This window comes from Tursiops truncatus, chromosome 10, assembly GCF_011762595.2.
Source record: "Tursiops truncatus isolate mTurTru1 chromosome 10, mTurTru1.mat.Y, whole genome shotgun sequence".
Classification (NCBI taxonomy): domain Eukaryota; kingdom Metazoa; phylum Chordata; class Mammalia; order Artiodactyla; family Delphinidae; genus Tursiops; species Tursiops truncatus.
The window spans coordinates 40,352,722-40,424,810 of NC_047043.1; the positions used below are offsets into that span (position 1 = coordinate 40,352,722).

The following is a 72,089-nucleotide window of genomic DNA, read 5'->3' on the forward strand; positions in this document are numbered from 1 at the left end:
GATAAATTATAAGTTTAAAAATGGTTAAGAGAAACTGTAGCTTGTGGAATTATAAAATGATTGAATGGAGATAAATAAAAATAGCATAAATTTACTGGATTAAAAAGAACCTCAGATTTTGAAAATATGCTACCTAGTTAAACAACATCAAATAAACAAACAATTATCCAAATAAAAACACTTAGCCGTTTCCTAAGCCCTTTTTCTTTTAGAATAAAGATTGCCTGATGCTTAAAATATTACCTAGATTCTAGTTAGATATGGGAATGGTTTAGTTATTCTACCCTACTTACCAAGAACAATCTTTTATATTTCACTTGAAAAAAAAAAAAAAAAAAAAAGACCAGCAAGTTTCAACATGGTGCATGTGACAATGTTAATTTTCTGGAATATCTCAATTTCTAGAAATCTCACTGGTCATAAGGCCCTCACAAACTATCGTGTTTATGGTCCCTTTAACCCTTCAAGCCAAAAATCCTCAGTGAAAGCCTCCTTTTGGGGGTAAGGGATATGAATATTCCTCCTAAGGAACATACCCCCTTGGTTTTGACTTCTGCCAGGCCTTTACTCCCTCACATCTGGGGTTTCATAATCCCCATTACTTTTTTTCTGCACAGCGGTTCTCAAATTCGGCCTTCTTTCATCATCTCTAAAGTCATCTTCTTAACCCGTGCCTGTTTATCTTCTGCCTGGATACTTCCTGAACCTTCCATATCTCCAGCGGTATGAGGTTCTATGCTCATACTTTGGCCTCACTTCAAAGTGGTGCTAAATTATTTACTCATTCTTCACTGATTTCTACTCAGTTGTCTTCTCGTTAACCTAAATCCACCTTTTGCCTGTATGTCTCCAGACCAAACACAGTGTTTTGCTCATTTTAGGTTTTCAGTACATGTTTGTTAAATCCAATTGAATAATTTTCTTTATCACGTTTGCAGCATAAACTGGACCCTCAATGAGCAAACATAGATGTTCATGCCCCTGTTGATATCAAACATGAGTTTAGAGTTTTCAGTGTGAATCTTGGAAAACAAACCGCCTTGGTGAGACGGAAGAGCAGTGACATGGGTGGCGAGAGTGTGACCATGTCCTTCACCCAAGAACTCAGGAGAAACTTTCGGTCTCTTGTTTTGGTAGTTGGAAGGATTGTCCAGGATCCCAGCAGAGAAGATGGAGTTTTGCGTGTTTAGAGGTGACAACTGGTGCTTTAGAAGTGGAGGAATTTGGTCAGAGAAGGATATAGTTTGAGAGAGAAAGGAGTCATTTTTGAAAGGGAAAGTAGTGGTTAGCAAGCTTGGAGGAAGGAGAGTGGGAAGTGAACTGTCAGAGAATTCACATAGATTTTATAAGAATGGAAGGTTCATGAGGACACGGGTGTCTTTGTATTGTGCACTGTTGTATCTATTCTAGCACCCAGAACAGCACGAATAGGGAGAATCCAAGTCGGCCCTGTCCATGCGCCAGAAATATCCAGCGGTTTCTACTGGATCCTGTGTGGATGGGTGGTTCTGCATTAAAGGCCTATGAGCACTGTTGCTCTGAAAACATTTTATATCTGGGATGCAAACGGGAAAAGGCCCGGCAGAGCCGTCTGGCGGAGGCAGGCATCGTGACACATTATCTGGCCTCCCTCCTCTGTTGCATGCCTTATGAACGCCCAAAGTCTTCACTGACATCCAGCTTCCACCCAGAGGCCACATCCTCACTGCCTTCTGTAGGACATCCCTCCCTGTCCCATTAGGAGGCTGTGATTGCTGTTTCTTCTTCTGCTGTCTTCACTCCAGTCCATGAAGAGATGAGGAGAGGAGGGGAGGGGCTGAGGTCAGCAGTTAGGTACAGCCTGGGAGTTGTGGGTGTGAGCTGGAAGGCTGTGCTTCTCCGGAGACTGTACTGGATGCTCCCTTACTGGGCTGGGAAAAGCTGAGCAGGATTAGAGGCAAAGAAATGATGTGACCCCAGTGGTTATGGGAAGGAGGTAAAGGAAGCCATAAGGTTAAGACGGGGCTCACTTTTTCTTAGCATCAAAAGGAAATCTGGGGTTGCAGGAACCTGGAAGGGAGTGTGATATAGAGAGGATGGAGAGACGTGTCTGAACACAGTAAAATAAACGGCCAGTGTGGTCTGAATCCTTTGTAAGTTCACGGAGAATTCTCCTTCTCTTCCCTCTCAAGTTTCCTCCACAGCATAGAGTCAAAACAAGAGACCAGGAAGAAGAGGCAGAACACAGCCCGTCTCTAAAAGCCACTCCCTGTGGGCTTGAGTTTCCTTGGTTCACTGATTTTTCCTAAGGCCCATTATGATTGTGACCAGAGAAGAATGATTTTATGGCTCATTGACAAGTGCATGAACCTACCTCATCCCACACGTTTTGGGGCAGTACATTTTCTTTCTCTTTGGAAGGGGTCCACTTTCAAAGTTTTTTCTTAGGAATTGTTTCTTGTGATAAAATGCAACAGTCAAAGGTCCCCAGAAACAAATCAGTATTTCAACAAAGGTTTATTTTACTCTCTTCCGTGTCTCCTCCTTCCTGGGAGATTGTATTAAACCACTGATACATGAGGAATAAGGATCATTTACAAGCATATTGTTACTCAGTGCCTCACAGGTGATACAAAGGAAGAATCGCCATCATGAAAGAAGATTCTGGCTGGGACCAGAACCTGACGAACCCTACCTGGAATGCCTTCTGTGAAGGTCAGGTTTCTGCCTTCCCCAAGTTCTATTTCCTTGAGCTCTTTCAGTGAAGGGCTGTCAAGTATCAGCGTACAATGAATGTGCCTTGCAAGTAAATATCTTTCTAACACGTAGAGCCTTGAAAGAAAATGCACCAGCTGTTTTTTTTCTTTAGTTCTTTTTTCTGTTATATTTATAAACAACACAGAAAAAAGAGTCCAGATCTAGAAACGAATAAAATTAAACTGAAAAGAATGCCTCAGTATATTATTGTATACTCTAATTTTATGGGATTTTCCCCTTTTTATTCTTAGAAAGTCATTAAATTCAAGATCCGTGAGAGTCAGTGGTCCTTATTATGCTTTTTTTTCTTGCTGTTTTAATGTTAGTACATTTATGAAACAAGCCATTCATTCATTCAAGCGAAGGTACCATATTGTTGGGGATACAGAAAAGAGGCAGATAATGGGCCTGGTCCTTTAGGAGCTCAAAGCCCCAGAATACCCTTCCTTCCCTGTGCTTTAGCACCACCTCTAAAGGAAAGAAGCAGCAAAATGCTTCTCTTTTGAATATATGGCATGTATATGACTCATTATATTTATGATTCCTTTAAAGGAATTAAGAGGAAGTTCCCAGAGTATTTATACTCTTACAGTGTAACATTTCTTAAGACTGCCCATCAACTCTATTGACATTTTTACCTGAGGATTTAGATAACTGGTAGAGAACTTTAAAAAAAAAAGCACTTTATTGAGGTATGATCGACATACAAAAAGCTGGAGATATTTAGTGTGTACAACTTGACGTGTTTGGGAATTGGTAGAGATTGTTGTTGTTCTTGTTTTTTTTTTATCTCTAGTACTGATCTGAAAATGAAATTGTTTAGGGGTAAGATTTACAGTTAATAGAGGAATAAAAGAACAGCTGATTGTCCCAGCTTTTACTCTGGCTCTGCCTAATACACTGCAAGTCAATGTTTACTTAATGAGTGGTATTTATTGCCTTTCAATTCAACAACAAGCTATGTTTTTAATATGAAAATTACCATGATGAGTTATACCCACTGTCTATTCATCACTCAGCTACTCATTCCCTCTATGCGATGGCTCTAAGGCAGCGGTCCCCAACCTTTTTGGCACCAGGGACCATTTTCGTGGAAGACAATTTTTCTATGGACTGGTTGCGGGGAACGGTGGCGGGGTGGGGGGATGGTTCAGGCGGTAATGTGAGCGTTGGGGAGCGGCAGATGAAGCTTTGCTCGGTCGTTGATCACCTCCTGCTGTGGGGCCTGGTTGGTAATAGGGTCCATGGCCCGTGGGTTGGGGACCCCTGCTCTAAGGGATGCGTTCCCGGATGTGGTAGTTACTGTCCCTGGATATAAGCCGAGTGGATATAAGCAGCAGTTGTGTCTGTGCTGTCTTTGTCACCTGTTACTCCTCAACCCACTGGCGTCTGGTTTCTGCTCTACCATGCCAACGAAGTGCTTCTTATCAAGGTCACAACTCTGTATTGCTAAGTCCAGTGGACACTTTTCAAGTTCCGTTTTCACCTCTTAGCAGAATGTGACACTGATGACCAATTTCTTCTTGAAGTATATTCTTGTAGCTTCTGTCACACCGCCATCTTCTGGTTTTCTTCCTACTGCTCTGAATACCCCGAAGTCTCCTTTGAGGGCTCTTTTGTATCTCTCCATCTTTTAAATATTGGTGTTCCTTCAGGGTATGTCTTGGGTCACCTTCTATTCTTATTCTATACACTTTTCCTGGGCAATTTCATCCCTTACGTAGGTTCTTATCTTCTATATTAATCTCTTCCAAATTAACGTCTCCAGTTGAAATCTCTTTCCTGAGCATCAGAAATCAAGCCATCGACTGAGCAGCTTCTCTCTGATGGCTCAAACTCAACCTGTCCCAGACTGAAGGCTGAATCCTTCTCTCCTTCCCCGGGCCTCATACTGCTTTTTTGCCCACCCCCCCGCCCCCGCCCCACAATCCATCAGCTCCTTCCATGGTCCAAACTGCAGTGAATGACACTACCATCCATCTGGTTACCCAGGAGAGGAACCCAGGAACTACCCATGACTTCTCCCTGGCCTCTACTGCAGTCCTAAATTAATTAACAAATCCTACCCATTCCTCCCTCTCAATAGTTCTTGAGTAAATTCAGTTCTCTTTAGCTTTCTCTCTCTCCAGTTCAGAGAATGCATGTTCCCAAGTCATCTGTCTCTATGCCAGCCAAGGCCTGAAATGCCAAACACTTGACTCCATTGTCCTTTTCATTTTGCCAGATAGTGCCTGCCCTGAAGCTGCAAAGAAAAATGCCCTGGATGACTTAATCTGAAAAGACCAGAGGGCATGGAAATGTGAGTGTGTGTGAAACCTTATTTATTTAAAAATATGATCCAGCTGCATCTGTAGTAATTTCTAAGGCTTAATGATTTCTCCATTTATTTTCTAGAGTTCCATATCTACTTCATAGCCAATAGTAATCATCATCTATTTAATCTACTACTATGTAGTAGTAAACTATAGGATAGCTATAGTTAATAGCATAGATTGCTTTTTTCTCTTCATATTTTTACTTTTGAATTGCCTGTGTTGAAACTCAAATGTTTGTTTCCTAATTTTTCACACATTCTTGAAAGCTATTTTTTCCAGTCTGATGGATTTTTCATCCCCATATTTGCTTGGCATTTTTTACCCCCAAGCTGTCTAGTGTACACTGCAGAATTATGATTCAGTAAAATAGAGATCAACCTTTCAATTGTTTGCTGACTCCTCATGGCTACAGTTTTTTTTTTTTTAACTCTGAAAAGTGCTTATTTATTTTTACTATTTCTTTTTTTTTTGCTCAAAAAGATAATTAAAATCAAGAGGACCACTTTTGAAAATATCCATGTTTAGATATCACTAATATTTTGGACTGAGAAAAATGATAGGTTATGGAAATATTAATATCTTGAAGATTCTTCTTCTTTTCATACATTTTTAAACATGAATTGGGTATCATGTGTTGATAGGCCCATAGAAGAGGGTGGTGCAATTTGATAGCTGGATGAAGGCTAGAATTAAGAAGTATGGGCTGTCTGGATATGTGTTTGTAGTTGGTGGGTATATGGGACACCTCTTGTGCCCCATCTGGCATTGGCAACCAGAGGTGTAGGTGTGACCTGGCAGTGCCTGGACTCAGCTGTCTTGTGTATCTTTGGCTCACCTGTTACCTCTCTGTTCTTGCTGTGTGGGAGGTCTCCAGGAGCTCACCAAGACATGGTGACAGATGCACAACTGAAATACAAGAAAATGATGCTCCCTGAGGCTGTCTTTGACCACGGAGGGATGGGAGCCAGAGTATGATGTGAATAAATGTACTTTACTTGACTTCTTTCATTCTGTCAAGTATAGGGAAAAGTATTTACATAATAATAAATATCCTTCAATGTAGTGAGGATTAAATAAGATAAAGTGTGTACAGGTCTGTCAAATAGGATGCTGAATAAATGTTAATTTTCCTCTCTGTTCCTACCTGTATAAAATAGTGATAATGAGTGTTATTATTTTGATTAGGTTTTTTTTCCCCTATTAGTCTTTAAAAATAATTTAAAGAAAATAATCTTTATTTATTTTATTTTTTAAAAAGATTTATTATTTATTTATTTATTTAATTTATTTTTGGCTGCGTTGGGTCTTTGTTGCAGCACACGGGATGTTCGCTGAGGCATGTGGGATCTTTCGTTGCGGCGTGCAGGCTCTTTGTTGTGGTGCTTGGGCTTCTCTCTAGTTGTGGTGTGCGGGTTTTCTCTTCTCTAGTTGTGGCATGTGGGTCCCAGAGCGCGTGGGCTCTGTAGTTTGCGGCACACAGGCTCTAGCTGAGGCATGTGGGCTTAGTTGCCCTGCAGCATGTGGGATCTTAGTTCCCTGACCAGGGATCGAACCCATGTCCCCTGCATTGTAAGGTGGATTCTTTACCACTGGACCACCAGAAAAGTCCCAAGAAAATAACCTTTTTTTAAAAAAATTAGTACTTATTTATTTGACTGCCCCGGGTCTTAGTTGTGGCATACAGGATCTTCGTTGATGCGTGCAGGATCTTTAGTTGAGGCATGCGGGCTCTTAGTTACGGCCTGCGGGATCTAGTTCCCTTGACCAGGGATCGAACCTGGGCCCCCTGCATTGGGAGCATGGAGTCTTAACCACTGGATCACCAGGGAAGTCCCAGAAAATAATCTTTTAAACTTAAAACTCTTGGAATATTGGAATTCATACTAACCAAAGACCAATAACTATAGCCAAGAAGTATAGCTGAGATAATATCCTATGTGTAGTCAGAAAAACCTAGATTCTAGTTCTGGTCCCAGCTATGACCATCTGCATCATTTTGGACAATCTGTGACGACTCACACAACATTGGATGAGGAAATAAGCTTGTCCCAACTCCTAGCAACTGTTGGCAGGAGGGCAGGAAGCAAGAGGGACAGAAATGTTTTAATAGTAACACAGTCAACAGGGAAGTTATTTCTGGCTTTCACTCCAAGTAGGAAGTGATTCCAATAACCAAAATAGGTTTGAAACCCCACACCCACTTAGTCCTGGCTGCAAAATGATGCTCTGCAGGGAGTACGACGTGCCTCCAGATGCCACAGATGCAGGGCCAGAGCTCAGTGATTCACAGCCAGGGATGGACAAAGCCTTCCCTCATGACCAGCTGACACAAACTCAGACTTCAAAGATTTTCTGTGAACAAGCGAAGAAGCAAAGCTATCTCGCCGAAATCACTCCTAAAGATCCCAAAGCAAGAAACAGATTTCTCAATGACTGAGTGGCATAAGCATTTCGTGTGTCATATGGAGAAACCAGACTGAACCCTAACTAGTTTCTTCACTAAGAATTTTCAGAAAGAGGAGCTAAAGAGGATATCGAAACATGCTCTGTGTCTTTTAGAATTTGTTGTGCATGTTTATGGAGAGTGAACTGTGTATAAGTCTCATGACTGGGCGTCATTTCCGTCATCCTCACCAATTGTTTTATTTCTTTAAAAATTCTGAGTTATATTAGTTTAGGTATTGTTTTCGTTTTTTTGGTCTTTTTAAAATTGTGATCAAAAACATATAACATTCAATGTTCCATCTTAACCATTTTTGAGTGTACAGCTCGAAAGTGTTAAGTATATTCACATTGTTGTGCAACAGCTCTCTAGAATTTTTTCATCTTGCAACACTGAAATTCGATACCCACGAACAACTAATTCCTCCCTCCCAGCCCTTGGCAACCGCCTTTCTGCTTTCTGTTTCTGTGATTTTTGACTACTTTAGATACCTCATGTGAGTGGAAACATACAGTATTTGTCCTTTCATGATTGGCTTATTTCGCATAGCATAATGTTCTCAAGGTTCATCCATGTTTTAGCATGTGACAGGATTTCATTCTTTTTCAAGGCTGCATCATCTTCCATTGTATGTTTATACCATATTTTCATTATCCAATCAGCTGTTGATGGACATTTGGGTTGCTTCCGCCTCTTGGCCATTGTGTGTAGTGCTGCCATGAACATGGGTGTGCAGATATCTCTTCAAGATTCTACTTTGCATTCTTTTGGATATATATTCAGAAGTAGAATTCCTGGATCATATGGTAGTTCTATTTTTAATTTTTGAAGGATCCTCATACTGTTTTTCATAATGGCTACACCATTTTACATTCCCATCAACAGTGCACAAGGGTTCCAATTTCTCCTCATCAGCACATTATTTTCTGTTCTTTTTACAGTGGCCATCCTAGTGGGTATGAGGTGATAATCTTGTGGTTTTGATCTTGGGTTGTCTTATGATTAATGATGTTGAGCATCTTTTCATGTTGACCATTCTTGTATTTTCTTTGGAAAATTGTCTGTTCAAGTCCTTTCTCCATTTTTTACTTAGGATATTTGTTTTTTTTGTTGTTGTTGTTTCTTACATTTTCCAGTTATCAACTTATATATCTCAGATATATGATTTGCAAGTATTTTCTCCCATTCAGATAGGTTGCCTCTTCATTCTGTTGATTGTTTCCTTTGATGCACAGAGTTTTTAAGTTTGATATCATAACATTTGTCTGCTTTTGCTTTTTCTGCCTATGCTTTTGGTGTCATATCCAAGAAATCATTGCCAATTCCAAGGTCCTGAAGCTTTCTGCCTATATTATCTTCTATGAGTTTTATACTTTTAGGTCTTACATTTAGATCTTTAATCCATTTTTTCCCCACATCTTTATTGGAGTATAAATGCTTTACAATGTTGTGTTAGTTTCTGCTGTACAACAAAGTGAATCAGCTATATGTATACATATATCCCCATATCCCCTCCCTCTTGAGCCTCCCTCCCACCCTCCCTAACCCATCCCTCTAGGTCGTCACAAAGCACCGAGCTGACCTCCCTGTGCTCTGCAGTAGTTTCCCACTAGCCATCCATTTTACATTTGGTAGTGTATATACGTCAGTGCTACTCTCTCACTTCATCTCAGCTTCCCTTTCCCCCGCCATGACCTCAAGTCCGTTCTCTACATCTATGTCTTTATTCCTGCCCTGCCACTAGGTTCATCAGTACCGATTTTTAAAATTCCACATGTATGCGTTAGCATACTGTATTTGTTTTTCTCTTTCTGACTTACTTCACTGTAAGACAGATTCTGGGTCCATCCACCTCACTACAAATAACTCAATTTCGTTCCTTTTTATGGCTGAGTAATATTTTATTATATATATGTGCCACATCTTCTTTATCCAAAGAGCTGTTGATGGACATTTAGGTTACTTCCATGTCCTGGCTATTGTAAATAGTGCTGCAATGAATACTGTGGTACATGTCTCTTTTCGAATTATGGTTTTCTCAGGGTATATGCCCAGTAGTGGGATTGCTGGGTCATATGGTAGTTCTATTTTTAGTTTTTTAAGGAATCTCCACACTGTTCTCCATAGTGGCTGTATCAATTTACATTCCCACCAACAGTGCAGGAGGATTCCCTTTTCTCCACACGCTCTCCAGCATTTATTGTTTGTAGATTTTTTGATGATGGCCATTCTGATGATGAGGTGATACGTCATCGTGGTTTTGATTTGCATTTCTCTAATGATAAGTGATGTTGAGCATCTTTTCATGCATTTGTTAGCCATCTGTATGTCTTCTTTGGAGAAATGTCTGTTTAGGTCTTCTGCCCATTTTTGGATTGGGTTGTTTTTTGATATTGAGCTGCATGAGCTGCTTGTAAATTTTGCAGATTAATCCTTTGTCAGTTGCTTCATTTGCAAATATTTTCTCCCATTCTGAGTGTTGTCATTTCGTCTTGTTTATGGTTTCCTTTGCTGTGCAAAAGGTTTTTAAGTTTCATTAGGTCCCATTTGTTTATTTTTGTTTTTATTTCCATTTCTCTAGGAGGTGGGTCAAAAAGGATCTTGCTGTGATTTATGTCATAGAGTGTTCTGCCTATGTTTTCCTCTAAGAGTTTTATAGTGTCTGGCCTTACATTTAGATCTTTAATCCATTTTGAGTTTATTTTTGTGTATGGTGTTACGGAGTGTTCTAATTTCATTCTTTTACATGTAGCTGTCCAGTATTCCCAGCACCACTTATTGAACAGGCTGTCTTTTCTCTGTTGTGTATTCTTGCCTCCTTTATCAAAAATAAGGTGACCATATGTGTGTGGGTTTATCTCTGGGCTTTCTATCCTGTTCCATAGATCTATATTTCTGTTTTTGTGCCAGTACTATACTGTCTTGATTACTGTAGCTTTGTAGTATAGTCTGAAGTCAGGGAGCCTGATTCCTCCAGCTGTGTTTTTCTTTCTCAAGATTGCTTTGGCTATTTGGGGTCTTTTGTGTTTCCATACAAATTGTAAAATTTCTTGTTCTAGTTCTGTGAAAAATGCCATTGGTAATTTGAAAGGCATTGCAGTGAACCTGCATATTGCTTTGGGTAGTATAGTCATTTTCACAATATTGCTTCTTCCAATTGAGGAGCATGGTATATCTCTCCATCTGTTTATGTTATCTTTGATTTCTTTCATCAGTGTTTTATAGTTTTCTGAGTACAGGTCTTTTGCCTCCTTAGGCAGGTTTATTCCTAGGTATTTTATCCTTTTATTTTGCAATGATAAATTGGAGTGTTTCCTTAATTTCCCTTTCAGGTTTTTCATCATTGGTGTATAGGAATGCAAGAGATTTGTGTGCATTAATTTTGTATCCTGTAAGTTTACGAAATTCATTGATTAGTTCTAGTAGTTTTCTGGTGGCATCTTTAGGATTTTCTATGTATAGTATCCTGTCATGAGCAAACAGTGACAGTTTTACTTCTTCTTTTCCAATTTGTATTCTTTTTTTTCTTCTTTGATTGCCATGGCTAGGACTTCCAAATCTATGTTAAATAAGAATGGTGAGCATGGACTTCCTTGTCTTGCTCCTGATCTTAGAGGAAATGATTTCAGTTTTTCACCATTGAAAATGATGTCTGCTGTGTGTTTGTTGTATATGGCTTTTATTATGTTGAGGTAGGTTCCCTCTATGCCCACTTTCTTGAGAGTTTTTACCAAAAATGGGTGTTGAATTTTGTCAAAAGCTTTTTCTGCATCTATTGAGATGGTCATATGGTTTTCATTCTTTAATTTGTTAATATGGTGTATCACATTGATTGTTTTGTGTATATTGAAGAATCCTTGCCTTACTGGGATAAACCCCACTTGATCATGGTGTATGATCCTTTTAATGTGTTGTTGGATTCTGTTTGCTAGTATTTTGTTGAGGATTTTTGCATCTATATTCATCAGTGATACTGGTCTGTAATTTTCTTTTTTTGTCGTATCTTTGTCTGGTTTTGGTATCGGGGTGATGTTGGCCTCGTTGAACGAATTTAGGAGTGTTCTTCCCTCTGCAATTTTTTGGAAGAGTTTGAGAAGGATAGGTGTTAACTATTCTCTAAATGTTTGATAGAATTAGCCTGTGAAGCCATCTGGTCCTGGACTTTTGTTTGTTGGAAGACTTTTAATTACTGTTTCAATTTAATTACCTGTGATTGGTCTGTTTATATTTTCTAATTCTTCCTGGTTCAATCTGGGAAGGTTGTACTTTTCCAGGAATTTGTCCATTTCTTCCAGGTTGTCCATTTTATTGGCATATAGTTACCTGTAGTAGTCTTTTATGATCTTTTGTATTTCTGCAGTGTCAGTTGTAATCTCTCCTTTTTCAATTCTAATTTTATTGATTTGAGTCCTCTCCCTTTTTGTCTTGATGAGTCTGGCTAAAGGTTTATCAATTTTGTTTATCTTCTCAAAAACCTGGCTTTTAGTTTTATTGATCTTTGCTATTGTTTTCTTTGTTTCTATTTCATTTATTTCTGCTCTGATCTTTATGATTTCTTTCCTTCTACTAATTTTGGGTTTTCTTTGTTCTTCTTTTCTAGATGCTTTAGGTGTAAGGTTAGATTGTTTGAGATTTTTCTTGTTTCTTGAGGTGAGCTTGAATTGGTATGAACTTCCCTCTTAGAACAGTTTTTGCTGAGTCCCATAGCTTTTGGAGCATCGTGTTTTCATTGTCATATGTTTCTAGGTATTTTTTGATTTCCTCTTTGATTTCTTCAGTGATCTCTTAATTATATAGCAGCACACTGTTTAGCCTCCATGTATTTGTGTTTTTTACTGTTTTATTTTCCTGTAATTGATTTCTAATCTCGTAGTATTGTGGTTGGGAAAAATGCTTGATATGATTTCAGTTTTCTTAAACTTCCCAAGGTTTGATTTGTGACCCAAAATGTGATCTATTCTGGAGAACGTTTCATGTGCACTTGAGAAGAATGCGTATTCTTTTGCTTTTGGGTGGAATGCCCTAAAAATATCAATTAAGTCTATCTGGTCTATTGTGTCATTTAAAGCTTGTGTTTCCTTATTTATTTTCTGTCTGGATGATCTGTCTATTGGTGTAAGTGGGGTGTTAAAGTCCCCCACTATTATTGTGGTACTGTCGATTTCGCCTTTTATGGCTGTTAGCATTTGCCTTATGTATTGAGGTGCTCCTATGTTGGGTGCATAAATATTTATAATTGTTATGTTTGATTGATCCCTTGATCATTATTTAGTGTCCTTCCTTATCTCTTGTAACAGTCTTTATCTTAAAGTCTATTTTATCTGATATGAGTATTGCTACTCCAGCTTTCTGGTGATTTCCATCTGCATGGAATATCTTTTTCCATCCCCTCACTTTCAGTCCGTATGTGTCCCTAGGTCTGAAGTGGGTTTCTTGTAGACAGCATATATAAGGTCTTGTTTTTGTATCCATTCAGCCAGTCTGTGTCTTTTGGTTGGAGCATTTAATCCATTTACATTCAGGGTGATTATCGATATGTATGTTCCTATTACCGTTTTCTTAATTGATTTGCGTTTGTTTTTGTGGGTCTTTTTCTTCTCCTGTGTTTCCCGCTTAGAGAAGTTCCTTTAGCATTTGTTGTAAAGCTGTTTTGGTGGTGCTGCATTCTCTTAGCTTTTGCTTGTCTGAAAAGCTTTTGACTTCTCCATGGAATCTGAATGAGATCCCTGCTGGGTAGAGTAATCTTTTTTTTTTTTTCCGGTATACAGGCCTCTCACTGTTGTGGCCTCTCCCATTGCAGAGCACAGGCTCCAGACGCGCAGGCTCAGCAACCATGGCTCACGGGCCCAGCCACTCCACGGCATGTGGGATCTTCCTGGACTGGGGCACGAACCCGTGTCCCCTGCATCGGCAGGCGGACTCTCAATGACTGCGCCACCACGGAAGCCCCTGGGTAGAGTAATCTTGGTTGCAGGTTTTTCCCTTTCATCACTTTAAATATGTCCTGCCACTCCCTTCTGACCTGCAGAGTTTCCACTGAAAAATCAGCTGATAACCTTATGGGGATTCCCTTGTATGCTATTTTTTGTTTTTCCCTTGCTGCTTTTAATATTTTTTCTTTGAATTTAATTTTTGTTAGTTTGATTAATATGTGTGTTGGTGTGTTTTTCCTAGGGTTCATCCTGTATGGGACTCTGTGCTTCCTGGACTTGGGTGACTATTTCCTTTCTCATGTTAGGGAAATTTTCAACTATAATCTCTTAAAATATTTTCTCAGACCCTTTCTTTTTCTCTTCATCTTCTGAGACCCCTATAATTCGAATGTTGGTGCGTTTAATGTTGCCCCAGAGGTCTCTGAGACTGTCCTCCATTCTTTTCAGTCTTTTTCTTTATTCTGCTCCCTGGCAGTTATTTCCACCATTTTATCTTCCAGCTCACTTATCCGTTCTTCTGCCTCAGTTATTCTGCTATTGATTCCTTCTAGAGTATTTTTAATTTCAGCTATTGCGTTGTTCATCACTGTTTGTTTGCTCTTTAGTTCTTCTAGATCTTTGTTAAATGTTTCTTGTATTTTCTCCATCCGTGCCTCTGTTCTGTTTCTGAGATTTTGGATCATATTTACTATCATTACTCTGAATTCTTTTTCAGGTAGGTTGCCTATTTCATCTTCATTTATTTGGTCTTTTAGGTTTTTACCTTGCTCCATCACCTGTAACAAATTTTTTTGTTTTCTTTTTTGTTTTTTTTTTTTTGATGGGTGGGGCTGTATTCCTGTCTTACTGGTTGTTTGGCCTGAGGCTTCCAGCACTGGAGTTTGCAGGCAGTTGGATAGAGCTGGATCTTGGTGTTGAGATGAGGACCTCTGGGAGGCCTCCCTCCGATTAATGTTCCCTGAGGTCTGAGGTTCTTTGTTAGTCCAGTGGTTTGGACTTGGAGCTCCCACCACAGGAGCTTGGGCCCAACCTCCGGCCTGGGAACCAAGATCCCTCAAGCTGTGTGGAACAGCAGAAAAAAAAAAAGAAAGAAAGAAAGAAAAAAAGGAGCAATACAATAACAAAGAATAAAAAACAAAATAAAATTAGAAAGATTAAAAAATATTTTAGGAAAATTAAAAATATAATTGAAACAACTGCAACAAGGTAAAATAAAACCACAACAGAAGAAAGAAAAAAAAAGTTGGGGGGAACAAGCCAAAAGGAGAGAACAATAACAAAGTATAGAGAATAAAATAAAATTAGAAAAATAAAAGATTTATTAGAAAAAATAAAAATATAAGTGAATGAACAACAATGAATCAACAAGGTAAAATGGAACCCCAATCTAAAAGAGGAACAAAGAAGAAGAAAAAAAGCCTTGGCTATGGGGGCAGAGTTTAGGCGGGGGAGGAACTCAGGCAGAACCGGGCTTTAGGGTGGGGCAGGACATAGGCGGGTGGGGGGTGACGTTTCAGCCTGGGGCAGGGCCTAGGCTCAGGACCCACTACAGCTGGAAAAGGCCTTGGGGGCGGGGCCTAGGCTGGGCGACATTCAAGCATGGGGTGGGGGCTCTGCTTAGGACCTGCACGGAAGGGGAGAGGCAGCACGTCCAAAGGAAGGCGTCTGGAATGTGGAGTTCCAGAGTTTGGAGGTAAGGCCCTGGGTGAGGGTGTGTGGGTGGGGTTTAGGCCCAGCACGTTGGAGGGGGTCTAAGAGGGGGTCTCTGAGTGTAGAGGTGAGGGGGCATAGGGGCGGGACTTGGGCTCTTCACGGCGGGAGGGATGCTCCCAGGGCAGAGGATTAGGCCCAGGAGCCCAGGAGGCACCCTGGTGCCTAAGTGGACAGGGCAAGTGCTGGCTGCATTCCCTTCCGTTCCTCTGCACACCCCCCCCCAGGGTCTCCGCCATCCCTGCTGGACCCCTACCAGTGGGTGGGTTCTTCTGGGTGTAGGAACTCCTCCTCTCCCCAACCCCCCCACCGGAAGTCCGACCTTTACTTTTGCTCCCCCTTCCCTCCCTCCCACTCCCTCAGGACCTGCGTGGCTGGAGGGGTCCTCAGTGGGCAGAGGATCAGGCCTGAGATCTCAGCAGGTTCCGGGGGGGCCCAAGTGGGCAGGGGAAACCTGGCCACGCTCCCTTTTGATCTCTGCCCTCCCAATGGTCCCCCAGTTAACCCCTCCTGGCGTGGGATCCTTTCCCCTCCCCCAGCCGCCCCTCAGTGGCGCAAGTCCCGTCCTGCCTCCACTTCTCTTCCCCCTTCACTGCTCCCACACCCCACACCCGGTCACTGGGGGTTCCTCCCATCCCCTTAGGTGCCCATGGTTCCCCACCGGTACCTGGTAGGTGCCCTAGTTGTGCGGAGGCGTGAATTCCGCATTCTCCTAGTCCACCATCTTGATTCCACAACCCTTTTAGTCCATTCTGAATTAATTTTTGCATTTGGTGTAGGGAAGGGTTCAACTTCATTTTTTGCATGTGGATATTCAGGTTTTCCAACATCATTTGTTGAAGAGACTACCCTTTCCTTAGGGTAATCTTCTTGAAAATTATTTGGTCATATATGTAAGGGTTTACTTCTGGGCTTTCTGTTCTGTTCCATTGGTCTATATGTCTGTCTTTATGCTAGTACCACACCATCCTAATTACTGTTGCTGTGTAGCATGATTTGAAATCAGAAAGTATGAGGCCTCCAGCTTTGTTCTTTTTAAAGGTTATTTTGGCTATTCAGAGTCCCTTAAGATTCATTATGAATTTTTGGATGGTTATTTCTTTATCTGCTAAGAGTGCCATTGGGATTTTTTTTTTAAATTTTATTTATTTTTACTTTTGGCTGCCTTGGGTCTTTGTTGCTGCATGCGGGCTTTCTCTAGTTGCGGCGAGTGGGGGCTACTCTTTGTTGTGGTGCGCAGGCTTCTCATTGTGGTGGCTTCTCTTGTTGTGGTGCATGGGCTCTAAGCACGTGGGCTTCAGTAGTTGTGGCTCGTGGGCTCTAGAGCGCAGGCTTAGTAGTTGTGATGTACGGGCTTAGTTGCTCCGCAGCATGTGGGATCTTCCTGGCCCAGGGCTCTAACCGGTGCCCCCTGCATTAGCAGGTGGATTCTTAACCACTGTGCCACCAGGGAAGTCCCTGCCATTGGGATTTTGATAGGGATTGCATTGAATATGTAGATCACTTTGGGTAGTATGGACATTTTAACAATGTTTAGTCTTCCAACCCATGAGAAATTTTGCTACTATAATAAATGGGATTATTTTCTTAATTTCTTTTTCAGAAAGTTTACTGCTAGTGTATAGAAATGCAAGTGAATTTTGTGTATTAACTTTTTATCCTGCAACTTTGCTAAAATCTTTTATTAGTTGTAACAGTTTTGTTTGTGTATGGGTGTGTGGAGTGTTTAGGATTTTTCACATATAAGATCATGTCATTTGCAAACGGAGATCATTTTACTTCTTCTTTTCCAATTTAGATGGCTTTTATTTCTTTTCCTTGTTTGTTTTAGAGTTTTGAACATTGAAATTAAGATTCTAGCCTGCTATGCAACAGCTGGTGCACAACAACCAGGACCTTTGCTATCCCACATGGCATCTTTGTGTGAATGAGAAAAGCCAGCCGCTGCCTCCAGGGAGTTGCAGCCGGCACCCGCGTGCGTGCCGTGGAGAGCAGAGCACAGGATGAATTTCAGCCCCTCTCACCCCCCGACTGAGTGTACTTGGGTAGTGGACACTTGCATATTATCTCAAATCCTCTTGGCCTCACCTTTTATTCCAGCCACAGCTGCAGTGACCAGTTCTGTGCAGGTGTCAACTAATTTCACGCAGGTGCCCCTGAGTAGTGCCTCCTCTACCACCCAGGCCTCTCATTTCTTGTTTGGGGGCTTTTGTGAGTCTCCTCATGGGGACGTCCATAGGAGCCTTTTTGGCACTCACGCGTGTGCAAGATTGAAGGGTGGGACTGAGGGCAGGGAGGAGTAACACAGGGGCAGGAGGGTGGAGGGACTAATGGAGGGTGAGGCAACCTTTGACCAGTGGGGACAGGGCTCAGTGAATAAATGCTCTGCTGCCTCCACAAGCCTCCATGGAAGTTTCTGAGACACATTTCATAAGAGTTGTCAAAGGGTTCCTCAGGATAGAGTAACTGATTGTCTGAAGCTCTGCTTTGGGGGGAACTGACCATAGGCCTGCTTGTACAACTGTATGCAGCAGCCCGACTGTAACCTCTGACCCTACCTCCTTCAGATTAAGCCTTAGAGAGACTCGTTTGTCTTGGCTGCTTTACGTACTGCAGAACCACTTCACATCTCTGAGTTCCAGCATTCTCTTTATAAAACGAAAATGAACACATTTTGAAAGTGTATTTAAAGTGGGAAGCACTAAGTACCTTTAATCATTAAATATAAGTCATGATTTATGTTTTCACACCTCACATCCACTACCACATAAATGAATGCTTGTCTTTGTAAAAAGTCATTTATACAGATCGCTAGACTCATGAGAACAGGCAATGAGTGTTTTAGACTGAGCTGCTGATTCTAGAGAGAGCTCTTTGCTAATTCATCTTTTAATCTTTATTGAGGCGGCAGGATTGTTGAATTCAGTCACCTGACCTGACCTCAGTCATGGCCCTACCTTGCCAGAAGTTCATGCCAACTCTGATCCCTCGGTCTGTGTGGTTTGGCCTGCCTGCCTATGTCCCATTTTAAGCACCACTCAGTCTAGATGGGCTTTTGAAAATTTATAGAGCCTGATAGTGCCAATCCAGTGAGGGCAGCCTTGATCTGCTCCCCCAGCTCAGCCCCCAGCACCACTCAGAATTTCACCCTCACTGGAATCTCTTCTCTGTCAATACTTCTATAGCTACTACTTTGCGACACCAGAAATAAACTGTAATTAGTTTATTGCTATGTTGGACTTTTATCTTATTTTCAGTCTCAGAAATAGCCTGTCATTAACAGATGAGAGGAAACACTGAATAAAAACTCTTCTCTTTGTACATTACAAAGTGTAATTGGATTATCGTTATTCATTAAAATATCCTCGCTCTTCATTTGATGCTAAATATTACATAAATATTACATTACTGGAGTCAAGTAGTATCAGAGAAAACTGTCTTTATCTGCATTTTATAACCCAAGATTATCACATCAGTGACTTCATGTCACACCTTTGGAAATGTGGAGAGAAGACTGGGCATGTAGGGACCTCAGTCTAGGCCCAGTTCTGCTCCTGCCACTTAATTCCTAATTTATAAAAGCTTCCACTTTTATAAATGTGACTGTTGGGCTAGATACACCACCTTCTCTAAAATTCTGTCTCCTGTCTGCATTCAGGTCGACTGAGCACACACCTGGGTTAAGATATGGGTAGTAGTGTGTCTTCCTTTCTTATATTCTCACTTATCCTCTCCTTCCTCCCTCCCTTCCTTCCTTTCTTCCTTCCTTTTGTTTGCTTGAAAATCATACCAGTACTTTGCTCTAGCTCTTAATGTGGCATACTGTCCTGGGTGTCAAGACCTTCTTTAGTCGAGGCACTATAAACATGCCATGCGTCTTCCCCATGTATTCCTGTTCATGGACTACATTAAACATGGAGCCTTCCAGCCCAAGTTCAAATGTCCTGACTTCCTCTGTAGTACTGTATTGCATGAGTGAGCATGGTGACAATTTTCATCCAATGACCTCTCTTGTCCACTTCCACTGTCAAAAACTGCGCTTCTCGGGGCTTCCCTGGTGGTGCAGTGGTTGAGAGTCCGCCTGCCGATGCAGGGGACATGGGTTCGTGCCCCGGTCCAGGAGGATCCCACATGCTGCGGAGCGGCTGGGCCCGTGAGCCATGGCCGCTGAGCCTGTACGTCCAGAGCCTGTGCTCCGCAACGGGAGAGGCCACAACAGTGAGAGGCCCGTGTACGGCAAAAAACAAAAACAAAGAACAAAAAACAAAACAACTGCACTTCTCCTGGTGAGCGTTCAGTGAGAACAAAGCAGATGCCGAAAGGGGGCTTACAGAGGGAGCAATGTTTTCACTAGGTGAGAAACTTAGGACTTCATGCAGAGGGGAGATGGCTGACTTGAGGACATGTACTAACAATCAACTTGAATTGATAAAGTCTGATTTTTTTTTGATTTGGCTTTTCAGTTTGACAACAACCACTGGCTCTCTGTGTTAGTTTGCCAGGACTGCTGTGACAAAGAACCACACTAGATGGCCTAAACAACAGACATTTATTTCTCACAGTTCTGGAGGCTAGAATTCCAAGATCAAGGTGTTGGTAGGCTTAGTTGCTTCTGAGGCCTCTCTCCTTAGCTTGCACAGAGTGGCCTTCTCACTGTGTCCTCACATGGTCTTTCTTCTACACATGCATATCCCTGGTGACTCTTGGGTGTCGAAATTTCCTCTTATAAGGACACCAGTCAGATTGGATTATAGCCCACCCTATCAGCCTCATTTTAACTTAATCACCACTTTGAAGGCCCTAACTCCACACACGGTCACATTCTAACACATTCATATGTTAGGGCTTCAACATATGAATTTTGGAGAACACAATTCAGTCCATAACACTCTCCGTATATTGGGTGAGCTAAATCAGCAGCTCCAAGAACCTTATGAAAATAAAGATGTGATAAGAAAATAATATTTTATAAAAATTTGTATTGGAAAAATTGTACTGAATTATTTTAAATTTTCTAATTCATTCTGTGTATATTGGATTACACTAGGTGCCTCTGAGCGAAAGAAGACCAGGTGCAATAGTTATTTGATAGGTGTTGGTCAGGCTGATTTTTTTTTTCTACTTGTTCTGTCAACTGCTGAAAGTAATTAAAGTTTCCAGTTATTATTGTGGATTTGTCTACTTCTCCCTTTAGTTTTGTCAATTTTCACTTCATATATTTTGAAGCTCTAATATCAGAGGCATACATATTTAGGATTATGTATTCCTGGTGGACTGATTCTTTTATCATTATGAAATGCCTCTTTTCCTTGAAGTCTATCTTGACTGATTTTAATATGGCCACTCCAGCTTTCTTACACTTACTGTTTGCATGATATATCTTTTTCCCTCAATGTGTTTATGTCTTTGTATTCAAATTGCCTCTTTTACAGACAGCGTATTATTCAGTCTTGCATTTTAAATTCAGCCTGACGGTCTGCCCTTTAATTGGGGAATATAGTCCATTGACATTTTGTGTAGTTGTTGTTATGGTTGGATTAAGGTCTATCAATTTGTATTGTTTTCTGTTTGTCATGTGGTTTTTGTTACTCTGTTACTCCTTTTGCTACCAAACCAGGTTGATGCACAGCAAACCAAAATGCTGGGATGCTGAGATTTGCAGGAGAGAGGGTTTATTTGCAAGGCAGCCAAGCAAGGAGATGGGAGAACAAGTTTCAGACCCACCTCCCTGAAGGCAAGGGGTCAAGGTATTTATGGAATAAAGAATAAAGAAGCAGGGCAGTCTGAGGCTTAGGGAGCATGGGGAATGTAGAGAAAGGTTACTGGAAAAAGATATGGTAATCGTTGTTCTGTGCAGATGTACTAAGCTACAGGCCTCTGCATGTTCAAAAATGGAGGTGCTTAAGCACAATCTGAGGGTGGAGTTTTTGGCCCACTGATGGTTAAATGTCACCAAGCAGACATACACATGCCCAGTTGGAGGGTCAGTGGTTACATCCAGTCCTAACCAGCTAAGTTAGAACTTGACACAGCTGACTCCAAGTTCCTGGAAAACAACTCAGGCAAACATCTTATTGTTTGGGTATCCTGCAGCTTGGAGGACATGCAAGTCTTAAAACAACCTTGATTAGTGAAGTCAGGTGAAATGAATTTGCCTGCGGTTCTACTTTCCCACTTCTTGTTTAATTGAATATTTTAACATTATTTTAAAAAATTTCTTCTTTTTTTGAAAAATTACAGTCCATTTTAAATTAATATTGTAGCACTTCATGTAAAATGGAAGAAATTTACAATAGTATAATTTCTTTTACTCCATCTTTGTGCTAATGCTGTAACGTATTTTACTTCTTTGGATTTTATAAACCCCATACACTACAGCAGTACTACTTTTGCTTTAAACATTTGTCTATTAAAGAAACTAAGAAAAAAAATAGCCTTCTAATATATTTACATATTTACTATTTTCCACGCTCTTCATTCCCTCCTATAAATCTGAGATCCCACTTGGTTTCATTTTTCTTTTAGTCTGAAGAGTTTCTTTAGCATTTCTTACAGTGTAGGTCTGCTGACAACAAATTCTTTCAGTTTTCATTGATCAGAAAATGTTTTTATTTTATGCCCTCTCCCCCTTTTCAATGATAATTTTGCTGGATTTAGAAATTTGAGTTGATGGTGGTGGGTTTTTTTTTTTTCTTGCAGCTCTTTAATGGTTCATTTTCTGACTTCTTGTCACCATTGTTTTGGATGAGAAGTCATTTTGAGTTTGTATTATAGTTCCCTGAATGTAATGCATCTTTTTCTCTTGCTTCAGTTAAGACTTTTCTCCTCATTTTTTTGATCTTTCTGCATGTTGATGATAGTATGTCTCGGTGTATTTTTCTTTGTGTTTATCCTGCATGGGTTTCACTGAGCTTCTTGGGTTTATAAATTGACTTTTTAAAAATCTGAATTTGAAAATATTTCATCCATCTTTCTCTCAAATAGTTTTTCCTTCTCTGTTCGCTTTCTCTTTTCATTCTGATACTTCCATTACACATATGTTAGATCACTGGTATTGCCCCATTAACATTTTTTCTCTTGTTCCTCAAATTGGATGATTTATTTTGATTTGTCTTCAAACTCACTGACTTTTTCTTATGCAGTCTCTAGCCTGCTTGTTAAACCTATCTCATGAGTATTTTATTTCAGGTAATGTAATTTTCAGTTATAGAATTTCCATTTGGTTATTTATTTTGTTTTTTTTCCGGTACGCAGGCCTCTCACTGCTGTGGCCTCTCCCGTTGCGGAGCGCAGGCTCTGGACACGCAGGCTCAGCGGCCATGGCTCACGGGCCCAGCCACCCCACAGCATGTGGGATCTTCCCAGACCGGGTCACAAACCCGTGTCCCCTGCATCGGCAGGTGGACTCTCAACCACTGCGCCACCAGGGAAGCCCTCCATTTGGTTATTTTTTATCATTTCCATTTCTATGCTGACATTTCCTACCTGTTTACTGTGTTTATCTTTTCTGTTAAGTCTTTAAACACATTTATAATGGCTACTTTTATGTCCTTGTCTGCCAGTTCTAACACTTAGGTCATCTTTGTGTCTATAAAAAAGCTTTATAGGAACACAACAATGCTCATTATTTGCATATTGTCTGTGGCTGTTTTCATGCTACACTGACAGTATTGAAAGGTTGGGAAAGAGATCATATGACTTATAAGCCTGAAATATTTACTGTCCAGGCTTGTAAAAAGTTTTGCTAACCTCTGCTCTAAAAAATGCCCCACACTTGAGGGCGTGACACTTCCTGCTATCACATGGCCTTCCTGTCGCCTCAGGAGGTGCTCAAAGAGCCTGGCAAGGGCTAGAACTCCAAAGCCTTGCAGCACTGAGCTATTTTCTGGTGCCTTCATTCAGCACACAGCCCAGCAGCAGCCTCTCCTGTGGGGCCTTGTGGAGTTTTACCCTGATATGTACATCCCTGTCCCCAGCCTAGGATCTGCTGGGAACTCCCATGCAGACTTCTAGGAACTCATCTTTGTGGTTCTCTGCCCTCTGGTATTATTCCCTACACATTTCAGACCTTTAGCAGCCCTGAACTTCAGTCTCTGCCTCTTCTGCTCAGACGACTGCTATGCTCTGCTTGGGCTCTACTTCTTGGCCCCTATCATTTGGAAGGATTTTCTAGGGAAAGAACCAGGGTGAATGTGTCACTCATTTTGTGGGCTTCCCTTGTCTCAAGGTTCTGAGTCCTGTGCTGCCTCATGTTCAATGTCTGAAAATAATTGCCTTATTTATTTGTCATTTATAATTGTTTATGTCAGGAGGACAAGTTTAATACTGGTTGCTGTGAAGGTGGCAAAAGTTTCTCTTTATTCCTTTTTTATTCCTAAATTTTATTATATACAATTATGACTTAGATAGCTAAGAAACCCTGAATTATAGTAAGGAAAAACAAATTTATACATAAATGGTGTAAAGACTTTTTCTTTACTGCTAATTGGGCTGTCCCTCTGTCCTTGTTCTTTGTTATTGGAGACATCTTCCATTCACACACTTTAATTTTGTTTTGGGGAAAAAAAGATTTTATGACTACCATGCTCTTCTACAGTTACAGAAGATGTTCACACCCATTGCAACATTATGTATTTATTTTATCCTTTTAAAACTATTATTACTAGAAAATAACTCAAAGCTAACAGCACTATTTTCCTATTCTAAAAAACATTTTCAGATTAGAAAAAAGGATCTCAAAACTGCCTATAGATATAATATATATTTAGTTTCTATTTTATTGCTATATCTTCTTGTCAGAATATGTTAGATGGGGTGTTTCTTCTAATGGTCCCTAAATTTAAACTTCCAGAAGTTGGAGGCAGGCTATGCTTATAGAAAGCAATATGCATTCTATAAGCAGGCTATGCTTATAGAAGGCAGTATATTATGCTGATTGGTCAAATTCCCAACTTGTATGATGGCTAAATTTCTGTGGCACAAAGAAGCTCTAAATTAGCAGATTAATTTGAGCTGTTTTCTCAAAATTTTAGTTACTTTGCATTTTATCTCAATTTTAGAACTTATGTTATTGCACCAGGATATCTTGGTTTTAAATTACTACTTGATTTTAAATTACTAAGCACCTCTTGGATGTCAAATTGATAAGTATCAATTTGAATTTTTGCAATTAGTGCCTATAGGCACAGTGATAAATGACTGTCCAGAAGAGGTAACTGAAATTCTGAGATGTGTATAAATCATGTCATAAGGGGAACTGTAGAAAGAATTAAGGCTGGTAATGGAGGTGTTAGGTGTGAATTTCTCAGTGTACTTAAGGGCTGTTTTAAGTGCAGAAAAGACTATTCAGAGGTTGGTTAAGCTTTAAGAGTTAATAATAAATTTATTATAGTTACAGATTCAAAATCATAGTTTTTCCTTAAACTTTAAAGTTCAGTTTACAAATATTATTTTGTTTGTAAACCAAAGTTTTGCAATCACTTGTAAGGGTCTTTGACTAATATTTGGTTCTATTTATGGATTTGTTAATTAAACATCTTCAGATATTTTACACTGCATTTAAATATTTAATATATTTCAGTTCTTTATCTCTAAAATGTTGTTTGACTAATAAACCTTCCCAAGTGTTTGAGTAATTGTTATAAATCTGACATGTTAGACCTAAATGCAACAAACTTAAATGTTACAGAAAAACCTGAATGAACTTTTTGGCCAGCCCAATACTTGCACCTTTGTGATTTCCAGACTCTGATTTCCAGAGCCAATGGGTCCCTTAACCCTCAAACATCTAATATTCTCTGCAGGGAAGTCTACCATCCCTCTTTCCTTGAATCTTAAGGTTTATAAAAGTGTCTTTTACATACAACTCTGTAACACTTCAAATTTTATGGAATCTCACAGAGCTCTTATGCGTATTAAAATGGTATCAAATTGAATTTTAGAACTCTCTCCTGGCTTAATAGGCTAATTGGTCACAGCTTCCAGGGTCACAGTCCTGAGAAACCTGTCGGGGACCCATGTGTTATGCTGCCCCAGAGGACTTGCATGAGCCCTTGTAACCACAGATGTAACAACTATGAAATTTTACTTGTTTATTAGAACCAGATGTCCATAGGTGCTTCATTTTGCCTGTGTAACAGGTGATTTTCAAGAGATCTGGCCATTCAGTTATGAGCTGTCTTGGTTTTTAGCCATGGGTTATTCAATAATGCTCTTTCTCTCCTCCTCCCTCTACCACCATCCAGCCTCCTGCTTCTCCTTTTCTCCATAAAACACAATAAATGAGTGCCTATTTTCAACTGGGCATGGTTCTGGAAATAAAAAGGTAGATGAGATAGAGCTTAAATAAAAAAGTACTAAAAATGCTTTAAAACAAAAAAATTGAGGTAAAACTTTCATATAGTAAAATGTACAAATATTAAGTATAAGCTCAACAAATTACCAATTACTTAGGAGTTTTCATAAGTGGGCCTTCAAACTCACAATTCAAGCCAAAGTCCATTCATTTTATCTGGGATAGTGTGCTCACTGGTAAAATTTCCTTAATGAGCACACTATCCCAGATAAAATGAATGGACTTTGGCTTGAATTGTCGCACTGAAGGCTGTTACTCAGAAATTTGTGCATTGTTAGTTTGGAGCAGGGTCAGTGTACTATGGCCTGTGGGACTATTTCTGTGTGTCCTGGGAGCTAAGAATGGTTTTTATATTTTTAAAGGACGTAAGACAAAATAGAAGAAGGAGGAGAAGAAGAAGAAACAGAGACTATATGTGGACTGCAAAATTTAAAATATTTACTATCTGACCTTGTACAGAAAAGAGGTCATAGAGGAAAGAAAGCTGTGGAGCCGTAGAGGAAAGAAAGCTAACTGGAATCCAAGGGTAATGGTTGCTCTTCTTCGCTCTCTAGCCCAGGAAGATGTGTCAACAGCCTTCCTTCTGACTGGCACTACATGTTGCTCAATCAGAAAAGGGTTTACCTTTTTTACTGACTTATGTCAGCCCCACCTAGTGAATTTAAGTACAAGGAAGAGTTTGCTGAAATGCTGTGCCAGAAACACTAAGTCAGGACACACACAGGTCGTTGACCTCAATCCGGAAATGAACTCGACTTTTCAGAAATATAGGAAGAGTTATGGCTATGCTGAACTATTCTAAAGGTTGTGGATGTGTTTCGAAGACTTTGCCACAGATTCTTCATCATCTGTTGGCTAACGGATCCCCTGGGACCTTTGCAGCAGGTGAGAGAGGGGAGAAAGCAGGGAGTGGATGCCAGGGACTGTGAGTCAGCAATTTCCAGCCCTATCCCTCCTTCTCCAGGTAATTCACATGGCTTTCCTCAAATCTGTCCCAGTTTGCAGTGCTTCTGCTATTAATCTCCTACTCTCCAGAGGGGACTTCTGGCTCACATCAATAGCAGAACCAGCGTTGGGTGTGATTACTGGATGGGGGCAGCGGGGGAGTTTCTAGTGGTGATGTTGCTGTGGTTTGGGTTGTGTTGGTTGGTCTGTGTTGTTGCATCGACTATGGTTATCGACATACAGAGGGGGCTAGAAATATCTAGGAGCGTGTTTGAGCCCTAATAAAAATGGGTGGGTCTCGGGGAAAATTGGTCCTGGAAAGGAAGATAATGTGCAAGCCAAGAAATTTGTGCAAAAGCCAGGTTACACAGGCTGAACAAAGATGCCTGGAGTTAGAGACAGATTGCCATTTGTTGGGCTCTGGGCTCAGTGGGGCATGTTGCATACCAGGCTCAGGCAGGAGAGTGAACTACTCACCCAGTTCATTTGCAGGGTCTCTAGTAGCCTTGGCCTGGCTGTTGGAACTGGGCTTGTTGATTGGAGGCTGGATGGCAGTAGCTGAGTGTGGTTGGATTGCTAAGGCCCAGGATGGACAGGACTGTCATTATCAATATTAAGAAGAATATTTGATGACATGTGCCATTTTATTGAGCAATTGCTATGTGACAGATACCTTATAAACAATATCCTTACTCCTTACTATAACTCTGCCTTATTTTACAGAGCAGACAACTGTAAGTCTACGAAGTGAAGTGATTAACCCAACTTGGGCAGCTAAGTGGCAGAACTGGGCAATGGATCAAAAGCCAGTCACTCATCATACATCCTAGAATATAAATACCTACCCCTGCAAAGATTGGGGTCTGTCTAGGGACTTTGGATACAAAATAACTCTGACCTCAGAATCCTTTGAAATGTTAGTATAATGTACTTAGACAATTTTACCTGAGCATCTTTTTTGTGTGTGTCAGGCACTGTGCTAGCGGCTGAGTTTATGACAGCAAATGAAGTATGCGCAGTCACGGCCCTCATTGAGCCTCCAACAGCAGGTGTTAGAGGGGCATTAAACAAGCAAATAAGATAATATGTATGTAATTACAAATTGTGCAAATGTCTATCAAGGAAAGGACTGGGATGGTATGAAAGGGAGATTGATAAGGGGTTTTACTTTAGATTAAGGGACGAGGGAGGCCCTCTTAGAGGAGGCGACATTTAAGTTGAAACCTGAAGGGTGAGCTGGAACCAGCTAGAGTAGTGGTACTCATCTGGGTACAGTTGCCCCCAGGGGACATTTGGCCGTGTCTAGAGATATTTTGGTTGTCACAGCTGGGCAAGGTGTAGGAGGGGGGTTGGTGGCGTTGCTGGCATCTAGTGGGTAGAGGCCAGAGATGCTGCTAAACTTCCTACAGTGCAAAAGACAACCTCTCACAGCAAAGAATTTTCAGGTCCCCAATTTTCAGGCAGTAGTACTGAGATTGAGAACCAGCATTTGGGAGAATCAGCATGTGGGAAGGCTCCCAGCCCCAGGTGGGCTAGTGCTTAATGCAGCCCAGAAATAGGAAGAACAGCAGCATGGCTAGAGGTCAGTCATTGGCCGGGGTGGGGTAGGGGGGCACTAGGAAAGACGGAGCCATGCATCAAAGACCATAGGGTCGGTCATTATAAGGACTTAGATCTTATTGCAAATTCTCCGTGAGTTTGCTCATTCACCCATTTCAAAAGTAGTGATGCAATAAAGTTCCCATTGTCCAGGAATTTCCAGACAGACTAACTCCAAACAAGAAGGAACTGTTGGGGTTGGGGGAGGAGAGAAACAGGTGAGGCAGATTAAGAGGTACCACCTTTCAGTAACAAAATAGCTGAGTCACAGGTATGAAATGTACAGTGTGGGGAATATAGTCAATCATTATGTAATATCTTTGTATGGTAAGTAGCCTTACTGTGGTGATTGTTTTGAAATATATAGAAATATCGAATCACTGTGTTGTGTAACAGGAACTAGCATAGTGTCATAGGTCGATTATACTTCAAAAACAAGCAAACAAACTCATAGAAAAAGAGATCAGATATGTGGTTACCAAAGGTGGGGGTAGGGAAAGGGGGAATTGAAGGAAGGCAGTCAAAAGGCACAAAATCCCAGTTACAGGATAAATAAGTACTAGGGATGTAATGTGCAACATGATAAATATAATTAACACTGCTGTATCTTGTATATGAAAGTTGTTAAGAGAGTAAAGTTTTTCTATTTCTTTTTGTATCTATATGAGATGATGGATGTTCACTAAACTTATTGTGCTAATCATTTCATGATGTATGTGAGTCAAATCATTATTCTGTACACCTTAAGCTTATACAGTGCTGTATGTCAATTCTTTCTAACGAAACTGGAAGGAAAGAAAAAGAAGGAAGTCTTGAATGAAGCGTTTTAATAACCCTTTCCTTACTTGTTTTAGAGTCTATAGTAGAAAAGCACCTAGTATCTTTTTAAGCATAAATTACCAGGTCAAATGCTGCCGGCTGACTTTCTTGCATCTTAAACTAGACTTTTCTATCAGGCTCTGCACTTGTCACCTCGATCTTTTCTACATGTTCCCAAAAGTTTCTTGCTGGAGCTGACTGTGTACCCTATAGACAGGGTCAGACTGAGTCATTTTTAATGGTTTAATATATCACCCACTTCCAGAATAATGCAGCATTATGAAAATTCCCATAAATTTTTCTAGATTAAGTAGGAATAAAAAGGTAAAAAAAATTCTTGCCACAGATGTCAGTGGGTGACATTACGCAAGCTTCCAAACATAAGTTTTCTTATCTATGAAGTAGGCATTTAATTAATGGACTGGTTTCTTGACTATTTTGGTATTGTTGCAATTCAGAGCTAAGGCTGGACTCTGAATTGATTCATGGAGGGGATTAAAGAAAGTAAAATACAGGGACTTCCCTGGCGGTCCAGTGGACTTCCTCTGCACTCCCAATGCACGGGGCATGGGTTCGATCCCTGGTCGGGGAACTAAGATGCTGCATGCTGCACGGCACGGCCAAAAAAAAAAAGTAAAATATAAAGAAAAACAAAGACATACCCTCTTTCACTCTGCCAATGATACATTTTAAAACCAGCACCAAAAAAAAAGTAATTTGATTAAGATAAATATATAAATATGAAACCCTGTAAATAAATAGATGTGACAAAGCAAGAACACTGAAGAAATACTGATGTGTTCATTCCTGCATTCACTTCAGCCCGTGCATTGCAGACAAGCCAGTCATTCTCAGCGTGGGCTGCATTTCCTGAAACTTTCTCCAACTAATCTTTCTTACTTTGCTGGGAACTCCTGGCACCAGGGACTGCTTCTTTCTTTTTTCTTTTTCAATAATTTTAAGCTCATTTGCCTGGCCCTTCAGTAGATATCCAAAGTGTTGGATATCTACCGAATGGATGGATGGATGAATGGATGGGGAAACAGAATATTTAATGTTGAACTGTTCTATACTTAAGTGTTTATTGGGTCTGAAGGGCAAAACGTGGTGACTCTTCTGTTAGCTGTGCAGTCTGTCCATATTGTTACCAGCTGACACAGTCAGCCAGTGACTTCCTGGTGTGCCGTGGAGTCCTCTCTGCCAATGTTCTCACTACATCAGATTATTATCTTTCAGACTGAAAGTGTCACAACATGGATGGACCTTGAGGATATTATGCTAATTGAAATAAGTCAGAAAGAGAAAGACAAATACCGTACAATCCCACTTATATGTGTAATCTAAAAAAACCAAAAACCCAAAAAACAACCAAGCTCATAGATGCAGAGAACAGGTTGGTGGTTACTGGGGAGGGGGGGTTTGAAATGGATGAAGGGGGTCAGAAGGTACAGACTTCCAGTTATAAATAAGTCCTGGAGATGTAATGAACAGCATAGTGACTATAGTTAATAATACTGTATTATATATCTGAAAGCTGCTAAGAGATCTTAAAAATTTTCATCACAAGAAAAATATTTTTGTAATGGTGTATGGTGATGGATATTAACTAGGTAGTGATCACTTTGCAATATATACAGATCTTGAATCATTGTATTGTACCCCTGAAACTAATATACTGCTATAGGTCAATTATATACCACAATTTAAAAAAGTGTGAAAAAAAATTATGGTGGATGATAAAAAAAAAAAAAACTGAAAGTGAGCATTCCTGAGGCATTTTCTCTGTGTATTTTCTGTGTTCTTCATACACTTAATTGCTTATGATTTTAGGTTTCAGCAAATGGAGCTAGTTAGTTTTTAGTTAATCAAATCCTAAACTCAGTCCTACAACACTCACCAGGGTGCATCAGAATTTTAAATGCTACTCTTTGAATTTAAGTACAACTTTTAGTTCTCAGCTTACATATTAGAATTATTTAAATGCTTTGGTATATACATATATATATATATATATTTTTTTTTACTACTGATTTCACTGTAGAGTAAGATTCTGTTACTCTCCAGCCTGTAGCTCTGTCCTTTCCCAGCATTTGACACATGGGCTGATTTCCATCCCATCCTTTTCTCTTCTTCAGATCCTTATCTCTTAAACTTGACTGTTGGAACTAAAGCAAATGTTTCCAGACACTATAAATATATCAAGTAAACACAATGTTGACAATTTAAGGGCAGGGTCCAGACCTAATGCTGATCACAGAGCAGATCCTACCTTCTCTTTGACAAAAACAACGAAGAGCAAAATATGGTTCATGGCATCTACTGTGTCCAAAAAAAGAGAAGGGAGACAGTCCAGTTATTAAATAAACTGTTACCATCGGCTTCACAGGCAAGCAAAAGCACTAACATTTGAAATCAAACTGAGAAGAAAATGACTACTTTCACAAGGCAGAGGCCTCTGGTTGTTAGACCCAAAAAAAGACAAGACTGGGACTAGGAGAGTGGGGAATGTGTAGGACGTGGGGGACAGGAAACAGAGAAAATGAAGCCTTTTCTTTCTCCTTGGAAGCACAGGGCGCTAAGTTACAGTGAAGGCGTGGAGTGTCACATTGACTGTTCCTGTGGGCTTATGAATGTTGGCATTCATTCATCCATTCATTCATTTTTTAAGCGAATGTTCATTGAGCGCTCACCACTGGCTGGGTACCGTTCTAGGTGCTTGGGCTACATCAGTGGACGACACAAAGGTGCTTGTCCTTATAGAGCTTACATTTTAGGAAGGAGAGACACACAATACCCACAGTAAATAAGTAACTGTATAGGAAGTCAGAGGTGATTAAGTGCTATGGAAAAAAAAGAAAAATTAGAATGGGATCAAGAGTGTGAGGTAGGTGTGTGGTCAGGACTTGATACGGCCTGGATAAGGTGGCCAGGGTAGTTAGGTCTCCTTGAGTAGGAGAGATTTGAGCAAGGACTTGAAGCAAGTAAGGAAATCAACTGAGTGGCTCTCTGAGGGTAAAGCATTCCAGGCAGGGGGAACAACCCGGGCGAAGGCCCGCTGCAGGGAGGGCAGCTGGAGTGGAGGCATCAGCATGGCGGGGGGTGGAGTGAGAGGGGGAGGTGACAGGAGAGGAGGAAGCTCTGAGAACTGCACAGGGCTCTGTGTATTCCCTCTGTTTCCCCTTCCTCTATCCCACCTTCTCCCCCTCCCCCAACTTCTAAAACCCTTCTATGATCCCCCCCCCGGAATTAATGATCCATTATCACAACACATAATACCAGCTTAGACTCTAAATAGCTTCTTGTCATCTTGTTCTAATGTGGACTCCACTTCTTTGGCAGCCCTGCAAGGGGGGGTATCTGTCCACCAAACTCTGCCCACCGCTGGCTCAGGGCTGCTCCCAGCACCATGGCTTGCCTCATACGCTGCTGGTCACTCTCCCAGGACCAGAACAAAGCCCTCGGGTAGTGAGCAGGCTTGAGCACGTAGGTGAAAGCGCCAGGGGGATGCAGTGGTGGACTGTGGACCACATCAGCCACACAGGGTAACCAGGCTCACCCCTGAATAGTTCAGAGAGCTCTCACAGAGACATCGCCACATTTCACCTTCCCTACAAACCTGAAAGATAGGGTTTTATTATCCCATTTTACAAGGAATAACACTGAGGATATAAGACGTTAAATGACTTGCCAAAGACACACTCTTAATTGGCACAACAAGAACTTGAACTCAGATTTTCTGTTTCCAAACACCATTTCTTTAATCAACCACACCAAGCTATTGTATAAATTGAGCTTAAAAGGATGGAAAATGATCTGCCCGTCAGAATAACCGAGATTACCTTGCAAAGAAGTGGCAGAACTGGAACGTGGTCTCAGCCTGTCTGGCTTCAAAGTCTATGCCTTTAATCACTAAATTATAATGCCTCTGATATTGCTTCAAATACTGTTTTTGGATAAGGGTTATGTTATATGTGTAGCTGGATTTATCTGCCTCATGGACTTATTAGTCACATTCTTTTAGATTTTCATATTGAGTTGAAGACAGCTCCAGAACCCCAGCTGCCAGATTAACAAGAAGTCTAATAGTCCCCCTTTCAGGTTCCTTTCTATGACTTGTTGAAATAAAACTCCCAAACACCATGGTTACTTCTAAAGTCTGAAAAGCGCCTTTGTCTAACTTTCCCAAGTGATGTATCAGCTGTTGCCACTCTCCCCACCATGCACACACTGTTACAGAAAAAACCAAATCGTCCCTAATCTTCAGGTGACGGTGGTCCACTCTGAAATGGTGCCTCCTGGGCAACTCTTGGCAGTCAGTTCATTGAGGGTGGGTGGGCAATCCCATCCCATCCCATCCCATCCCATCCCATCCCATTCCCTCCCCTCCCCTCCCGGAGTTCTGGGCCTCCATGGAGGTGCATCCACCACTCCTCTCACAACTCCACTCTCAGCACCTGTTTCTTGGATCAAAAGCACCAGGTCCTGCTGCCTGGCCAGGAGGCATTCCAGCAACTGCAGGACCTACATTGTTTGTTTTTGTTCTGTATGGTTCCATTTTATTAAATAGATATACAGACAAAATCAATCTCAGATGACTTAAGATCAAGATAGTGGTTACCTTTGCAAACATTCATAGCAAGGAGGGAGCTCAAAGAGGACTTCGCGGTGCTGGTCTGTCTTGATCTGGGTGGTGCCTATGTGGGTGTGATCATTTTGTAAAAATTCATCTAACTATGTAATTATAATGTGTGCCCTTTTCTATATGTATGGCATCTTTCAGTAAAAATTGTTTTACAATATAAACAAAAATACAAAAGTAACCGTGAATTGTAAGTTCCCAGTTACATTTGGTATATTCTAATGGATGTAATTTTTTAGATCTGTTTCTATGCTAAGGCAAGAGGGTATTGAACCCTAGGATCCCACTGCTAAGTTTCCAAGATAATGTGGACATAGCACCCAATTTCATTTCAGCAGTCATGAGTTTCTTCTTTTTTATATCATTAGCAATGGCTGCTTTTTTTTCTCTTCCAGTTTTATTGAGATGTAATTGACACACAGCACTGTATAAGTTCAAGGTGTACAAGATTTGACTTACATACATTGTGAAATGATGACCACAGTAAGTTTAGTGAGTGTCTGTAATCTCATATAGATATAAAATGAAAGAAAAAGAAGAAAAGGTTTTCCCCTTGTGATGAGAACTCTTAGGATTTACTCTTGTAATTTTCATATACAACATACAGCAGTGTTAATTATGTTTATTGTGTGGTACATTGCATCCCTAGTACATACTTATAACTGAAAGTTTGTAACGTTTAAACACCTTCATCCAATCCAGCTTCCCCCATATTACCCACCCCACCTCCGGTAACCACAAATCTGATCCCTTTTTCTACCAGTTTGTTTGTTCGTTTTTGAAGTATAATTGATAAACAACATAGTACACAACATAGTGATTCAATATTTCTATATCATTACAAAATGATCAGCACAGGACCAGTGTTTGATGTAGCCTTCCCCTGTTGACTCTGGGGCAGGCTCAGCTCACCTGTTCGGACCTCTGCTAGTCTAGAGTTAATTTAATTTCAGAGGCATCCTGGTCCACCTTGACAGCTTCCTATCTTCACATATCAGGGAACTGGGGATGGTTAAAACTTCAGTTTCTTGCCTCCCAGAAGACCCTGAACTCACTCAGATCGACCCGCTGTCTCCTCCCTGTCTCCCCAGTTTTATATAACAAAGCTCTCAGCCTTGACTGAGACACAAAATTTGGGTTCCATCCTAATCCCAGGACAATGCCTGCTTTCTTGCCCTGTGTTTGCCAAAAAAGTTCACCCATGTGACTACCCCAGGGCAGAAGCAGGCTCACCTCTCTGGTTTACAAATTATTTGAAAACTATTCATTAGTGCACACTTTCAACCCTGGACAAAGCTTTGTGCCAGCTTCTGTGTTAAGGAGATACTGTTTTCCTTGGAAGCTCTGATTTCAAAACAATAACAGATAAAGATGGAGAAAGGTTTTCCCCCTCTGTGAGCCTGGAAAGGAACATGAAGTATTCTATTCCCCCTTCTCCCAGCCTCTGGTAACCATCATGCTACTCTCTGTCCCTGTGAATTTGACCACATATAAGAGGAATCATACAATATATGTTCTTTTGTGACTGGCTTATTTCGCTTAGCATAATGTCCCCAAGGTTCATCCATGTTGTAGTATGTGTCAGAATTTGCTTCCTTTTAAAGGCTGAATTATATCCTACTGTATGTGTATATCACATTTTGTTTATCCATTCATCCATTGATTGGACGATGCTTGGGTTGCTTCCACCTTTTGGCTATTGTGAATAATGGTGCTATGAATGTGGTTGTACAAACATCTCTTTGAGACACTGCTTTCAGTTCTTTGAGGTATATTCCCAGAAGTGGAATTACTGGGTGATAATTCTATTTTTGATTTTTTGAGGAACTGCCATACTGTTTTCTATAGCAGCTGCATCATTTTACATTTCCAACAATAGTGCACAAGGGGTTTTTTAATATTATTGATACAAACTTTTATGTACATCTATTTGGTTTTTAAATATTATAATTTATATGAATTAAGCTAATTCATATAAATTAATTCTAATTCACTGTACATTATATTTACTTGATTTAAACCTTGTATTGATTAAAAATATACTATAAAAAATAAAAATATACTATAATTTATACTAAAAATTAATTTTCAGAAATATGGCATCTAAAAAGCCAAGTGGTACAGCGTTTAGGAAAAGAAGAAAGAATGCATGCAGAAATGGATTAAATTATACTTGTTACAAGTTACAAGTTTGGCTAGAAAACAGCTTTTCAACCATTGAAAGCAATCAAGTCTCTAGATATCGACATTATTAGAACAATCATCAAATTCAGAGTTAACTAAAGAATCTCTTTTGAAATATGAAGACAAACCCGGAAATGCTAGACGTTTCATAAACTGGTAAACCAGAAAGTGAGCATGAAAGTAAGAAAGTGTCATTTGTAATAAATTTTGATAGTGCTCTGAATTGGCCACCAATTTCCAGTAAAAGAAGAATGATTTTAATAGGGCTTGTATTTTGGGGATGATGGTAGCATTCGGTATCTTGCTTGTGGTTGTGGTTATGCAACCATATGCTTTCATGAAAACCTATGGAATTGTACACTCAAAAGACTGAGCATTTCCTTATCTCTCTGAGCCTTAGACTTCGCAACAGAGCAGCACGTAAAAAATTCTCTTTGGAGAGGATGACTGTGGTAAGAAACAGAAATTGGTATGAAAAGATTCTGGAGACAAGGAGACCAGTTGAAATCCAGTATAAGAGCCCTGTAGAAATTATTCACTCTGAATTCCTTTCAGTCCTTAGTTATTATGGACTTCTCCACTCTGCTCGACTTCTCTTATGGCCTATTATCTAGCTGACATCTTGTTTCTTTATGGGGTCTTAAATGTTCCTCGCAAGTAATAGACCTAAGAAGTTAACTGGGTCCTCCAGAATTGCCTAACTTCACTGGAGGCTGGGAATTCCAGAGACTCGTAAGAACACATGTTTTCTCAAGGTTGGGCTTAATTACCTTTGAGTAAGACCTTGGCACAGGGACAGCCATATTCAGGGTGCATGTCAGAGCAGAGGCTTCTAGTCTTCGGAGATTTTCGCCCCCATCTCAGTGATGTTTTTCATTATCCTCTTGGCAAGCTGGCTTGATTTCCAAATCACATGGAGTTCCCCTAAGACTTTGTAGATTCTGAGATGCATGTTTTCCTCCAAAGCAACTAACAGTAGTCAGCTATTATTATTATCACCCTATGTTTCCATAGTCCAGTTCACAGATGGAGTATAGGAATCCTTGTTTAGAGGATTATGATAACCCAGGGTTGGAAGAAGCTTTAGGGCCTTGTTATTGAAAATGTGGTGGACAATTCAGTATCTGTGTCACCTGGAGTTCTGGGAGAAATGCAGAATCTCAGGCCCAACCCCAGGCCTACTAAATCAGAATGCACGTTGTAACACTGCCCCCCGCCCCTCCCCCATCTGTGTGCTCATTAAAATTGGAGAAGCATGATTGTGGTGGTCGCCTGGCCTAGTCACTTACCTGGTACCCAGCTCTGCCTCAGCAGCCCTGCAGAGAGCTCAAGTGAGGTTAATTCATTGTATTTTTTACCTTACAATAGTATTTATATAATACTTGTATAATATAGCGCTTGTACAATATAATATGGATATTGAACAAGGTAATACACTGACTAGTTTGGCTGTCATTTATCATGTCAATAAATGTGTTTTAGCAGAAGTTTGATAAGCACTTAAAGTATTCGTTGGGAATGATTAGATGTCAATTGTATTGCATTGCTAGGAAGCATCTGCTTAAGCATTTTCAGGTGGAGGATAATCTCAGCGTAACAAACAAGAGCAAAGACTTCTTGTGCAGTTGCTTTACCTTTTACCCTTGTGAATCCTGTGGTCATGTAGGCAGGCAAATATTAACAATGAGTCATACTTGTCAGTGATATTCCTGAGACTAGTCCTAGGACTTGTACGTAACGTTTAGATGTACGTAATGTACGTAATATTTAGAGTTTTAGAAATATGTAATTCTTGATGCCCTCATCCTAAGTGACTATATAAATGGTTCAAATTACTCAAATTTAAGCAACATATTAATTTGACCTTATTCCAGTTTCTCAAAATTTTAGGATTTTTTTTTTTCATTTCTGCCTGCCTTAATTTAAAGTTATTTATGCCATTCCCCTGACAAGCTGTGTATTTATATTGAGGTCATCTTTCTAAGTATGGCTCCACAATCCCCAACTCAAACCACTGAATAGAGGTGTTAGGAACTCAGAACTTTTCAAATTTAGATGATACTGTTCATTATGTAATATTCCAAGCAGGGTCTGGGGCAGCACCCCTTAATCAAACATTAATATTTCTGCAATATATGAAATAAACAGTCACACTAATTCATATAAAGAAAGGCTCTAAATATCTTCGCCTCAGGTCAGATAAAGTTTCTGCCACAGAATTGGCTACATTTTTTTTTCCTGTTTTCATAGTTTTTAGTTGTTTGTCTTGTTTTTACATTTTGCAATTGTGGATAAAGAAAGACGGATCTGTTTATAATAACAAAATGAGAGGAAATTTTAGGAGTACTTTAGTTCACCTTTTGCCTGCAAGTAGGAAGGACTTAGCAAAAATTGATGTGAATAGGTGTTTATCAAAACTAAGATTTCTTAGAATAGTCTATAACTTTCTCAGTGTTTAATAATCAACATAGTCATAATATCATGAGGCCAGGGCTGACCCTCTAACTGCTGATGTCAATTCTCATCCCTCTCTCTTTCGAAAAGAGCCTTAATTTTATCCAGTGTGCCAAACTAAAATTACTTGCTTTACTAGACTATCTATGTTGCAGTTACAGGAGCCATGGGACCCTGTAGTGTTCCATGAGATATAAGCGGAGGGTTTCTGCGGAAGCTTTTGTTTTCCTGACTGTTTTCCAGCCCCTTCCTACTTCCCCTTTCCTTCTTCTCCTTGTCTAGAATACAGGTGTAATACCTGAGGTACAGCAGCCATAGTGCAACAAAGGGGTGACAGCATGAAGACAAGTAAAAAACAGAAAAAGCCTGTTGAGCCTGCGTAGCAGCCTTGGCCTGCCCCAGACTTCTTGTTGCATGCGGCAAACTTAGTATTTAAGCTGCTGTTTTTGAGTTTCTGTTATTTGTAGCTAAACACATTTCTAAATGCTACATTATATCGCTATCTTTTTCTCCTCCTATTTTTATGTCAAATTATTTATTATAATTATTATATTATTATATAAAATCATATATTATTATAAGTAATAATATTATTTATTTTATATAAAATTGACTCTACGTGCACTTGAGGCATGATAATTATAGCTCTGTAATATGTCCATATCCATTATTACTTACCTTACCAAGTAGAAACACCTTTAATTTGTGTTGGTTTTCAAGGTTCCTTTAATCTATGAAGAAGTACACACAATGCTTTTCTCATCAGTAGCTTTTGTGCCATTCCTTATCTTAAGCTTGTGTTTACTCAGGTAAAATGATGCCCCTCTTCTAATATAAATCACTATCAAATGAATAACTGTAGAAGTTGAGACAAAAAGTTTAGAATGATTTTTTTAAAATAATTTTTCTAAATAACTTTAGAATATTAAAAAAAATTTTTGATAGGCAAATTCATATTTGTTTCCCTTCATTTTTTTTTCTCTTCTTAGGCAATATTTACAACAAATCTTAGTTAATAATTGGTCAGTTTAGTATTCGATTCAGGTCAAATCAGTACATTATAATTCAATCCATTCCATTCGACTCCCTTTCAGACTTTCAGGTTCTTTTCTTAAAATGTTCTGTTCTTATCTTAGAGATTCTCTTCCTGCTACCATCTCTTTGACATTTGAAACGTTTATTTTAAGGTGCCTTTCAGATGTCCTATTGTGTGAAGTTTACTGAGTGTGATTCCTCATATCTGTGTGGCTGCTGACTCTCTCCTTGTCTGTTCATTTCCTATGAGCCTATCTTCAGGGGTAATCGTGACCTCTGTTTGGGTCCTATTTGATCTTAGGAATGTAGAAGAATCTTCACAGATTGGTCTCTTGTCGCCTTAGCTGTAATTCTGCTACAGACTGAATGTTTGTGTCCCCCTAAAATTCAAATGTTGAAATCCTAATCCCCAATGTGATGGTATTTGGAGGTGGAGCCTTTGGAAGGTGATAAGGTCATGAGGGTAGAGTCCTCATGAATGGAATTAGTGCCCTTATAAAAAAAGACCCCATCGTGTGAGGTTCTAGTGAGAAGACAGCTGTCTATGAACCAGGAAGTGGGTTCTCACCAGACACTGAATCTCTTGGTGCCTTGATCTTGGACTTCCCAGAACTGTGAGAAATAAATTTCTGTTGTTTATAAGCCACCCAGTCTATGGTATTCTGTTCTAGCAGTCTGAACAGACTAAGACAGTTTCCATGGTGTTCATTGTTTCAATGTAAGTTTTCCCCTTTGTCTCTTGGTTGGAGGCTTTCATATTGTGGAGAGAGAGATTCAGAGAACTTGGGTCAGCACCTGTGCAGTAATTCAGGCTGGGAACTCTAATTGTAAGACTCTTTCTGCTCGTGGGCTGGAGCAGGCTGCTGCTTCCATTCCATACTCAGGGGCTGGTGGGCAATTCAGTCTTTAAAAAGAATTGAATTTGTTGTCACTGTTTCAGCCTCAGACTACTTCACTTTAAATATGGACTTCTAACAGCTCTGAAAATTAAAAACCTGCACACTGGGCCCATAGTGCTGCATGGCAACCATTCGCTGGATTTGCTGGAAAGCTCCCTTTCCAGTTTGCAAATGTCTCTCTACTCTCTTTTTGACTCCAACTGCCAGAGCCTTCATTTGTCACTGACCATGTGTGTGGGTGTGTTCTTCTCATGGTCAACTTCAGAAGAGAGTAAACTGTTTCTTGCAACTCCATCTCTATCAGTAGTTGGAAACCAAAGGTAGCTGAAGACAATGGCATGTTTAACAAGAAGTGATAGAATAATGATTAGTGGAAATAAAGAATATTTTATGCACTTAATTTTCAGACAAAATGTGTCTCTTTCAAAAGAATACAACTGGACCAGTTGACTCTTTTTTTTTTTTTTTTTGCCACACATCATGGCATGCGGATATCGATATGTGGGATCTCAGTTCCCTGACCAGGGGTAGAACCCGAGCCCTCTGCAGTGGAAGTGCAGATTCTCAACCACTGGACTGCCAGGGCAGTCCCAGTTAACTCATTTTGATTATCATCCTGGCTCCTGTGGACACTTGAGTTTTTCTGCCTTGGGCAAGGTGGGCCTTAGAGTCAGAGGAACTGTGTGGCCTTGAGCAACTTAGAATCCATCTGAGCCTCAATCTCATCATCTGGGAAACCAGAACAATAAAACTGTCTCGTGTAGAAATGAAAATCAGCTGAGATTGGGGAGGAAAGCATTGTGTGAACCATAAAGTGTTATTGAAGCGTATCATTCATATGTAGGGTTAACCATTTCCCTTCTCTAATTTTCTATTTTCTATCACAGAAGTTCTTTCTTAGCACTTCTAAATGAATGAAAAATTCTCTTTGCCTAAAAGTTATTTGAGAACATGAGCCAAATAAATAAACTCTTCTCCACAGACCCCATTCATGTTGTCATTCTCCGTAAATATGGAAGCTTGACTTCAAAAACAGCCCTTAGTCACACTTTTGTGTAGTCCCCTCCATTTCGATACCTGTAGCTTATTCTGATATATAGGACATGGGAGAAGTGACACTGTGTGACTTCTGAACCCTGGTCATGAGAAGCCCGGAAGCTTTTGCCTGTCTCTTGGAATTCTTGGGCTGGGAGAAGCCTTAGTAGCCATGTAGGAAGTCTGACTCCTGTGATCCTACCATGCTGTGAGGAAGCCCAACCGGCCATGTGGAAAGGCTCTTGGAGAAAGAGAGATGCTTGGCCAGCCCCCAGCTGTTCTAGCTGTCCTAACTCAGGCACCAGACATGTGAGGGAAGACATCTTCATCTGACTACAAGCCTCTGAGACACCCCAAGTGAAAATTTTCCTGAGGGGCTTAGTTTATCAATATGCTATAAGAAATAATAAGAAGTTTTTAAACCACTAAGTTTTGGTGGTAGTCTGTTAGATAATAATAGGTAACATGAACACTACATTAATCTACAAATTTAATGAGATCCAAATAAAAGGAACAACAAGATATTTGGAGCTAGACAAGCTGATTCCAAAGTTTACATGGAAAAATCAGTTAGTAAGAATACCAGGATAGGGACTTCCCTGGTTAAGTGGTTAAGAATCCGCCTGCCAATGCAGGGGACACGGGTTTGAGCCCTTGTCTGGGAGGATCCCACATGCCGCGGAGCAACTAAGCTGGTGCACCACAACTGCTGAGCCTGCACTCTAGAGCCTGCGAGCCACAACTACTGAGCCCGCGTGCCACAACTACTGAAACCTGTGTGCCTAGAGCCCGTGCTCCACAACAAGAGAAGCCACTGCAATGAGAAGCCCGCTCACTGCAGTGAAGAGTAGGCCCCGCTCTCCGCAACTAGAGAAAGCCTGCGTGCAGCAACAAAGACCCAACACAGCCCAGAATAAATAAATAAATACATGAAATTAAAAAAAAGAATAACCAAGATAATTCTGAAAAAGACAAAACAATAAAACAATGAAGGGGGAGGGCAGAGTGGAGGTGGTTAGCCCTATCAGATGTTATAACATTTTAAAATGTAATAATTAAAGCAGTTTGGTACTAAAAACTGCTGAGAGGTAGGAACTCTAGATCAATGATGGGAGACAGAAACTCTAGGACACGTAGAATTTAGGATGTGATAACAACAATACTTCAAATCAAGAGGGAAAAGGCAGTTATTTAATAAATGGTGTCTGTAAACCTGAATGGTCATCTGGAAAAAGATAAAGTTATATCCATACCTTACATCGTATACCCAAATAAATTCCAGATGAATCAGACATTTAAACATAAAGAAAAAACAAACTATTAAAACACCAAAAGATTCCATGGGAGAATCTTCTTTTATATTCTTTGAGTGGAAAGGTCAGAAGCCATACAATAAAATTCAACTACATAAAAAATCTGTACGGCAGATGCTACCATAAAGAAAAACAAATGATAATAAGCTAGGGAAAAATATTTGCAAGACGTTTCCCAATTAAAGGCTGAATTCCCTAATATGTAAGACACATCTTCAAAGAAATACACCAACAATTAAATAAGAATGAACAAAAAGAGAGTGCACAGAAAAGGAAATACAAATGGCTCTTAGGTCCATGAAAATAGGCTCAGCCTCACAATGAGAGAAATGCGAATTCGATCTACCTAGAGAAACCATTTTTCCTTATCAGATTGGCTTAGATCCAAAAGTTCAATAGCACCCTGTGTTGGCAAAGGTGTGAGCAAATAGGATCTTGGAGTTTAAATGGGAACAACTTCTATATCATGGGATGAATTTTGCAAATCTATAAAAATTGCAAATGTATATGTCCTTTGACCCAGAACTGTACTTTTACTTCCGTGTAAGTAAATCTACTTCATAGATTTACTTCCGTGTATGTTTATCACAGCAAAAAATGGGAAATAACCTAAATGTTTATCAATAGGGGACTGATTCAATAATGGAATACTCTGTGGCACAGTAAAAATAGGGAAAGTCTTGAATAGGGAACAATATCCCCGATATTTTGTGTGTGTGTGTGTGTGTGTGTGTGTGTGTGTGTGTGTGTAAAATGCAAGGGATAGAACGTTGTGTATATGGTATTCTACAGAACTTGTATGAAGGGAGGAAAACTATGTATACACACATGCATTTGCATGCATATGAGTAAATATTTCTGTAGACATGCTCAAGAAGCTGATATCATTGGGTGCCTTTGGGTAGAGGAACTGAGTTCCTGCAGGTCAGAGCTGGGAGAGAAACATCACTTTTGTACCTTTTGAATGTATCACATTTTATAAAATTAAATAAAATTAAAAGTATCTATCTTAAAGATTTAAATTACATAAAGTTCAAGAACAGAAATTGTGATGATAGAGGTCAGAATAGTTTCATTCTGGGGAGATATTTACTGGGAAGGGTCAATGAGCAGAGATGTCCTCTATCTTGAATTGGATGGTGGTTATATAGGTAAGCGCAGGTGGAAAAATTCATCCACCCCACATTTAATATCTGTGCACTTTACAGTATGTATATTATACCTCACTACATTTAAAAAATGTATAATTGGAATAATGGGAAAGGAAATGGAAATATACAACCAAATTGTAATCTGTAGTCCTTGTTACTCTAGTCTTAGTTTGAGTTACAGGTATTTCCACTCACTTGGCTTTTAGTTTTGTAGAGTTTCATGTGAGAATGTATATATATGCATAGAAACATCAACGCAGAGGGAGGTTGTGGCCATTTGTAGTCTTATTTCTTATTAAAAATAACCCTCATTGACCTCACTTGAGTGGCCAGTTATTCCATTTTCCTACAATCATGTTGAGTGGCGAGTGACTCACGACTAAGTGTATGTTCAGGTGTGAATAGACCAAGTCAAACGCTTTTAAGAATTTGATATTGGACTTTGCTTCCATATAGAATGAATTTCTAAACATTAGCTCGGTGCAGCTTTGAGTAGTTTACAATGAGTCAGCAAGAGCTTAAATGGGAGAGTGTGAACCAATGACAAATGCCTTTTGAAAGGCAGCTTTGATCTGGATCAGATCACTACCTGCTTCTGCCCTGCAGTCTTTATCTTTGCTTTTAGTGTAACAAATACATTTTCCTGCATTGAATATGTTTTCCTAGTAACAGTGATGAGGTGTGACAAGGCAACACGTTTGGAGCAATGTTTGGGTCCTATCAGGCACCAGTGACAAAAATGTCTGATGGTGCTGAGTCACTGTGATCAGGTGATTCTCTGTGAAAAGGATATTGAGAGCTTGACTTTCACTTCCTTTCGTTTGCTGAAGTGAGCCTGGAGGCATTGTCACATGATCACTTTCATTCACTAAAACTCTCTTTTCCAGGTGCTTCTCCCTCTTATGTAATAAAACAGCAAAGCACCTCCCCACAAACCCCTTCTCGCCCCCAAGACTGTGCCCCTGGGGAAAATCGATTGGCCTTGCTACCTAGAAGCCTCTGGACTAGATGTGCCTGGGCACCTTAAGCAGGGATGATGTGTAAGCCTTGGGATTGATGTTCAGGCATCGAAACACAGACATAGAGAACAGACTTGTGATTGCCAAGGGGGAGGGGACGAGGGGGCGGGAAGGACTGGGAGTTTGGGATTAGCAGATGCAAACTAGTATATATAGGATGGATAAACAACAAGGTCCTACTGTATAGCATAGGGAACTCTATTCAATATCCTGGGATAAACCATAATGGAAAAGAATATGAAAAAGAATATATATGTATAACAAGTCACTTTGCTGTACAGCAGAAATTAACACAACATTGTAAATCAACTATACTTCAATAAAATTAAAAAAAACAGATTTAGATTACTGAGCAAAGAGAGAGAGAGAGAGTGTGTGTGTGTTGTGTGTGTGTATGTTTGTGTATCTGTGTGTTCTTAACCTCACTAGAAGGTGGTTAAGAAGCTTATTCAAGGTTCAGCACAGTAGAGGTATTTCAAGTTGCATTAGAGAGAAAATTACAAAAAATAATCTTTAGGAGCCAGACAACCTTTTGGAACACCAGTAAGAGAGCTCCAGTATAGGTGAGGTGAAGTTCCTCTTTGTGATAACATCAAGGTCCACTCCGCAAGGTTGGTTATTTGCGGTAGAAGTGAGGTGACAACGGGGCTGGAAGGATCAATAGAGACCATCTTTCTTGGGGCAGGGTTAGTAGTCATCCTGCAGGAGGCAACGCTAAGAACACCAAAGAACATCCTGAGTGATGGGCATCCTCTCAGGATAAAAGAGGGGCTCATGGGAGTCCACTGAGTGGAACCCCACGTCTCAGTGGAACACTTGTGTTTGTCACTCTGTCCTTGGTGGCCGCTGTTGCACTGGACTGTCCTTATCTGCCTGTTCCACTGGATTGGGAGCTCCTTGACTGAAGGGGTCGTAGTGAATTCATCTCTGTACCCCTAGTGTTCACAGTAAATGTTTTATTGAATTAGTGAATGCATCCATCTATCCTCTACTTTTTATCAAAACTCTGAGACGTGATGAAAAACATCAGTGTCTCTCCTTGGGTTTTGGATCCCTCTGTAGGGTCTTTGCTTCTACACTCACATGATCCTACACAGAGTAAGCACAACATAAGTGTCAACTAGGCCTGCCACAATTACTACTATTTCTAGGTTTGCCTTCAATCTTTGCATGTAAAATTTTAACTGACTCTGGTGTTTTTCTCTCATCACATGCCCCTGGTTCCTCCCTTTCCACTGTAAGCATATACAGGTGGCCTTTTGCATAATAGTATGAAGTTTTTTTTCTATGATTCCCCTCTATTTTCTGCTCAAAGGTTTATGTTTCTCAGTTTTCCTGTTTCTCCTGCACATTTTTCTAATGACTGAGGTCATGAAAGCAGACATTGGGAGCTGATTTCATATCTGTAGCTCTGGTTAGACACAATCTCAGGGAATTTGTAGCCAGTTTATATTCTCTTCTTACTTAAAAAAAAATCCCTCCCTTGACCTCACTTCCATCCAGTTGCCATTTCATTTTCCACGACCATTTTGACAAAATGTCTGGAGTGAAGAAATTTACATTTCCACCCTCTTTTCCTCTCTGCCCACCACTTATCAGAACACATTGCTTTCTCTAAAGCCCTGATGTTTTTCTTCTGACCTTGATCCAGTGAGCTGTTTTCATACCCCTCTTTCACGCTTACTTAATCGGTTTCACATTGTTATAAAAAACAAACAAAATAAAACAAAACCCCCAAACCCAAAGTCTTCCCGCTCTTGAGACAGTCTCCCCATCCTGACCTCTGTAACCCTGAGCCCATGTGCATTATTTGGACCTGTCTGGAGATTTTTATGGTCACGCTTGCTGTTAGCATCCTTCCACATCCCAGGTGAGTCCACCACTCTCCTCTCTCTGTAGGTCCACGTGTGTGTGATCTCCTCCCAGCTCTGCATCTTTATCCCACTCAAGACACTCTTAACGCCACATAGTTCCTTGGTTTTCTAAACCTATGTTATTTTTTTCTCTTATTGATTTTTTTAATTGAAGTATACTTGATTTACAATGTTATGTTAGTTTCTGCTGTAAATCAAAGTGATTCAGTTATACATGTATATATTCATTTTTTATATTCTTTTCCATTATGGTTTATTACGGGATATTGAATATGAGAGCAAGGTCTTGAACACATATTTGTATACATTATTTATTCACAATAGGCAAAAGATGGAAGCAACCCAGACGTCCATCAACAGATAAATGGATGAAACAAACCGTGGTCTAGCCATAAAATGGAATATTATTCAGTCCAGAAAGGAAAGAAACTCTGATACGTTCTACAACACGGATGAATCTTGAGGACATCATGCTACTTGAAATCAGTCAGCCACAGAAAGACAAAAACAAATGCTGTATGATTCCATTTACCTGCGGTACCTAATGCAGTCAATTTCAGAGACTGAAAGTAGCATGGTGGTTGCCATGCAAGTTATGCTTTAACAGGGACAGAGTTTCAGTTTTGCAAGATGAAAACGTTGCCGAGAAGGATGGTGGTGATGACTGTACAACAGTATGAATGTGCTTAATGCCACTGAACTGTACACTTTAAAATGGTTAAGATGTTAAATTTCTTTGTTATGTGTATTTTACCACAATAAAAAAAATTGAAAGAAAAATAAAGGTCTGGTCTAAAATGACTAATGTTGCCTGAGGCCCCACCAAACAGAAGGCCTCCCTCTGTAGCCTCTTGGGGTCTGACTCCTGGACCAAGCTGCCCTATTAAGCAGTTAATTATTTCTGGCTTTTTCATCTTTTAATACAACAGTTTTACTGTCTCTGATAATTACTCTGTCTCGATAACTTTTTTTTTATTGGAATATAGTTGCTTTACAATGTTGTATTAGTTTCTACTGTACAGCAAAATGAATCAGCTATACGTATACATATACCCCCTCTTTTTTGGATTTCTTTCCCATTTCGGTCACCACAGAGCATTGAGTAGAGTTCCCTGTGCTATACAACAGGTTCTCATTAGTTATCTATCTTATACATAGTATCAGTAGTGTATATGTGTCAATCCCAATCTCCCAATTCATCCCACTCCACCCCCCTTTCCCCCTTGGTATCCATACGTTTGTTCTCTATGTCTTCTAAACCTATTTTAAAACCTACACCTTCAAGGAGAAATTTATCTCCATAAACTTTCCCTTCTCTGATGGCTCCCTCAGGGTCTGTGTGAACACTGTTTTCTTTGTATAATACTAACTGATCAACACGTGTATACTTTTGGATAAATATTTGTAGGCTTTTGTTTTTTCATGAATGCATATTGCTCCCTTAGACCCTTTTTTCTATTTGTGTTTTTTCCAAAATGCATAGTATGGTCTCCCGTACACAGTGGACACAAGCTAAATGTTGGTTAAAGTGGATAATAATTAAAAATGTAATATTTACTCCTGTCAGCGGGAATAAATATTTAACTTAATATGACTCTGTGACAATTTGTCCAGACACTGCCACTTCTTGCTTGCAAAGAATTTATGTCTGTTGCTAACTTATTGCTTCTCTGGTCTTCTTTTCCTACCTGGCTTAGATGTAGAGTATGGGGCTTATGAAGTAGACCAAGACATAGTTCCTGAGGGTTTTGTTACCCAGATCATATGCCAACCTATCATCAGGGCCAAGTACTCACTCACCAGGCTGGATGCTTGTGAAAGAGGTGATGAGGTTTATCTGGGAGAGACAGAACCCATAGAAGCCTCTAGTGCCAGATTTATGGGGTTGAAGTTCAGGTTTTGCTGTATTCTAGCTGTGTGGTTTAGGCCAAGCTACTTAACTTCTCTGTGCCTCAGTTTCCTGTGCCATAAAATAGGGGTGATGATAATTGTATTGATCTCCTAGGGTTGTTACGAGGATTAAATGACAATATATGTGATGGTGTAAGCGCTATAAGTACTAGCTACCACTGCCACAACTATTTTATAAGTTTGCCTGGAATCTTCATATGTGTATGTGGATTCAGATTCTGCACATATAGATTCATGAAAATGAGTTGTTAGGTTTATTCACCCTTAAGAAATAGATTCTGGAAGGTCAGGATAGCACACAGCAAGTTTTACTGCCAAGGCAACACCAACTCCAGAAGGGGCTGAGAAGAGTGAACACTAGTTCCTGTTCTACAAGTGCTCTGCACTCTTCAAGACTGTCAACGTCAAGATCGAGAAAGGCTACAGAACCAGTTCAGATTAAAGGGACCAAAGAGGTGTGACACCTACAAGCAAGTCACGATCCATGTTGGCTCCTGAATTGCTATAAAGGATATTACTAGGAAAATTGGAAGAATCTGAATACAAGCTGAATGATAGATAATTAGTATTGTATCAATGTCAGATTTCTAATTTTGATTAATGTGTGTGTGTGTGTAAGTGTGTGGACACATGGGGAAAGAGAAAAAAGAGAGTGAGATGAGGAGAGAGAGACTGGGAAAGTGAATGTGGCAAAATATTAACATTTGATGAATCTGGATTATATAGGCTTTTTGTCCAATTTTTGCAACTTTTCCATAAATCTGAAATTATTTCAAACAAAAAAGTGAAAAAAAATTAGTTCTATGATTTGGAGACCCAGTTTTCTGATTTGAAAGATGGATGAATTTTACTTTATGCTCTTTGGGAATGATGATAATATTTTCTGAGCTGCATATTGGGAAATTTTGCTGGAGAAATTTCTTTAAAAGTTTTATAAAAGAACAAAAAAAATCCCCCAAAGTTAGCAGAAGAAAAGAAATCATAACGATTAGATCAGAAATAAATGAAAAATAACTGAAGGAAATAATAGGAAAGATCAATACAGCTGAAAGCTGGTTCTTTGAGAAGATAAACAAAATTGATAAACCACTAGCCAGACTCATCAGGAAAAAAAGGGAGAAGACTCAAATCAGAATTAGAAATGAAAAAGGAGAAGTAACAACTGACACTGCAGAAATACAAAGGATCATGAGAGATTACTACAAGGAACTATTCGCCAATAAAATGGACAACCTGGAAGAAATGGACAAATTCTTAGAAAAGTACAACCTTCCAAGACTGAACCAGGAAGAAATAGAAAATGTTAACAGACCAATCACAAGCACTGAAATTGAAACTGTGATTAAAAATCTTTCAAGAAACAAATGTCCAGGACCAGATGGCTTCGCAGGTGAATTCTATCAAACATTTAGAGAAGAGGTAACACCCATCCTTCTCAAACTCTTCTAAAAAATTGCAGAGGAAGGAACACTCTCAAACTCATTCTACAAGGCCACCATCACCCTGATACCAAAACCAGACAAAGATACTACAAAAAAAGAAAATTACAGACCAATATCACTGATGAATATAGATGCAGAAATCCTCAACAAAATACTAACAAACAGAATCCAACAACACATTAAAAGGATCATACACCATGATCAAGTGGGGTTTATCCCAGGGATGCAAGGATTCTTCAATATACACAAATCAATCAGTGTGATACACCATATTAACAAATTGAATAGTAAAAACCATATGATCATCTCAATAGATGCAGAAAAAGATTTTGACAAAATTCAACACCCATTTATGACAAAAACTCTCCAGAAAGTGGGCATAGAGGGAACCTACCTCAACATAATAAAGGTCATATATGACAAACCTACAGCAAACATCATTCTCAATGGTGAAAAACTGAAAGCATTTCCTCTAAGATCAGGAACAAGAGAAGCATGTCCACTCTCGCCACTCTTATTCCACATAGTTTTGGAAGTCCTAGCCATGGCAATCAGAGAAGAAAAGAAATAAAAGGAATACAAATTGGAAAAGAAGAAGTGAAACTGTCACTGTTTGCGGATGACATGATACTATACATAGAGAATCCTAATGATGCTAATAAAACATAATTCTCAAAAAAAAAAAGTTTTACAAATCCTCTAAAGATGACATTAAGGCACATTAACAGATATACTCCTTTTGAAAAGAAACATTTGAGCTATGGATTGAAACACAGCAGATATGTTTAAATCCATGAGTTCATAAAAAATAAAGAACTCCTGGTCACCTACAGAGGACTCTGAGAATTAGTAAATAAAAGGAGAAGATCAAGTGTTTATCCTACCTTTCTTGTACTAAATGTATCATGGAGTAACCAAATAGTTGACAAGAGGAAGTTTCTGTATTATAGAAGTATTCCTGCTAGTAAGTGAAAAAAGGAATAAGAGTTAGAATATTTGTAAGCTCTAATGAAATAATGAACTTGGCAAAAATATCTAAGAAAGACAACTGGGCATTATATATCTGCTAATGAAAAGTCCTGGGCATTATATATCTGCTGTATCCAGTCTGTTAAGTGATCAAGTCTGTAACCAACTACCCACTGGAGAGTGAGAACACAGGAAATGCAGGGGCCAGCAAACAGATTAAAAGACACCATGTGGATGCAGTCAGGAAAATCCAGAATGGGGGAAATTCTCCAGGACAAAGCAACCCAGCGTCTTCACCATATAAATGGCAAGGAAGGGAAAGAGTGTGTAGTAGACGCTGTCAGTGCTTACACCTGTCTTTTGTACCTTTCACTGTGCTCAACCTGAATTCCAGTTGTCACTAGCTCCTCTGTGCCAAAGAGCTTTTCCCCCTGACCCATGGAAGCCTGCTCTGCCCCTTTTGGAAGGTCAGGAGTGCCAGGAAATCAATGCCCCCAGAAGCAGCCTTTAATCAATGACTAAATAAAGTGGGTGAATAAATACCCTGCTTTTTCAACTCTCAGGGAGGTAATTCCGAGGGGCTTACATGTGTGTGTGTGTGTGTGTGTGTGTGTGTGTGTGTGTGTGTGTGTGTGTGTTAATACCTTTTCCCTGAAAGGATTAAGCTTCAATCATGCACTGGTAAATGGTTAAATGGCATTGTTGGTTTATGTTTAATACCCTTTGTTGGTTGCCTTCTCTTCCTTACTTCACGGTGTCCCCTGAACTTCCTAAAAAAACTACGTGTACTTGAACCCTTGTCTTACGGTCTCTTTCTGGAGGAACTCAAACTATGGCAGAGGAAGAGCTTGAGATTAAAAGAGACTTAAGAGGCAGGGAAATTTGAACACTGACTGAATATTTGATACTATTTAAGAATTATTGGGTTGTTTTTTTTTTTAGGTGGCATAATGCTGTTATGCTTGTATTTAAAATTAAGAGTAAATAATAAATGTATACAGATAAAATGTTATGATATCTGGCATTTGATTTCAAATAATATGGGGTGGAGTTGTGGTTGGGGATACGGTACAAGACTGACAATGAGCTGATAATTATTAAAACTGGGTGATGGGTATGTGAGGGCTCCTTATACTATGCTGTATACTTTTGTATATGTTAGAAAATTTCCCTAATTGAGTGCAAAGAAAGATCCCTGGGGGTTGTTTATAACTCTACTTAGTGCTTGATGCTGCCTTGTATGGAGTAAGCCAAGAAGCACTCAAAACATTATTGTTGAAATTAACATGTTGTGTCTTACGTGGACCTACCAAGGCAAATGTTGTTGATGTTAATACTTTTAACTGATATACCAGAAATCTTATTTAGATTAGGAAAAAAAGTCATTTTATCAATTAGCACAATGTCAGCTTTTAAAAGTTTCTTACTAGCTCTACCACTAATTAAAGTATTTCTTTAGCTTGTGATTATTCATCATCTGTGGCTTGAAGTTATTTTTGAATTGTGAATGTGTTTATTATAATGCTTATATACTTTTTTCTTTTTTTGCTGAAATGCTGGAATTTCTGGGCTATTTTGATGATTCAGTGGGACAGGATATGGGACAGAATACTTAAAGTAGGACTCAGAAAATCTAAGATTGTGAGTGCTGGATCTTAAGGGCTATCTGTTTCTGAAATTTGCAAGGTGACTGCTTTTGTAGGGACCAAAACCTGATAAAACTAACACTTTATTGGGGAAACCTTTTAAATAAAAGAATAGTGTGTTAAGTGGAGGGGTAGGGTATATCTGAAGTCTTTGAAGCCTGTAAACAGAAACTTGCAAGCAATTCCTACAGAAATTTTCTATCTTAAAAAAATTATAGATGTGGATATATATATAAGTCCCTAAAAAATCCTATCGCTTCCCAGGAATTCACACAGGCTGAGATTTGCATTTTTGTAGGATTTTCTAGTAATATGACAGTCCTTGTTTTCAAGCTATCAGGTAGGAAAATAGTAATTCAATTTGATATAATATTAAATATAAATATCATAATAAGATATGATTTAATTTTAAGAAGACTCAGTAGAAGATTTTGAAGTGCAAAGGAATCTTTTTGGAATGTGCTTCAAATAGGTAAAGTTTAAACCTGAAAAAGTAAAAAGTTAAATATTTTATATTTATAAAAAGTCAAACTGTTTTTTTCCACACCTGGTTAAGAAGTTGGTACCAATACTAAATAGCTTCATATGGTAGACAATTTTTTGTTGGATTTATTCCTAGTTCTACTTCATGTACTTACATTTGTTTTCCACCTATAGGTAACTTATGTCATCAAGCTCTATTTTATAAAACCTTCTTAGTGGCTTATTATTCTTTATAGAAAATGGCATGGGAGTAACTAATTAGCCTACTAGTTAAATTTTAAAACTATAACCAACTAGATAAAGATTGAACATAAGGTTGTGCACATGGATTGCTATCCTCACATTAACAATCATAGAATTTATTTTCTTTTTTACAGTGTTATTTATTTATTTATTATTTATTTATTTAGGCTGCACTGTGCAGCATGTGGGATCTTAGTTCCCTGACCAGGGATCCAACCCATTCCCCCTGCACTGGGAGCGTGGAGTCTTAACCACTGGACCACCAGGGAAGTCCCAGAATTTATTTTCTAAGATATTTCAGAGAACCAAATTCTCATCCACATCATCAGCTAAATTCAGTCAAATTCACTACTTGGACTTGGCTGTTCAGTCTGTATGATTAAATCTTAATAAGTTTGCTATTTCTTGGAATCCATCTCTGAATGATGGATTTAAAGCTTTTGTTAACAAAGAGTCAAAGAGATTTATTATAGGCTCTAAATAAGTAATTTAATTTCTTTAAGTCATTAAGAGACATTTTGGTTCCCCAAAAGACTCTGAATTGGCTAAACATGATAATAATAATAACATATTAATATTATTAATAATAAGAAGAATGACTATAAACTTCCTTTCAGCTCAGTATATAAAAAATCAGCTAAGATAGTAGTTAATTCTAACTTCATTAAATTGTAATTCCCATTAATTCACATCTTTCTTTCACAATAAAATTTTATCTGCAGAATTTCAGTTTTGATCCTGATGCAGAATTATGCTGACTTCTACTGCTCATCTTCCTTCAGCCTTTCTGCTCGATGCCTTCCTCAACCTTCTGTCAAGTTTTCAACTGAGTCCGTGGTAAGTGTACAAAAGCACATTCTACCCCTGCAGTGGGATGTGAGGGTACAGAAGTGCCCCTGAGCAAACGTACTCCATCCTCTGCCCACTTCTCGCTGCCTTATCAACTTGTTCTTAAATTTCATGCACTCTTGGACCCACTAACAGAAACTCTAAGAAGGTGAGTACATTTCGGGGAGAGGCCAGGCCCCTTGCAGTGTAGTGTGTAGAGCCTGGCGTGTACCTGCTCCCAGCCTGGAGCTCTGCAAGCCTGTCAGCAACCCAGGAGAGCAGAAATATCTATTTTATACATTAGGAAATTGAGGCTCAGAGAAGGCACTGGGCTCCTTAGCTGTGGGCTGTCAGCCTGTCTAAGCCAAATCCTTTTATCTACACCACTACTTGCTGTATGAACTAGTAAGACACACAGTGACTCGGCAGAAAGCAGAGACTTGAGGGACTGGGCCACCAACCACTGTGTGCTGACCTGGCCTTAAGCACAAGGGAAATAAAGCAGTTATGGGAACCTGTGGGTGAAAGTCGAGGAATTACCACAATAAAGGGGGGCGGGGTGCTAAAAGAAGCTGGGGAAATAATTTTCCCAGCTTCACATTTCCCCCTTACAGCCAGGCCAAGTTGGAGCTTGTTTTATAGTAGACTCAGGCAGCAGATGGGTCTGTAGAGCAAAGATATTTTTATTGAAAATGTAAGTATGACTCTGAGGGAACAGAGTCTTTTTCCAAATCCAGGGTCTTTTATGTGCTCTGTAAAGGAGTGTGCATGCTTGGGTGGGAATTATTTGCCACAGGTTTTCATGTTTTGTTTTATTTTTCCTCTTCATGTTGTTCAATGTCTCTTTTTCCTTTGCCCTACCCAAAGATATCAGTTAAAGAGGCCAAGAAAATGCCCTCTTTTATCCGAGTTAAACATTTCAGATGGGAATATGGCTCTGTTAGGTGGGAGAGTGATACCAGACACAGGTAAGCTCTCTCTCACCCTCCCCTCCCGCAGGGTATTGTGCTCGGATGGTTAAACGAGAGAAGGCAGGTGATGGGCCTGCAAAGCTTTTTACTGGTTTTTCTCCATTTATCCTTTGTCTGAGTTCCAGTTCAGCATGCTCTAGTCAAGGATCATTTGTTTAAAGGACTGAAAAACTGAATCTAGCTCAAGTAAAGGGAGGATTTACTGGAAGGATTTGAGGAAGTGTCCTGAACTTCATTTGCAGGAAGTGGGAAACTCTCCCTCTCTTGTGCTGTCTCCTGATTGAGGTTACAACTGCTCTCTGCTAGCTCCTAGGACTCTTGCAGTAATGCTCCCCTAGTGGCTACAGTGCTATAATAGCTACACAACCACTGGAGTTTATTTTTGAAAAACGGTGTTTGTTTAGCCAAGGTGTTGCAAGTTGTTTCAAGGGATGCAGTAAAATGCTTGCAGTAAAAGTCTTGTTCATTCACATTCATTTGAAAAAATGTAATGAATCTATGCTGTGTAACTTGTTTCCTGCAAGATGGAAGCTGTCAGATCAAGACTAGATAGTCAAACAGAGAGTGATGGGATGTCAGAATTCCAAAGAGGTTGGGAGTTGTTGTTGGAGGTGGTCAAAGAATCTGTTCCGCCACAAGGCGTGTGGCTTCCAGCCAGCATAGCTCATAGTTCCTTCCCCTATAATTCCCTTGTCTATTTCCTGATGCCTTCTTACAATGTCTCAGTGTAACGGGGGTGGGGTGGTGGTGGTGGTGGGGTGGGGTGGGGGGGTGGGGTGGGGATGTGGAGCCTAAGGCACTTCTGCTCACCCTTTTAACATCCATATAGTACCTTCTGTGATACATGGCAGGTTGTAAGGGTTGGATGTGCTGATTTGGTTCTTATCCTTTGAAAGTTTTAAAGTCACCTCTTCATCTTGTCTCAAATATTGACCAGAGGTCAGAGTCCAGAACATCTGACTCAGATGGTAAACTAGTGGGTTTTAAATAGGTACAGGAAGGGCACTGGATCTAAATAGATCTAGAATGAGATACTAAAAGTAAGGAAATGAGGGGCAAATTTGGATTCATTTAAAAGGAATAAAACATAAATGGAGTATTATTCAGGGGGGTTGAGAATGAAAAAAACTTGCTTTGTTCTCTGGTAAATGACAGGTTGGTCACCTCTCCTGCTGTGACTCTGGCCCTGTTATGCTATCCCCACTCCTGCTGTAACTTCCAGAAGGTGGGACTCCATGAGTCATGCACACCTCCAGAGTGCTTGGTCAGGGTGACACTGTAGGTACTAGGATGGTCAGTGCTTTTGGCACTGAAAGGCCAAGAGCTGCCTTTGGTCAGATTAGACCAAGAACATTCAGGGGCACAGAGATATGGAAGCTGTTTTCTTCTTTCCTAGAAGAGGATGTTGCAATAGATGACAACAAATATTTGGGTGAATCCCTGCATCTAGGCTTGGATGACGTTCATGCCACCTGGCAGGTAGGTGGGAAAAGTTTTGTTAGTCCCAAGTGTTCTTTCATCGCCCCACAACCAGACAGAGCCTTTTAGTTTTAAGACACGAGGGGACCAACATTCCCAGTCCATTTGTGAATGACCCAGAGAAAGAGGTAGGAGAAAGGAAGATGCCACATTTAAACCACCCTGGAGGAGTCCCTGAAGCCCCATTAGTATCTCAACTGCTTGGTCTAATTGAGGGGTGTGTGGTACAGTGTTCTTTTTTACCTGAAATGAATTGATTGGTTAGTGAATTGGCTGATTGATGGGCACTGGGGATCTAAACATGAAAATTATATGATCATACCACTTAAGGAGCTCAGAATTTAGTGGAGAATATGGAGAAATATTTATGATATTGTTTGACGAGGGCAACAATAAAGCAAGTCCAAGATAGAAGGAATCTTCCGGGCTTTGTGTTAGACAAGACGCCTCTGGGAGGCCCTCTTACCTGCAGGCTAGTATGGGCTCAACTCCAGCTCCAGCTCTTCTAAATGAGGCCTGATTCTAAAGATCACAGATTATCTCATATCTGGAGCCAGGCCCACTGTCTAAAATTTCCCTGTGGTTACCAAGTTACTGGTCTGGTCCCTACAGGCCCATTAATTATTATCCACCTCACGTGGCTACTTCTGGAGCAGACACTGGACAGGTAGTGTTGGGAACAGTACAGCATGTGTTTGTCCCAAATAATCTTTGAAACAGGTCCTTTCCCAGATTGGCCGCTGCTGGGGAACCAGTACCTTTGCTTCCTGATTTCTATTACACCCCTTCCTGCAGCCCTGTCTCCCAGGGCTGGCTGGACAAAGAGTTCAAAGGACAAGACACCAACATGGAGAGACGGGAAGCTCAAGAGATGAGCAGTAAATACTCAGCACATCATAACCATGGATCATCTAGCAGCACATGAGAATAGATGACCCTGGAGGGCTGCAGTTATGTTGGGTAAATATGCTATCTCTGACACTGAGTAGTTCTTTCTGTGCTAGTATTTGGGGAAAAACAATCCTTGCTATATGGAAAAGTATAAAAGACATTCTGTTGAGAAGATGAAAAACATGCTTCTGTTTTAGACAAAGCTTGTGACAGTTCAAGGATTGCTTATCTTTTGGCCCAACTGAGCTTCAGTGGCTTAAAAATAAAATAAGAAAAATAAATACAGGTATTCTTGCCTTCTCATTCTACTTAAAGGCACATTCCCCAAGCTTCCCTTCTCCACCTGGAAATAGGAATTGAGAAATATTCAAGAGATCCTACCTAAGACTGCAGTTTCAATAACCTGAAGACAAATCCTGTTCTTAGAAGTAAACGCTTGGTTCTAAGAAGCTCTCTGAATACTGGGTAGCACTTAAGAAACTACAGTCGCTGGCTCAGATAACATAATAACATAAAAACTACCATGTATTAGGTGCTTATTATAGTCAGGCAAGCTTCTAAATGCCATATATATATATATATATATATATATATATATATATATATATATATATTCTCCTAGGACATAAAAGATTAGCAGCCCCTTCAGGTTCTGGTATATTCTAAGTTGGGTTAACCCAGAAACTGTCATAGAAAGACAGATTCAGCAAAAAGGCAACAGCCAATATAGTACATCGAAGTCCCTGTGGCTTAGTGGTAGAGATTGGACATTGTGCCCTTAGGGGAAAAATAATGAGGTCAGAGCGGACTGGGCTAGATCAGGTCTGGCATTTTCGCCGCAGAGCCTGGATTCAAAGATGATCTGATGCGAAGCCAGGCAGACAGTTCAGCCGAGGCACTCATCCGTAGGGCCCGGCCGGAAAGACAGTTTGGGTTGAGAATACGAGCACACCCGATCAAAGCCATAGGCTGGGGAGAGGGCTGTGGGAGCTGGGAGAGGAGCCTCAGCCCCTGGGACAAAATGGCAGGTGCTTTTTATAGAGCACTGGGTCTGAGGTGCTCTGGGGGGCACCCCGTGAAAGGCTCAGGGGTCTACAGCACCGTTTGGTGTGGTTTGGTGACCCAAGCAAAGGAGGGGACAAAGTACAAGAATGACAGTAGCAAGGAGAAGCGCCAGAAAGTGGTTATCAACAAGCATAAGAAGAGGATTTTATCCCCTTGTCAACTGAAAAAAGTGCACAACCTAAAAGTTGAGAATTACGTTTTATTTGGTGGACTTGCTGAGGACTTGAGCCCGGGAGGCAGCCTCTCAGATAGCTGTGAGGAACTGCTTCCAAGAGTAAGGGAGGAGGCGGGACATAGAGTTTTTGCAACAAAAACCAGGGAGTTGGAACATCAAAAGGTTACTGTTAATTAAAGAAAACCAGACATCTCAAGTTAAGGATTTTAGCACTTTTCCATGTGTGGGAAGGTACAAGAGTATGGGCTCACTGAAATGATTCCTTTGATATGCACCTTAGCTCTCTGGGGCCAGTATCCTCCTTTTTTCCATCCTGAAGCCCCTCAGGGCGCACTGTTGGGCGTGGCTGCAGTGGCTGAGGGCTTGATGGCTGCAACATCCTTGGTTTACTGATATGGCAGGGCGTCATTCTTCATCCACACCCTGCTTCAAGCCCTAGAAGGCTATCCCAGACTGTGATTCAGTCTTCTTTTCTATCAGTTCGGGGATTCTGATTCTTAATAGTATCCACTTTTGGCATCCCTATTCTTATGATTGCTAGGGGTTTTTGGTTGTTTAAACCCTGCCTGGCTTGTACCGATAGGCACAAATGCCAAGTGTTTACCACTAAGCTCATAGGCTTGTTAAAGAAATGGCAGTGCCAAGAGGTTGCAAGTTACTACTGGTAATCCATGAGCAGGGTGTTTGGTGCCTCGTGATATCCTTTATTTCCTAATTCCCTAAATCTAAAGGACTGGCAAGCTTCTTCTGTTAAGGGCCAGATGGTAAATGTTTCAGGCTTTGCTGGCAACACCCAGTTCTGCCATGTAGTGTGAAACAGCGATAGATAATAAAACAAATAGGGGTGACTGTGTTTCAATAAAACTTTATTCACAAAACAGGCAGCCATCAGATTGGCACGTGGGCCCCCATTGCTGACCCATGATATAAATAAACAGACAAAACAAACAGGTAAATTTAACTTTCATACTCTCCACAAGCAATTTTTTGTTATTGTTTTTTCCTAAAGGATGGGGAAAGGAGGAACCATTTTGCCTGCGTGGAACTACGTTACTGTCGTTTCCCTTCGATCTTACATTTGTAACTTTGGAAGCTAATAGCCTTAAACCAAACTTCATGCCTGCTTTTAAGATACAGAAGGGGCTGGAATATATTATTCCAGGCTTTCTTTAAAGAGGGGGGCCCCGTTTGCTACTTTCCCTCCCAGCTGGTGAAGTTCTTTGCACACAGCCAGCCTCTGGCAAGAGTGGAGGAACTTCTCTGAGGTGGCCTCTATTTTCTTTCTCCCATGTCATGGCCAGCAATGACTAACTCAACAGCCTTTGTAATTTTACCTTCTGGGATGACTTATCTACGTACAGAGTTAATAATAGATTTAGAGACAAGGCAAATACCATTTCTTCTAAAACTGAGAAAAGTATCAAAACAGAACTCAAGTGAAAACTAGAAGAGAGTTATCCCTACCCAAATCAAGTCTGTTTGCCCTCCTCATATAAGGAATGAAGATACTCAGGCCAGTGGGCAGAACTTGATTGACTCTAAATTCTCTTTAGCAATTAGCAAATTCATCACCTGTTATTGTCAGCATTGCGTCCTTCCAAAAGAGATGTTGAAATCCTAACCCCTGGTACTTGGGAATGTGACCTTATTTGGAAAAAAGGTCTTTGGAGATGTAATCGAGGTAAGTTGAGGTCATTAAGGTGGCTCCAATCCAACACCCTAAGGGAAGTTTGGACACAGAGACACACAGGGGAGAATGCCATGTGAAGCACAGGGACACATAGGGAGAAGACGGCCATGTGACAACAGAAGCAGAGTTTGGAGTCATGTAGCTACAAGCCAAGAAATGCCAAGGATGGCTGGTAACTTCCAGAAGCTGGGAGGGAAGCACGGATCAGGTGCTCCCTTGCAGCCCTCCAGAAGGAACCAACCTGCTGGCACCTTGATTTTGGCCTTCTTGCTTCCAGAACTGTGAAAGAATAAATTTCTATTGTTATAAGCCACCCAATTTGGGGTCATTTGTGAAGCCCTAGAAAACTAGTCCAACACCCATGGGCTGATATAAACTAATAACTCAGATAAATTCTGTGCAGGCTTACCCTCTGCTTATGTTTGCGAAACACCCTCTCTCTTCCTATTTAGATACCTCAGGAAAGGAATAAACTAATAATCCTGTCATCAAATGCAACGGGCTAGATTCTGGTTTTATTTTTGATTTATCTTTCAGCTAAGCTGGGACTTTTAAAGCCAAATGGAAGTGAGCATTTTAATTCTCTCCTCTTTTTGTTATGTGAATTCAGGGCCCGAGCCAAAGGCAGTTTGGCAAACAGTAAGCCACTGGTAGTATGACTGCAAAACCTGATATGTCAGCTATTGTCCTCCTGTATTTGCAGCGTCTTTGGGTGCCATGAACTCATGCAATATAACAAAGAAGTGTATTGTCTAAACTCTTCTGAATATATGGCTCGTGTTCACATAACTCCTTTTGTCTTGGTCTGTGCCTGTCAGAGGGGAATTCTCTGGTGTCTTTGTTTTCCTGTAGAGCTTTCCCCTCTAATTTGATCTGTGTTTGATGACATGGATAGAAAGAGCACCGTGCACCTGGCATAGCAGGATCGCAACAAGCACTGCTGAGTCGTTCTGCAGTGCTCCCCGCTTCCCAGGGGGGCCCGCCGGAGTCAAAGGAAGGAAATTTCCTGGGAAGAAGAATCCTAATAGCTAATACTTATCGAGTGATTCCTCCATGCCAAACATTCCTCTAGCAGGATGTGGTGGATAAACAGCAAGTTCTCTGTAAAGCACAGAGAACCGTATTCAATATCCTGTGATAAACCATTATGGAAAAGAATATGTAAAAAAAGAATATATATATATGTATAACTGAATCACTTTGCTGTACAGCAGTAATTAACACAACATTGTAAATCAACTATACTTCAATATTAATTAATTTAAAGAGTAGGGTATGTAAACCATCATATTAAATGACTTAAAAAATTTATTTATTGGCTGCGTCGGGTCTTAGCTGTGGCACGCAGGATCTTTCGTTGCAGTGCGTGCGCTCTTTGCTTCGTTGCAGTGCGTATGGGGCTTCTCTCTAGTTGTGGCGCGCGGGCTTAGTTGCCCCGCTGCATGTGGGACCTTAGTTTCCCGACCAGGGATTGAACCGGTGTCCCCTGCATTGCAAGATGGATTCTTAACCACTGGACCACCAGGGAAGTCCCTTAAATGACTTTTAAAAAGTAATAAAGATTGATAAAATAAAATTTTAAAAAGCAGGATGTGGGACTCTTCTTTGAGTTGTGGGACCTGCCTGTGTAGTCCACTTGCCATATGCAACCTGCAAGTGTTGGGACAAACAACTACCCCCTTAGATTTTCCCAGCACCCTCCTGGGCTGTAGAACTCCATCCGACGACCTTTAGGTGAGTGCTTGCTCAGTCACAGAGCTGCTCTGGTCCCCTTGTCCCCTCTGTCTGTCTCCTTCTTTCTCCTCTTCCTCTTCTGAGTCTCCCTCATCCTCTGTCCCTCTGCCTCCCTTTTCTTCATCTTACTTGTCCCTTACGTTCTCCCCAACTGGCTCTCCCTTCCCCATTCCCTCCCCCTTCATCAGGAGGAGGCCATGGCCTCCTTCCAGGAGTAGAGTTGAGGGCTTCTTGTCTCTCTTGGAGAATAGATCTCATCAGGCTGCCTCCTGCGGTCCTCCCAGCCCTGAGCCTCCTACCACTACTCTCTCTCTCTTTTTTCAATCCTCAAATTTTGATCTGTAATTTTAACTGTAAAAGTCAGAAAATACTGTCTGAGGAACACTGTGACATCAGAGCCTTAACCCTTTAATACAGTTTTCATATAAACTCTTAATCACCGGACAGTGGCTAAAATATATTTGCTTAATTGCTTATTTACCGGCACTGTGCCATTGGTTTAATACACATTATTGGCTTTGATTTCCATGTTAACCCCATTATCTCAGTCCTCAGATAAGGACTGAGACTTTAGGAAATTAAATGATAGGCCAAGTTCGCAGATATCATAAACGACAGAGCTGGAACCTACACTTATGTACCAGGGAAGGGGTGCCAGGGAACGAATTCCCATCCTCAGGGAACTGGCTACCTGGTGCAGGACGGAAAACCTGCAAAGGAAAAGAAGAGAACTTGACTGCTAGTATTATTGGGTATTGCATGAGCCATCAAGTGTGTGCCACATGTGTTATCTCAGTAATCCCTTTAATAACCCTGTAGTGACCATGCCATTATTAGTGTGGCCACCATAACTTCCCCCTTAGAGATGAGGGACCAGAGGCAGAAATGGGGCTCGAAAGTAGCAGGACGGAGATTCAGACTCAGGCAGGCTTCCTGGGGCTCTGGGTTCTTACCCACTTGTCTAAGCTGAGGAACCTATTTCTGGCATCTGGGATTGGGGAGGAGCGGCATTTGAACTGAGTTTAGGGAGGAGAGGAGTTTCCGCAGGTGGAGATGGGGAAGGGTATTCTGTGCCTGGCATGGCTGGAGCAGAACGGAGCAGTGAGGTCCCCACAGCTGTGCAGACAACTGGGAGGAAGGTGGGAGCCCGGGCAGTCAGGCAGGCAGTGCTTTCTCCTTTATATTTTAGAGGCATGATTTATTATTTCCAGTTGAATATTGAAGAGAATGAACTTTACTGTTGAGCATTTGTAATTGGAATAAATATATCCTTATCTTTAAGGATAAGGATATATCAGAAGGATATCCTTATCTCTTCTGAATGGCTATTAAAATAATCTGTTGGGAAGCATCACAGCCATTCCTCCTTGGCGCTCTGGGCACCATATGTGTCTAGGGATGGTCTGAAGGCAAGAGCTGGCGTTCAAGTCCAGATTCCGCCCTGTGACTTCATCTTCCTCATTCTTCTGCAAGTCTGGGGCAGTAACACGTGCCCCGGCTTATCCTGGAAAGACATTTGGCCTGGAGGCCAAAGAGAGAACAGATGTGCAAAGCTTCAGAAGAACGGTGCTGTGGAACTCTAAGGAATCAAATATCTTTATTATTCTAATGAATCTGTTCTTTTAATACACGGCAGTCATTCACATCAGCCACAGGCAACTCAGTATAGAAATGTTTTGGCCTGGAGTAATCTGTAGAGCGCCCTGGTGTTTTCACATACGTGATCTAACTTCATCTTTACAATCGTCTTATGAGGTAAGCAGGATGGTTATGATTAATTGCCATTTTTACAGAAAATGAGGCCCAAACCATTTGTTTAGTAGATGCTGGATTTAGGTATAAAATGCCAGTTAGATTCCTTTCCAAAGACGATATAAGAGGCCATGAGGGGAAAACCCTCGCTAAATTTCTTGGCAAAATTCAAGAGAGGCAAGCGTATAGGCTTTATAATGCTCTTTGATATAATGCATGGTCCACAGAAACACTGAATTCCTAAATCTTTTTAAAAATTCATCTGGAAGTTTGCCTCTTTTGCTTTGACCCCTGCAGGTAGAATTTGCATCTCCTGTGGTGATAACACGAGGCTCTGCACACACCCTGGGGTTACACATATTGCATCATCCAACAATCACTTGTTCGCACGTCTGTCTCCAAGCCTCTCCCTCACCACACCCCGGCCCCCAGGGACAACCAGCCAAGGTCTAGTCATCTTGGATCTCTAGCACCTAGCAGGTTGCTAGAGGTAACAACAGCTCAACAGGTATCTTTACGTTTTTCACAAAAGGAAAACTTGTTGACTGCATAACATGTAGAGACATTTAAACAGTAAAAAATATCCTAAACAAAATAAAGGTTAAAAAATGGAAAAATAAGAAACAAATGCAAATGTCAAATCCTCTCATCTATGAATTAGTGATTATAAAAATATTATAGGACTAAGGTTAGCTGGGGGTGGTGTTGTCATTCGGGTCTGTGTGTGTGTTGTTTTTAAAAACAATAAAAAAATTCTGAGGTAAGTATCAACCTACTTTTACGGATTTCTAATAACAGCTCATAGGATGTAGAAATGATCTCCATTCTTTTGAATGTTTCCATCTGGTCATGTCGAAGTTCAATGATGGCTTAAGTGATAATAGACGTTTTACTTTATTTTAATTAATTAATTAATTATTTCTCTGCAACAAGAGAAGCCACTGCAATGAGAAGCCTGCGCACCGCAACAAGGAGGAGCCCCCCCTCGCGGCATCTAGAGAAAGCCCGCGCACGTGCAGCAACAAAGACCCAGCACAGCAAAAATAAATAAATAAATAAATTAGACCTTTTATTTTAAACAAAATACAATATTTATCTGACTTATTCTCTACAGGGTCCAGTGAAGTGGAAATAATGTATGCATAAGAATTACATAACAACCACCTATATATATTTGAAAAACACTACCTTAGGAATTGTAATTTTATCAGCAGATGTAGCCTCAGTTAAAAAATAGTAGTTAAGCTAAAAACAGATGACTCAAAATGACTTTTAAAGAGAGAGAATGCAGGAAAATTTCCCGTAGCCATGGGTATGCAGGGGTCAGATGCCTTGAAAGCAGAATCCAACCTGCATGTGACCTGCATTCCAGACTCCTTAACCTTCCTCCTCCTCCAGGGACCTGATGGCTCAGGGGATGCACTGATCCTCTTGGACCTATGCCCAAGGCTGCTTTTTGAATAGAAGGGCATTAGGTCTCAACTTAGCCCTCAAAACAACACACATTTATTCTAGTTCTGTAAGTTAGAGGTGTGGCTTTGCTCTCTGGTTTCTCTGCATCAAAGTGCTGATGGGCTGGCCTCTTATAGACAGACTCATTCCAGGCTCATTCAGGTTGTTGGCAAAACTCAGTTCCTTGCGGCTGTAGGACTGAGGTCCTTGTTTTGTTGCCAGCTGTCAGCCAGGGGCTGGCTGTAGCTTCTAGAGGTCTTTTTTTCAATCTTTGCACTTGGACACCTACACCTCAACAGTGCAGTGAATCCTTCTCCCACTTGGAAGTTCCCTGAGTTCCTCTTCTGGCTGCATCTCTCTGGCTCCAGCTGGAGAAATTTCTCTGGCTTTAGGGTCTGAAGTGACTAGGTTGGGTCCGTCTGATGAGTCCAGGATAGTCCTCACCTCAAGATCCATAACCTTAATGACTTCTGTGAAGTCCCTTTTGCCACATGACATGACATATACACAGGATCCAGACAGTAGGGTGTGGCCATTAATCAGCCCACTGTAGGGTCACTTGAGAAAATTGGAAATTTAATCAGCTTCAGCCGATTTTTGTCTGGTACAGCCATTTCCTTTTCTTAGTCCATTGAGCTTTTTTTCAGTTGATGAAGCTGCCAACCAGCTCTCTTGAGCTTTTTTCCCGTGGGAGATAGTCCATCTAGCTCTCCAAGAAGGAAGTTGTTCATTGTAATTCTTTCTCCAGATCTTCAGTCATCTTCCAGTTGGAGTTGTGTCTCCAATTCATGCTGCTGATGCTTTCCTATGTTTTAGGAAGCTTTTTCCCTAAGAGGTAAATTACTTCCTCGACTGGTTTTCTGCCAAGTTTCACTGCATGTTCTTGACACAGTTCAGGCGATATCTGAAGTTTCAGTTGAAGTTCTTGACTTTCACCTTTAGGTTGTGAATTTTTAAATGTTAAGATATTTGCTCAGTTTGGAAACTTTTCATTCGACCTGTAAGCTCCTCATCCATTGGATTTTATTCAAATAATTTAAAATAATTCCTGGTCTTCTCTTTTAAACCCTTTTAAGGAAACGTTTAAGTTACAGCATCAATGAGTTTCTTCAAAGTGACTTCTGACTGACAGTTTAGGCAGCCACGTGTGGTTCACTATTTTCATCTCATTCGAAGTTGCCATCATCCATAATCTTCTCTAAACAGAGCAGACAAATGTATCACCTTCAGTATAGTTTCAGTTAGAGATTTTAACTGGTTGCTTTGTCATTCACAACCTGTTTCATTCTCATGGTTTGAGTTTTCAAAGGGTTTTTTTTTTCTGTTCTTTAATTCCCACACTTTCTTCCATCTCATAACTTCTAGGATAAGCAGTTCTTTGGTTTCTAAAATTTTTTTAATTTTTGGCTGTGATGGGTACTCGTTGTTGCGCACGGGCTTTTCTCTAGTTGCGGCGAGCAGGGGCTTCTCTTGTTGTGGAGCATGGGCTCTAGGCATGCGGGCTTCAGTAGCTGTGGCTCGCGGGCTCTAGAGCACAGGCTCAGTAGTTGTGGAGCATGGGATTAGTTGCTCTGCAGCATGTGGGATCTTCCCGGACCAGGGATCGAACCCGTGTCCTCTGCATTGGCAGGTGGATTCTTAACCATTGTGCCACCGGGGAAATCCCTCAGATAAGCAGTTTTAGGCTTTCCTGAAGATGAGTGTTGTCATCCAAACCACCCATCATTTCTCTCCAAAGTTGTTCTACGTTCTTCTGAGATGCCTTTAAGATATTTTTGGTGTGTGTTACTAGGCATTGGAGGATTTTGATGCGTCTTCAAGTGACTGTGCGTCTGTCCTTGAAGGCGAGCAACATCACTCCATGAAATGAAAGGTTAGGAGTCTCGCTTTTCCATCATTTGTCAGGAACCTCTACTTATCCTCAAGGGAAGAGATGGACACGTTCAGATTTTTGTCGAGTGCTCGTAACTTCAGAGGACCAACCTCCACTAGAGGTGACTCAGGCCTTCTTGGTCTTGTAAGCGGTCTGATCTTCTCTCTGATTTTACCATAGTCTTAATCCCTGGCACAAAACCTTTTGGCTCACTCTTTTTCCCTCCTTAAAGTACGTGGGCTCTTTAGTATAAAGAGCAGATACCAGAATTACTGGGAAACTCACAGAGAATTGGGCATCGTCCCCAGCATTTGGACAACACAGGCAGAGCACCACACAGCTGTTCCAGGGCTGCTGGAAAGACATTTCTGTGGCAGTCAGCAGGCCCTCTCTGGCTCCAGAGAACACTGCAGCTCTGTCTCTGGTTGCCAGTGACCTGTGAGCCACAATTGATGGCATGGAATCCTGCAGAGTTCTGACCCAAACAAGTGCCTGATATCCAGGGCAGACCATCAGTGGGGCTGGGAGATGGGGAGGCCAAGTTCTGTAAAACAGGGCTCTCTAACTCTGCTCTGCGTGAGCAAAGAGAAAATGCACGAAGAGAAAGTGGAATGATGTGCATGGTGCATTGGGGAAAAACGCAAATGGCTGACTGTAGCCAGAGAAGCACTGGCCTCCGTAGACCCTGCCTGGCGAACCTACAGCAAAATCCCTACTGCTAAATGCCAATGGCAAACCTGGGAGGCATCAAAGCAGGGCTGGGTCATAACCCGTTCTCTGCACAGGAGTGTGGCAGGGCCTATGGTGGCATTTTCTGCAGCAGGGGACTCGTGTGCTCTATCCCTGTTCACCTGCTCACTCTTCTCCTGATTTAAAGTTTTCTCCTGCAGCTCAGAACCCTGGTCTACCTCTGGACATCACAGGGACCTCTCATCCCTGAGGACTCCCTATCTTGTCTGTGTTTGGTCAGTGCAGGCAGGGACAAGGGACTGAAGGGCTTCACCAAAGGCACTAACTTATAGAGCTGGCTTTCAACTGGAAGAATTCAGGAGAAATTGAAGTGTTCGATATTTCATGGATTTTCGGTGGAGCCAGTTTGTCGCCGTTCCATCCAAGCATTCCTGGATGGTGAGGCTCTCCTCCAGTGGCCCTGCCACCTTTAGCACGTGGCTCCCACGCTTGCCTGGGTTGGTCTGCAGTCCACTGCATCACCTTCAGAAGTGTGCTCCATGGAGAGCCTCTGAAGAGTGGGCAGGTCCTTCTTCCAGCTGAATTTGCTGACTTCTTTTTTTATTTTTTTTTATACATGCCACATTCCTAGTATCTCTGGAAGATATCCTAGTATCTCAAGCCCAGAGTTTTATTGTCCATCACCCAGGACTGTGCCATGAGTCCTGACTTGTCCTCAGTATCTTTATCCATGAGGGAAATGAGAGAACCATCAGTGGAGGCCTGTCTGGGGACTCTGAAGGGCTCCAGGGTTCAGGCTGCAGGTGCCCTGCTCCCAGGAGTTCTTCTATCTATGGCTCATTCTTGAACCAGAAAAAGCCACCTGGGTGTCAGTGGGTGGGCTCCAACGTTCTCACATTTCTCCATGTGGCCAGGAACATGGCTGCCCTCAAGACGTGTTTAAAGAAATGAACATTACCTAGTAACTCATTCAGGTGTCATGTAAGTCAAGGGGATGAAATCAGAGCGGCTCAATCTCAGAATGCAATCATGTAACAGCATGATGAGACATATCTCTGTCTCTATAATCTCCATCTCTATCTCTTAGTTCTCTCCGGCTGGGGATGCTGTAGTAAAATACCATAGACCAGGTGGCTTAAACATAAACAAATATTTTTATTTCTCACAGTTCTGGAGGCTGGGCAGTCCGATATCAGGGTGCCAGTGTGGTTGGGTTCTGGGTGAAGGTCCTCTTCCTGGTCTACTGATGGCATCTTCTCATTTATGTCCTCCATGGTAGAGAGGGAGGGCTAACTCTTCCTCTTCTTACAAGGACAGTAATCCCATCATAGGGCTCCACCCTTATGACCTAATGACCCCCCAAAGGCCCCCACTTTCAAATACCATCACATTAGGGCTTCAACATATGAATTTTGAGGGGACACATTCAGTCTATAACAATATAACTATGTTTATATAAATAACTATATATAGGACTAGTTTCAGCATTCAGCTGGTATTTATTTAGTGATAAATAGATATAGATCTATCTATAAAATTCAGTAAAATCTATATATTCATATATGTACACATTATTTGATAGAATATATATAAGTATATAAACATAGTCTATAATTATATATAATTATATATTATTATACTATATTATATTACTTATAGTAAGCACTAAATAAACACTTACCAGCTAACTGCTGAAACTAGTCGTAACCTGCTTTTAAAGATTTGGCAATTATAGAGAGAAAGTATGCAATTAAAAAAAATTAATGGAGAAATAACTATAGAAATATTATCAATCTTCTGAGAAATTTAAAAATAAATAGGTAGGGACTTTCCTGGTGGCGCGGTGGTTAAGAATCCGCCTGCCAATGCAGGGGACACGGGTTCAAGCCCTGGTCCAGGAAGATCCCACATGCCGCGGAGCAACTAAGCCTGTGCACCACAACTACTGAAGCCCACACGCCTGGAGCCCGTGCTCCGCAACAAGAGAAGCCACCACAAAGAGGAAGCCTGCTCACAGCAACAAAGACCCAACGCAGCCAAAAAAAAAAAAAAAAGGTAAATATAGAGTAAGGTTTGGTTGGATAATTCCTTTAGCCTGTGATGTTTCTCAGCAATTGAATTCTTGGCTTCCAGCTAGTTTGGAGGAGTCCTCGTTGTCATGGTTGTGTACTTTGTTGTGCTTCCCTCTTCCTGGGGCAAGGGAAAGTGCTTTGAATATAGTAGACGTGCAATAACTATTGATTAAATAAATGATATTGGAATAGGAATCTAGCAAGTGGTAAGTCATGATGGTTTTGCTATTTCATTCATTCACTTAGTTATTTACTCAACACAAAGTACTTATCCCCTGCTGCACACCAGGCATCGTTCTAGACACTGGACATTTACGGCAGTGAATAAGACAGACAAGTTCCTCGCTCTGAAGGAACATATTCTAAAAAGAGTGGCAAAGCATCAACAAACCAGTGAAAAAATATCTAGAAGTGGTAGCTGTGGTGTGGTGGTATGAGTCCAGGGAGAGCTGGAGTCCAGGCGGTGTGGGGAGAGGCCACCTGGCAGGAGCTGGAGGCTCAGAATTATAGCCACGGCCAGGAAAGGACAGGAGAGAAATACCCCAGCCACTCTCTTCTGCCTCTGACCTCTCTGAGGTCTCCTATTGGATAAATACAACCTCTTGGCTGAAGAATCTGAGTCTGGATGATGCAATCCCTGGGGGTCAGCCTCCCGGAGCACAGAGCAGGGCAGAGAAAGAGCATGATCAGGGGCCAAATGTAGTCAATTAGAGAGATTTTACCACGTCTGAGCACCTTGAGGGCAGGCTCTAAGTTGGGTTTACTTTTCTCTTCCCCATAGGACCAAGGAACACAAAACTTGGCAAGAAGCACATGCTTATTAATTTCATTGTGCTTCAAAAACAGAAATATAGATCAATGGAACAGGATAGAAAGTCCAGAGATAAATCCACGCACCTATGGTCAACTAATCTATGACAAAAGAGGCAAGGATATACAATGGAGAAAAGACAGTCACTTCAATAAGTGGTGCTGGGAAAACTGGACAGCTACATGTAAAAGAATGAAATTGAACATTCCCTAACATGATACACAAAAATAAACTCAAAATAGATTAGAGACCTAAATGTAAGACTGGACACTATAAAGCTCTTAGAGGAAAACATAGGCAGGACACTCTATGACATAAGTCACAGCAAGATCCTTTTTGACCCACCTCCTAGAGTAAGGGAAATAAAAACAAAAATAAACAAATGGGACCTAATGAAACTTAAAAGCTTTTGCACAACAAAGGAAACTATAAACAAGACGAAAGACAACCCTCAGAATGGGAGAAAATATTCGCACATGAAGCAACTGACAAAATATTAATCTCCAAAATATACAAGCAGCTCATGCAGCTCAATATCAAAAAAAAAAAACAAAAAAACAACCCGGGCTTCCCTGGTGGCGCAGTGGTTGAGAGTCTGCCTGCCGATGCAGGGGACACGGGTTCGTGTCCCAGTCCGGGAGGATCCCACATGCCGCGGAGTGGCTGGGCCCGTGCACCATGGCCGCTGAGCCTGCGCGTCCGGAGCCTGTTCTCCGCAACGGGAGAGGCCACAGCAGTGAGAGGCCTGCGTACCGCAAAAAAAAAAAAAGAAACCAAAAAACCAAAAAACAAAAAACAAACAACCCAATCCAAAAATGGGCAGAAGACCTAAATACACATTTCTCCCAAGAAGACATACAGATGGCCAAGAAGCACATGAAAAGCTGCTCGACATCACTAATCATTAGAGAAATGCAAATCAAAACTACAATGAGGTATCACCTCACACCAGTTAGAATAGGCATCGTCAGAAAATCTACAAGCAACAAATGCTGGAGAGGGTGTAGAGAAAAGGGGACCTTCTTGCACTGTTTGTGGGAATGTAAACTGATACACTCACTATAGAGAACACTATGGAGGTTCCTTAAAAAACTAAAAAAAGGGCTTCCCTGGTGGTGCAGTGGTTGACAGTCCGCCTGCTGATGCAGGGGACACGGGTTCGTGCCCCGGTCTGGGAAGATCCCACATGCTGCGGAGCAGCTGGGCCCGTGAGCCATGGCCGCTGCGCCTGCGCGTCCAGAGCCTGTGCTCCGCAACGGGAGAGGCCACAACAGTGAGAGGCCCGCATACTGCAAAAAAAAAAAAAAAACCCAAAACAAACAAACAAAAAACAAAAAAAAGAATTACCATATGACCCAGCAATCCCACTACTGGGCATATACCCAGAGAAAACCATAATTTAAAAAGACACATGCACCCCAGTGTTCATTGCAGCACTATTTACAATAGCCAAGT

The 72,089-nt window shown here is 40.7% G+C and overlaps 1 long non-coding RNA gene across 2 annotated transcripts; it reads left to right on the forward strand.

The window, feature by feature from the left end:
* The first annotated feature begins 14,976 nt into the window (after positions 1-14,976).
* Positions 14,977-47,241, forward strand: LOC141279746 (uncharacterized). Of its 2 annotated transcripts, XR_012334521.1 has the most exons (4): positions 14,979-15,120; positions 25,854-26,455; positions 27,160-27,352; positions 46,782-47,241. It is a non-coding gene; the product is annotated as an uncharacterized lncRNA (long non-coding RNA). The 2 variants fall into 2 exon arrangements; XR_012334520.1 differs by lacking the exon at positions 46,782-47,241 and having other exon boundaries at positions 14,977-15,120; positions 27,160-41,048.
* Positions 47,242-72,089: the final 24,848 nt, after the last annotated feature.